This window comes from Macadamia integrifolia, chromosome 5 (genome assembly GCF_013358625.1).
Source record: "Macadamia integrifolia cultivar HAES 741 chromosome 5, SCU_Mint_v3, whole genome shotgun sequence".
NCBI lineage: Eukaryota > Viridiplantae > Streptophyta > Magnoliopsida > Proteales > Proteaceae > Macadamia > Macadamia integrifolia.
The window spans coordinates 11,691,311-11,763,399 of record NC_056561.1 but is presented as its reverse complement, the minus strand read 5'-3'; the positions used below and the strand labels follow the sequence as shown (position 1 = coordinate 11,763,399).

Below are 72,089 nucleotides of genomic sequence, written 5' to 3'. Positions count from 1 at the left end.
CCATTGGGTCTGCTTCTGGTGGCATATTTCTAGTGGACAACTGAGCCTTAGGAGCTCTCTGTCAGTTCCACTGAAAACATGACTGATATTTCTGGTGGAAATTCCCTGTTTCCGGTGGGTGTTTCCGATGACATTGCTGTCACTGATGGATTTTGTCTGTACCCTTTGGGGGTGATCCATGTGGGTCCCTCTCGATATTTCTGACATATACTGACGAACCATTGTCATTGTGTCTAGGACAGTGATGCGCATGAGCCTCGAGATTGAAACTGAGTGGATTGATCGATGGCCTTATCTGAACCCTAACACAAGCGCAGATCAACAAGGTGAGGGATGGTTATTTTATTTTGGATTATTTAATAATTATAGAATTTTTCACATGAGTAGATTTAGTATGCTTAATTATATTGCTCACATAATGATGGTGATTATCCCATGTTACATTCTTATGGATTTCATACGAACTGTTTATTTATATGTATGATGGGATCTGGTGTGGCTGATGTGGTACTGGTACCGTGATCACAGTGTGTTTGGTTGTGTGTGAGACAGAATCCGATGTGGATGAGGTGGTACCGTGTCATGATTGTCATATGTATGTTGCATTCATGAATTGATTATGTGCATTAGAGTTAATTGTAGTCGTGGGTTACACTTTGTGGCTAAGGTGTCACTGGTATCGTGTACCCCGGGGACTGCATTTGGAAATGGATGTGCTTCGTGGCCGATGATTGGTACTGGTGTCACGTAGTCGATACTCAACTGTGATATGTATGCTAGACTAGGTAAACGGTCTTCGACTTTATTTATGAAAAAGGTCTCTCTGGTATCGTGTACCCAGGACTGTATTTGGAGATGGATTACACTTTGTGGCCGATGTCTTGCCAGTATCGTGTAATTCATACTATTTGTGTCACTATGAAGGCATGTAGCGTGTATGTGGTTAGGTATAACTCCCTATGCTATGAACCCTTGCCAACAGGGGTTGAAGTGTTGGATAACCCATTGTGGTATGTTTGATATGCCTTTCTAGAATGCCACACCCACTGTACGATGTAATTGTAGCCCAAGGTGGGAATCTGTCCGGTGTGGCTGATGTGTTATCGGTGCCGTGACTATCAGGAGGGGGTTATCAGGAGTTTACTGGATGACCCATGGATGCATATAGGGACTGGTAAGCTTCTATTCATGGCTAGGGTTTGCATCCTTGCGTAGTTGATGGTGGTTCTGAGATGAAGGATACAGCCTAATGCGTCGTAGTAGCATTTACCAGACTTAGTTTGTATTGTTAGGTGGATAATAAATAAATGAACTGCATCACGAGCATCATGGAATATATGTTTAATTTCCACAATCTTGCATCATAAATTATTACTACTATTATCTTGCTTGGATGTGTTTGACCCCACCCCTCACTGAGTGAGTTGGAAAGCTCACCCCACCTATACACCCCTTTTTAGATGATGATGCAGGTACCGTGGTGCCAATGGCGGGTGACCCAGGATCCAATGGCGGGTGACCCAGTATCCTCTGGGTTAAAGTATGGTGCGAGCAACTGGTGGAAGCCAGAAGCGGAGGAGCACGATCAGGACTATGCTTGTGACCACTGTGCTTATGCCGCACCATGAGATTGTACATCATACTTTGATAATTTTGGGTATAACTGTGGATTGTATATTTTTTGAGATTATATTATATGTCATAGATGAATGTAACTGAATAACTCAGTTATTGCTATTATATTATCATTAGACGATTCCCCATTTTATTTATAATTCTGGTACTATACTCTGATTCCGCTGCTTATGCTGGTTTGTGCTGTGAGATTTTGAAAATTTTAAGGTACTGCTGTTAGAGATCTTGGTAGGTCTGTAATACAAGTGCATGTCTTACTCACACCGTTGGTATTCCTAATGGTAAGTTGGGTCTACTTGGAATGGGGTCTGACATAAAATTTAAATGCATTGAAATTGTATGAGCAATTAGTAAGAGACATGCCAATTGGTTTTCAGCCAAAACCGATGTGGAGGGTTGATAGCGTCATTCGGCTAATTTCCAAAGTGCTCATCTTCGAGTGTTCGGCTAATTTTAATGAAGTTTCCCCCTCAGTTAGAACCTACAAACCACATATAAGAAACTGGCCCGGAGGGTGACCCCGGGAAGAAGTCTCCGATGCATAGGTCAGTATTCTGACAAAAATAGAAGGGTGAGTAGGCAGAGCTCAGAGTTTTTTGAGTGTTATGATCCCTGACCACTATGAGCCACAAAACCATAGAAGTCGATCTATAAATTCAAATGTAAATGCGTTGAAATTGCATGAGCAATTGGTAAGAGACATACCTATTGGGATTTTTGGCCGAAACATACCTCTTCTGGAACCCTCCATTTGCATTCTGTCATTTTTCCAAACTGAGGCTTATATAGGTCTCCATGGAATATGACCATACCAGCTCAAATGGCTCTCACAGAGCTTGTCTCGAGTTGGTGCCCCCACTTAGTTTCTCATGCAATTATTCCTTAATTCATCCCTCCTGGTCTTGCCGAATATCGCATGTAACATTATCATCTCTGCTAAACCCATAGATGAGGATCCCACATAACATCCTCATCTCTGGGTGTGGCAGAGATGAGGATGTTATGAGGGATGTGCAGCAAGACTAGGAGGGATAAGTAACGAATGTATGAATCGGTATTAAAAAAAAATACATTATTATGCATTTAAATTGAGGAAAAATTTATGAGTATTCTCTCTGCGATGCCCTTTTATATTAGGTGACGTATTGGCTCACAGTAATTATAGGCTCCATTATGTTTCGTTTAAACCTTTTCTATAAATTGTAAGTTAACAATAAGAAAATTACAATTATGAGGAAAGTTCAACCATATATTGAGTTTTTGCATCATTTCGCTACTTTCGACTCTAAAGAGTAAAATTTCCAAGGAAACTTCAATATTTGTGAATTTTGGCCATACTAATCTCATATTGACAAAGTGCGTGTAGGTATATGATCCCTAAAGAGCCACAAAACAAAAGAAGCCGAGACATAAACTAAAATTTAAATGTGTTGAAATTATATTAGCAATCGGTAAGAGACATATCTATTGGGATTTTCAGGCAAGATAGATGTGGAAAGCTGAAAGCATCATTCTGTAAATTTTCAAAGTGTTCATCTTTAAGTGTTCAGCTAATGTTGATAAAGTTTCCCACTCAGTTAAATCTACAAACAACAAATAAGATAATGGCCCGGAGGGTGACCTCGGGAAGAAGGCTCCAATGCCTAAGTCAGTATTCTGAAAAAAATTGAAGGGTGAGTAGGCAGAGCTCAGAGTGTTCAGAGTGTTATAATCCTTGACGACTATAAGCCACAAAACAACAGAAGCTGATATATAAACTTAAAATTTAAATGCATTGAAATTGTATGAGCAATTGGAAAGAGACATACCTATTAGGCTTTTCAGTCAAGACAGATGTGGGGGGCTAAAAGTGTCGTTCGACTAATTTCCGAAGTGCAAGTCTTCAAGTGTTATGCTAATGTTGATGAAGTTTCCTGCCATTTTGAACCTGCAAACCACAGATAAGAAACTGGTCCGGAGGGTGACCTCGGGAAGAAAGCTCTGATGCCTAAGTCAGTATTCTAACAAAAATAGAAAGGTGAGTAGGCAGAGCTAAGAGTGTTCTGAGTGTTATGATCCCTGACGACTATGATCCAATAAATAGTAGTAGTCGATGTATGAACTCAAATTAAAATAAGTTGAAATTGCATGCGTAATTAGTAAGAGACAGACCTGTTGGGTTTTCAGCCGAAACAGATGTAGAGGGCTAACACCGTCGTTCAGCTAATTTCAAAAGTACTCATCTTTGAGTGTTTAGTAATTTTGATGAAGTTTCCTGCTTAGTTGCAAACCATGGATAAGAAACTGGCCCTAAGGGTGACCCCGGGAAGAAGGCTCCGATGCAAAAGTCAGTATTTTGAAAAAAAAAAGGGTGAGCAAGCACAGCTCAGAGTGTTCTGAGTGTTATGATCCCTAACGACTAAGAGCCACAAAACAAAATAAGTCGATGCGTAAACTTGAATTTAAATGTGTAGAAATTGTATTGGCAATCGTTAAAAGACATATCTATTAGGATTTTCAGGCAAGACAGATGCGAAGATCTGAAAGTGTCGTTCGGATAATTTAAAAGTGCTCGTCTTTAAGTGTTCGGTTAATATTGATGAAGTTTCCCGCTCAGTTAGAACTTGCAAATCACAGATAAGAAACTGGCCCGGAGGGTGACCCCGAGAAGAAGGCTCTGATGCCTAAGTCAGTATTCCGAAAATAAATTTAAGGGTGAGTAGGCAGAGCCCAGTGTGTTCTTAGTGTTATGATCCCTGATGACTATGAGCCACAAAACAATAGAAGCCGATATATAAACTCAAATTTAAATGCGTTGAAATTGTATGACCAATTGGTAAGAGACATATCTGTTGGGATTTTCAACCGAGATAGATATGGAGGGCAGAAAGCATCATTTGGCTAATTATCAAAGTGCAAGTCTTTGAGTGTTCGGCTAATGTTGATGAAGTTTACCGCTCAGTTAGAACCTACAAACCACAGATAAGAAACTGGTGCGGAGGGTGACCCTGGGAAGAAGGTTCCGATGCCTAAGTTAGTATTCCAAAAAAAATAGAAGGGTGAATAGGTGAAGCTCAATGTATTCTGAGTGTTATGATCCTTGATGACTATGAGCCAATAAACAATAGAAGCCGATACATAAACTTTAAATTTAAATGCATTGAATTTGTATGAGCAATTAGTTAGAGACATACCTATTGGGTTTTTAGTAAAACAGATGTGGAGGGCTGACAACATCATTCGGATAATTTCCAAAGTGCTCATCTTCGAGTGTTCGTCTAATTTTGATGAATTTTCTCACTCAGTTAGAACTGGCAAACCACAAATAAGAAAATGGCCCAGAGGGTGGCCCCAGGAAGAAGGCTCCAACGTATAAGTCAGTATTCTGACAAAAATAGAAGGGTGCATAGGCAATTCCATTATTCTACTGCATACTACGTTGGAACAATAAAAAGATGAAGAAGAATGAGAGGGTGGCTGTTGAACATGCATTACAACTGCTGCCCCTATTGCTACTGCTACTGCTGGTTGTTGGTGCAAGCACAAGATAAATGACGAAGCCTCTTGCTGCTGCATAAGGCTGCTATTGATACAAGCTACAAGGAAGGAAATTATTGTACAAGAAGGTAGTTGCTACCCATCTTTCGAATTAGCTGCAATCCTGCTACTAATCATAACTGAAGATAGTAATTCAAGCACATGGAGCTTAGCAAAGCTGCTGTCCAGAAGTTCAGATGTTGCTAGGACTGAAATTGTTATAAACTAAAGGTGATTCAAGCTTGGAAGATTGCTACTACCGAGCTGTACATAGAGTTGATGTTGCACACAACTAGGTTGGGATGCTAGAACCTTCTTTCTGCTGTACACATACGCAATAAGATAAAATTCCACCACCCTATATGCTGTACATCAGTTGCATTAAGTAGGAATGAAAACCGGTTAGGGTCTCAAACATGACACCACCAAAAATTTGGGAATCTGGGACTGCATGCATAAGAATTAGGTTAATTAAAGTAGAAAGAAGCATACTTGGTTAGGAATTCAACAAATTTGGGTCTAAAACTTGTTTTGTACTAAGTGGAAGAATTCCTAAATTTAGTAGGAGTTTAAGGTTTTAATTTAGCATTTACCCATCTCTCAGACTCCCCAATTGGGAGGATTTTAGCATGCATGGTAAAAATTTGTAATTGAAGTTGGGATTAGTAAATTTAGTTAATTAGTTTTGGGTATTATGCATGCCCTGAGTTCTTACCTAATTTTGTTTAAGAAATCTTGTAAGAATGCTCCCAATTCGACATTGATATTTTTTACACTCCCCACTTGAGCTAAATTGGAGCTGGAGTGTGGCTCATCCATACTTTTTACAATGGTCCAGCTCCAATTAAATCAGTATGAAATCAGTATGGGTGGTGGGAAATTTCTAATTACAGAATTATAAGGTTTTAGTATACAAATTAGGAAGAAAATTGAAAGTCGGTTAAGGTAAAATTTTAACTCATGAAATTGGTGATTTAGGGAGCTGTAAAATGACCATAGGGACAAGAAGACACCTGGAAGTGTCATTTGGATAATTTTCAAAGTTTTCTTCTACGAGTGTTTAGCTAATGTTGCTGAAATTTCTAGCTCAATAAAACCAACAAACGACAGATAAAAAACTAGCTTGGAGGGTGACCACAGGAAGAAGGCTCCGATGTGTAAGTCAGTATTCTGATCAAAATGGAAGGGAAAGTAGGCAGAACTCTGAGTGTTTTGAGTGCCATACCAAAAAATAAGTTTAAATCTTCTTCATATCGTGGTCTGTGTCTCTTCCCATTGGCTGGCGGGTTGCTATCCATTCTAATATGGACTCGTGAGCGTTTGATCGAGCAATCGCCATTCTAGCTGAGGAGGCAGATAAGTACATTCAATAACTTAAAAAAGCTACAAATTATATGAAAAATACTCTCAGTAACTTAAAATACATGCAAATTATATGAAAAGTAATCTCAATAACTTAAGAAGGTCTAGCAATAATACTTATAAGAACGATGCAAGATTTGTGTCCAACTTGATACCAGCCAACTTTCACATCGTCTGACAGCTAATTTTCCTTTCCATATGTATATATGTCCTTACCACTTGTTTATAGTAATTTTATGTTTGCCCCTACCTCTTCTGGAACCCTCTATTTACATTCAATCATTTTTCCAAACTGAGGTTTATATAGGTCTCCGTGGTATATGACCATACCACCTCAACTGGCTCTCACGGAGCTTGCCTCGAGTCAGTGTGAATCATTCTTTGATTTATCCCTTTCGGTCTTACTGTATATCACACGTAACATCATCTCTGCTACACCCAGAGATGAGGATCCCACATAACATCATCATCATCTCTAGGTGTAACAGAGATGAGGATGTTATGAGAATGTGCAGCAAGTGAAGGAGGGATAAGTAACGAATGTATGAATCGGTGTTAAAAAGAAAAAAATACATTCTTGTGCATTTAAATTATGGAAAAATTAATAAACATTTCTCTATGATGCCCTTTTGTATTAGGTGACGTACTGACTCTCAGTATTTATAGGCTCCATTATGTTTCATTCAAACCTTTTCGATAGATTATAAGTTATCAGTAAGAAAATTTCAATTATGAGAAAAGTTCAACCATATAATGTGTTTCGGCATCATTTCGCTACTTTTGACTCCAAAGAGTAAAATTTCCTAGAAAACTTCAATATTTATGAATTTTGGCAAAACTAACCTCATATTGACCAAGTGTGTGTTGGTATATGATCCCTAACGACTAAGAGTCACTAAACAAAAGAATCCGATATGAAAACTTAAATTTAAATGTGTAGAAATTGTATTGGTAATCGGTAAGAGACATATCTATAGGATTTTAAGGCAAGACAGATGTGGAGAGATGAAAGTGTCGTTCAGCTTCTCATCCTCGAGTGTTCAGCTAATGCTGATGAAGTTTCTTGTTCAGTTAGATCCTGCAAACCACAGATAAGAAACTGGCCCAGAGTGTGACCTCGGGAAGAAGACTCTGATGCCTAAGTCATTATTCTGATAAAAATTTAAGGGTGAGTAGGAAGAGCTCAGAGTGCTCTGAGTGTTATGATCCCTGATTACTATGAGCCACAACACAATAGAAGCCAATATATATAGTCAAATCTAAATGCGTTGAAATTGTATGAGCAATTGGTAAGAGACATACCTGTTGGGATTTTAATCCAAGACAGATGTGGAGGGTTTAAACCGTCATTTGACTAATTTTCAAAGTGCAAGTCTTCGAGTGTTTGGTTAATGTTGATGAAGTTTTCCACTTAGTTAGAACCTACAAATCATAGATAAGAAACTGGCCTGGAGGGTGACCCCAGGAAGAAGGCTCCGATGCCTAAGTCAGTATTCTGACAAAAATAGAAGGGTGAGTAGGCAAAACTCAATGTGTTCCGAGTGTTATGATCCCTGACGACTATGAGCCACAAAATAATAGAAGCCGATACATAAAATTTAAATTTAAATACATTCAAATTGTATGAGTAATTAGTAAGAGACAAACTTGCTGGGTTTTCAACCGAAAGAGATGTGAAGGGCTGACAACGTCATTCAGCTAATTTCCAAAGTGCTCGCCTTCGAGTGTTTGGCTAATGTTGATGAAGTTTCTCACTTAGTTAGATCCTACACACCACATATAAGAAACTGGCACGGAGGGGTGACCCTGAGAAGAAGGCTCCGATGCCTATGTTAGTATTCTAACAATAATAGAAGGGTGAGTAGGCAAAACACAGAGTGTTCTGTGTGTTAAGATCTCTAACGATTATGAGAAAAAAAAAACAATAAAAGCCGATACATAAACTTAAAATTTAAATGCGTTGAATTTGTATGAGAAATTAGTAAGAGAAATACCAATTGGGTTTTCAATTAAAATAGATGTGGAGGGCTAACAACGTCGTCGACTAATTTCTAATGTGCTCGTCTTCGAGTGTTTGGCTAATTTTGATGAATTTTTCCGCTCAGTTGGAACCTGCAAACCACAGATAAGAAACTGGCCTGGAGGGTGACCCTGGGAAGAAGGCTTCTATGCCTAAGTCAATATTCTGACAATAATAGAAGGGTGAGTAAGCAAAGCATAGAGTGTTCTGTGTGTTATGATCTCTGATGACTATAAGAAACAAAACAATAAAAGCCGATACATAAACTTAAAATTTAAATGCGTTGAATTTGTATGAGAAATTAGTAAGAGACATACCTATTGGTTTTTCAGTCAAAACAGATGTGGAGGGCTAACAACGTCATTCGACTAATTTCTAATGTGCTCGTCTTCGAGTGTTTGGCTAATTTTGATGAATTTTTCCGCTCATTTGGAACCTACAAACCACAGATAAGAAACTGGCCTGGAGGGTGACCCCGGAGAGAAGGCCCCTATGCCTAAGTCAGTATTCTGACAAAAATAGAAGGGTGAATAGGCAGAGCTCAAAGTGTTCTGAGTGTTATGATCCCTGACCACTATGAGCCACAAAACAGTAGTAGCCGATATACAAACTCAAAATTAAATACGTTGAAATTATATGAGCAATTAGTAAGAGACATACCTATTGGGTTTTCATCCAAAACAGATGTGGAGGGCTGATAGCGTCATTCGGCAATTTTCCAAAGTGCTTGTCTTCGAGTATTCAGCTAATTTTGAAGTAGTTTCCCGCTCAGTTAGAATCTGCAAACCACATATAAGAAACTGGCCCAGAGGGTGACCCCTGGAAGAAGGCTCCGATGCCCAAGTCTGTATTCTGATAAGAATAGAAGGGTGAGTAGGTGGAGCCAAGAGTGTTCTAAGTGTTATGATCCCTAATGACTATGAGCCATAAAATAGTAGTAGCTGATATATAAACTCAAATTAAAATACAATAACATTGTATGCACAACTAGTAAGAGACATACCTGTTGGGTTTTCAGTCAAAACAGATGTGGAGGGCTGACACTGTTGTTCAGCTAATTTCCAAAGTGCTCATCCTTGAGTGTTCGGCAATTTCGATAAAGTTTTTCGCTTAATTAGAACTTACAAACCACAGATAAGAAACTGACCCAGAGGGTGACCCCGGGAAGAAGGCTCCGCTGCCTAAGTTAGTATTCTGACAAAAATATAAGGGCAAGTAGGCAAAGCTCAGAGTGTTCTGGGTGTTATGATTCCTGATGACTATGAGCCACAAAATAATAGAAGCAGATATATAAAATTAAAATTTAAAAGCACTGAAATTGTATGAGTAATTAGTAAGAGACATACCAATTGGGTTTTCATCCGAAACTGATGTGGAGGGCTGAAAACGTCATTCGGCTATTTTCCAAAGTGCTCATCTCTGAGTATTCGGCTAATGTTGATGAAGTTTCCCGCTAAGTTAGAACCTGCAAACCATTAATAAGAAACAGGCCCAAAGGGTGGGCCCAGGAAGAATGCTCCGATGCCTAAGTCAGTATTCTGACAAAAATGGAAGGTTAGGTAGACAGAGTTCTGAGTGTTCTGAGTGTCTTACCTAAAAATCAGTTTAAGTCTTCTTTATATAGTGGTCGGTGGCTCTTCTCATTAGTTGGCTTGGGATCCTTGCCAAAGTGGACTGGTGAGCTTTTGATTGAGGGATCACCATTTGAGCCAGGGTGGCAGATCTCATATATAACAAGTACACTCAATAATTTGAAAGAGCTGCAATTATATAAAAAGTACTCACAATTACTTAAAAGTCATGCAAATTATATGACAAGTAATCTAAGTAACTTTGGAAGGTCAGAGACAGTTTAGAGCAAACATGTTCTTCAAATTACCTATCGGATGGGCCAATATGAGAAACAAGTAAAAGAGAGGTAAGTATAGACAGAATATTATAACATAGGAATTGGGCTCCTAGCACAATAGAACAAATATTCTCGCCCATAAATGAGTGAAGTACATATATACACTTGTAGTCTACCAATAATGTTGTAACACCCTAAACTGGAAGCAACTGACCCTAATGTTATAGCCTTGTTGGCATTAGAAGGCAGACTACTCTACTATGGATCCCTTTATACAGTTGTAGGAGAGAGGGAATTTGACTAATTCATGGGCTAAGGAAGGAGCATAAAAATTGCCAAAAATGAGTGGAACCAATCCTACAATGGGTGGATTTAAGAGCCCAAAGGTTAGGACAGCTAGTGGTGTAAAAATGCACAAACTGGTGGGATACCCTACTGCCAACTGGCCAGTCGGATCCGTTAGCAGAATGCAGAAAAAATTGGTATTTTTTGTTGGGGCCCACATGCCAACACCCACGGGCATCGTGCTTACCAAACATGTAGGGGTCATAATGCTGACCAAACCTAAATTAATAAGTCAATATTTTGTAGGGTTTATCAAAGGGAATTAAATTTTATATCATTTATGTTATAAAAGTAGTTTTTAGTATTTTAGAACTGATTTTGTAGTTGGACTGGTTCAGCCAAATGAGCCATAAGGACCCTTAGGGTTGAACCTTAAAAGCCAAAAAATGCCTCTGTTGTTCCATTATTCTGCTGTATACTACGGTGGAATAGTAAAAAGATGAAGAAGAAGGAGAGGGGGGCTATTGAACATGCATTACAGTAGCTGCCCCTATTGCTAGTGTTGTTGCAGGTTGTTGGTGTAAGCAAGGGCTAAATGATGAAGCCTCTTGCTGCTGCATAAGGCTGCTACTGATACAAGCTACAAGGAAGGAAATTATTGTACAAGATGGCGGTTGCTGCCCATCACTGGAATTAGCTACATTCCTGCTACTAATCATGACTGAGGATAGTAATTCACGCATATGGAGCTTAGCAAAGTAGCTGCCCAGAAGTTTAGTTGTTGCTAGGACTGAAATTTCTACATGCTAAAGCTGATTCAAGCTTGGAAGATTGCTACTACCTGACTGTACATAGAGTTAATGCCGCACACAATTAGGTTGAGCTGCTAGAACCTTCTTTCTGCTTTACACATACTCAATAAGATAAAATTCCGCCACCCTATATGCTGTACAACAGTCGCATTAAGTATAAATGAAAATCGGTTAGGGTTTCAAGCATGCAGCCACCAAAAATTGGGGAATCTTGGACTGCATGCAAAATAATTAGGTTAATTAAAGTAGAAAGAAGCATACTCGGTTCGGAATTCAGTTAATTTGGGATTAAAATTTAGTCCCTATATACTTATTTTGTACTAAGTGGAAGAATTCCTAAATTTAGTAGGAGTTTAAGGTTTTAATTTAGCATTTACCCATCTCTGAGACTCCCCAATTGGGAGGAATTTTCCCTCCTCATCAAAAGAATCCATCGCACCGCATTACCAACCTCTGCCACATTATCAGCCTTCGCTATATTATCAGCCTCCACCATATCATCAACCTTTCCCCTACCATCAAAGTGGAGGAACCTCTTCATCCTATCACCCCCAATCTTCATATCCTACCTCTCATATTACATCATCTTCATACCATCCCACTTTATATCCCTCATCACTCTCATACCAATCCCATTCTCAAGGTTCGGTGTATAACCTAAAAGAAGGATGGATGGACGGGTACGATTGGTAGGATATGCTTGCACTACCAGATTCCTTAAAGATGACTTCATCAATAGGGTCAGTAAATGCATTGGGGGAAGACCAAGGGGGTGATCCCACTTCTCTAATTCAGCCTACTGTAACTTCAGAAGAAAATCCAAAGGTAATTGAAGAGATTATAGTTGATCTTCTCAGAGCAGTAACCACATTGGCCATAGGGGAGCAGATCAAAGAATACACTTCTTTAATCCACATAGGGAGTGACACAGATGATGATGAGTTAGGACTGGTCCAAATTCAAGCCTGTAATGATAGGACCAACCTTATGGAAATCTTTTGGTCCGTACGCTCTAAATACTACAAGCGTTTTGATGCTGGAGAATTTGATGGTCCTGAGGAATCTGATAAAGAATCAAGTGGGAGTGAAATCAGCAAAGAAGAGGATGATGACGATGACGATGATGATGAGGACGAAAATGAAGATGAGAAGGATGGAGATGACTCTGAGGATGATGGGTATCCAGACTGGGATGACTACCAAGGACCGTGGTACAATGATTATGATGATGAGACAGAATATTACTCACCAGAACATCCAACATGTTTCTCAGTCTACGCCATTGGCAATTAATGACCTAATAGTTGATCCATTAGGTAGCATTTACCCTTCCCTACGCATGGAGGGAGATGATTCTAAATAAGATTGAGAAAATAAGGGGGAATTTGGTGAGCCAACGTAAGTTTATATGGACGAATAGTACTCCACATCTGAGTTGGAAGAAAAACTGTGTGAAGTGTATTCCAACACATTGAGGATGCAGGAAAGGGTAGAAGAAATTGACAAAATGTTAGGGGAAATAACCGTCTGTGACCTTTATTACCGAGAGCAATTGGATGATCTAGAGGAAATAGGACCAGATGACATAATCGCAAAGGTGGTAGAGGCTGCATTCCAACAGCTTTCTAATGCAGTCAAGAAGATACGAGCCAGGGCGGTGGATATTTATGGAGGTCCTCATCTTCCCACCCCAAGTGGGGAAGGAGAATCAGAAGAATATGATTCTATAGTGGGGATAATCACCCTAACCAACAGTGATGATGAAGATAGTTATCCCACTGAGATTATTGTGAAAAAACTAATCAACGTGATGGAAACTAGAAGTGGGAAAGACTACAAAGGCAAGGCTCTAGCAATAGAGCAGCCAAGGGCTAATGAGGTCGGAACTAGCAGTATAAAGAAAGAGCCAGAGAACCCAGTCTTGGCTCAACTCAAGAAATCCCAGGCAAATATCTCCATTTGGGGATTGTTGATGGCATCCCCTTGGCACCGTGAAGCAGTCTTGAGGTCTCTCGCTAATGTGCAAGTGCTGATCGAGATAAATCCGATGCACCTCACACATATAGTAGGAGCAACATATGCAATGAAGTCCCTGATGTTCTCAGATTCTGAGTTTTCTAAGGAAACCCAACACAATTGAGCTCTCCACATTATAGTTGAATACCTTGACAAAGTAGTTCCCCAGATTCTTGTTGACAATGAGTCCGCTTTGAATGTGCTGCCATTGAGATCAGAAAAGAGTATTGGTGTTAACTTAGAAGAAATGAGGTCAACCACCCAAACCATAAGGGCATACGATAATACCAAGAGGAAGATCCTTGGCATCATTACCCTTGTTGTAAAGATTGGCCCGGTGAAGTTTGATATTGATTTCCAAGTTATTGATATACCAGCAGCTTTTAACATGCTCTTGGGAAGGCCTTAGTTGCATCTTGCGAAGGCAATGTCCCCCAGTCTCCATCAAAAAATGAAGTTCATTCATGAGGGGAAGGTGGTCTTAGTGGTCAGAGATCCTAAAGTGGTTAACACTTTGGCCAATATTGAAAATGAGGAAGAACAAGACCAGGAGGTACAACTGAGTGGTTTTGAAATAGACACTACTTGCGCAGCCATTACCAAAGAAGCTCCAAAGGAGAAAATCCTAGCTAACTATGAAGCCATCTGGAGTCCGCCAGTGAATCAGATGATGAAGAACATGCAGTATTTCCCTAACATGGGACTGGGGAAATATCACCAAGGAGTTCCAAAGCAGCCTAGATTGGCAGTAAACAAAGGAAAGAATGGTCTCGGGTACACTCCCCCAACTGTCAAAGGGTAAAAAGTGCTAAGAATGACTAGGAAGACCTCCGTCACTTACTACCCCACTCTCAATGGGAACTTCGTGAAAGAAGGAGAGGATTTCCCCTTTTGTGAAAGTGTAGAGCTGTGGTTTGATGAAACCGCCGCCAAGATGCAACCAGGACTTGAAATTTTCTTCCAAGACGAGTTCGATTGGGTGGCTCATAAAATGGAACAACAAAAAATACTAGTCAAAGAAGGTGACCAAGATAGTTGCATCACTGGGATAGCAAAAATTGCACTAATTGAGACTGGGTCTTCCTCTGGTAATCCTACAGAAGTGTTCCAATCGAAGGAGGCACCTAGTCCTCGAGTTTTTATGAAGAGAGAATGGGAGAAGAAGATAAGGCTTACTTGGAGTCTTCCGCTTCCCATTGATTTAAAAGGTTTCATTTGCTCTCTCTTTCAAGAGCCAAGAGCCCGAGAGTTGCATGAGCCCAAGCCCCATCCTTTCAGAGGAAGAAGTGTGTATGCAAAACAGAGGAGAGCATAGAGGATGATGGTTTGTATGTACTGTGCCGGAACCAATTACAATGGGAAGGCTCGTGAAGGTGGTCAAAGATGTGACCAAGGTACCGGGATGGCATCCCTCAATAGGCTTGAAAAGATGGACTTCATAGAAAAGGGATTGAGTAGTCTCCACTGATCTTCACCCCTCAAAGAGTTTGGCTTCTGAGAGCACGAGGTTGATCAGCTGGTATTCATGAAGAAGCGGGCACCTGACCAGAGGAAGCATGATGCCACTAAAGAAATAGCAGCAACTTTCTCAGAAGGCGAAGAAGGCCTTTTGCCACATCTCCTCATCCATCAAGCCATTGAACCACTTCTAAACTGGACAAGCATTGGAGAAAACTTCAAGTTTGCTCATACTATTGAGTCAACTAGCCTAATTACCCCTGGTGAAAGCATCAAGCCAGTTATCGAGTCGGTTGTTTATGATTCTATGTCAATCTCCCCTTTTGAGAAGAGTCTAGAGTTCTTGTATGACGAGTCTATTACTCCTTCTTTGATGAATGAAATTTTTTATTTCGACCCTAACTTGCCTCCTTTTTCTGATGATGATCTTAATAAATATCAAGAATTAATAAAACAATGCAAACCAAAGAAATCCCAACCCATCCGTGAGGATACTCGGGTTATTAATCTAGGAACCGACCAATGCCTTCGAGAGGTAAAAATTGGCACTACCATTGATGACGAAGAAGCAGAACGGATGAGTAATCTTCTGAAGGAATTTACAGAGGTCTTTGCTTGGTCTTACGAGGATATGCTTGGTATCGAACCCAACATTGTGCAGTATCGATTGCCGACTTGCCCTAGGACAAAGCCGATAAAATAGATGCTCCAAAGAATATAGCCAGAATGGAGTGAGAAGATCAGAGAAGAAGTTGTGAAGTAATAGAATGCAGGGTTCCTACAAGTGGTAAAGTACCCCTAATGGTTGGCCAATATTGTACCAGTACCAAAGAAAGATGGAAATGTATGAATGTGCATAGACTTCTGAGATCTTAACAAAGTAACCCCTAAAGATGACTTCCCATTACCTAACATTGATGTATTGGTAGAAAATACGGCAAGGCATGCTTTATTATCATTCATGGATGGATTCTCGGGATACAACCAAATAAGCATGCACCTAGAGGATCGTGAGAAAATAGCCTTCACCACTCCATGGGGAACCTATTGTTATAAGGTGATGCCTTTTGGACTGAAAAATGCTAGGGCAACCTATCAAAGAGCAGGCACGACCCTATTGCATGACATGATGAACAAAGATGTGGAAGTCTATGTGGACGACATGATAGTAAAGTCTAAAGATCGACAGGGGCATATTCCCGCACTAAGGTGATTCTTTGAAAGAATCAAGAAATATGAGTTGAAGTTGAACCCTCAGAAGTGTGTATTCGGGGCAACGATGGGAAGGTTGTTAGGCTTCTTGGTGAGTGAAAGAGGCATTGAAGTCGGCCCTATCAAGATCAAGGCAATTCAGGAAATGCCCACGCCTCGAACTGAGAAGAAAATACAAGGATTTCTGGGTCACATTCAATATATTAGCAGATTCATAGCTCAGTTGACTACAATCTGTGAACCAATTTTCAAGTGGCTGAAGAAGGATTAGCCCACATAATGGAATGACCGATGCCAACAAGCTTTTGACAAGATCAAGGAGTACCTTATGAACCCACCAGTATTGACACCACCAGTGGAAGGAGAACCACTTCTATTGTATTTGTCTGTGGGAGAGTATTCCATGGGCTCTTTGCTAGCACAGAAGGAAACGAAAAAGGGGGCAGAGCATGACACATATTACCTCAGCAAGAAGTTTCTAGAATATGAGACCCGGTACACATCTTTGGAAAGAACATATGCTGCGTTGATTTGGGCAACTAAAAGGTTACGACACTACATGGTTCCCTATTTGGTGCATTTGATCTCAAAGATGGATCCCATCGAATATCTCTCTGAGAAACCAACCTTAACAGGAAGGATGGCCCATTGGTTGCTTTTGCTATCAGAGTTTGACATCACGTATGTTACTCAAAAATTTATCAAGGGGCAAGCCATAGCCGATCATTTGGCTGCTCACCCCAGAGAAGATGGAAGATCCTTAGATGATGCCTTTCCCGATGAAGGAATCGTCGTGGTAGAGGAAGAAGATACAGTTAATGAACGGTAGTTATTCATTGATGGAGTAGCCAATCAAAAGGGGTGTGGTGCGGGAGTATTGCTTTTACTTCTGACGGTCTTTGTTTACCTTCTTTATTCCACCTCGACTTCCTATGTACCAACAACATTGCAAAGTATGAAGCTTATGCTTTGGGACAGGAAACGACCCTGACCATTGTGGTTAAAAGGATCAAGGTTATGGAGTTTCATCCATTATCATCTGTCAGACACAGGAAAAGTGAAAAACTAAAGATGAGAAGCTAAAGCCATATCAAGAGCATCTGGAAGAGGTGATTGAATACTTTGAAAAAATTATGTTCGAATACTTCCAGAGGGATAATAATAGGTTTGCTGATGCCCTTACAACTTTGGCTTCTATGGTGGAGTACAACCCTATGGCTAGAGTTTGACCATTCTTGGTAGAACAAATAAGCAGGCCCATTTATTAGAATTCAGTGAACTCTCACTGTAGATGGTCAGTCTTGGTCCGCTTGCATAGTCGATTTCATTAGGGAAAGGAAGTATCCAGTTGTAGCAACTGACAAAAAGAAGAAGTTTTTGAGAAGATATGCCACCCAGTTTATTCTCCAAGAGGATTTGTTATACAAACGGTCCTATGATGGAATACAATTGTTGTGTGTAGATGAGGAACAAGCTATAACCATCATGGAAGAAATTCATCAAGGTCTTTGTGGACCCCATATGAATGCCAAGATGTTGTCTAAGAAGATCCTCAGGCTAGGATATTACTGGAACACAATGGAAGCAGATTGCGTGGACTTCATCAAGAAATGCCACAAGTGTCAGATATTTACTCACATCATATATATCCCACCAACAGAGTTGCATTCGCTCAGTTCACCTTAGCCATTCTCCACTTGGGGCATTGATATCATTGGAAAGGTCAATCCTAAAGCATCCAATGGCCACGAATTCATCTTGGTAGCCATTGATTATTTCACCAAGTGGATAGAAGCTCAGTCCTATGCAGTCCTCACATCTACTAAGGTGGCCAAGTTCATCCAAAAAAACATCATTTCCCGATATGGAGTACCTCAATAAATGATACCAGATCAGGGATCCCATTTATGGGGCAAGACCCATAAAATCTGCATAAAATTCGGAATCAAAAGGCATCGCTCTACCACTTATAGGCCATAGACCAATAGGGCAGTAGAAGCAACTAATAAGAATATCAAAGTCATTCTACAAAAAATGACGGAAACACATAAGGATTGGGCTAATAAGTTACCCCTTGCATTATGGGCATATCAAACTTCTGTATAATCCTCGACTAGGGCACCCCCTTTCTCTTTGGTATATAGGATTGAGGCGGTTCTACCCATGGAAATCCTAGTACCATCCCTGAGAGTACTCCTTGATAGTTAGCTACCTGAAGGAGAGTGGGTGAAGGCCAGACATGACGTGCTCAACTTTGTTGATGAAAGGCGTATGAAAGCCATGGATAATCTGAAGAAATATCAATTGAGAATGGCTAGGGCCTTTAACAAGAATGTAAAGCCCCGTCACATAGAGGAAGGCAAACTTGTTCTTCGGGAACAAAGAGCCCCAATTCATGACTCAAGAGAAAAATTCAGGCCCAACTGGAGCGGCCCATTCACTATCAAATAAATTCTACCAGGCAAAGCTGTGAAACTCAAGACCACAGCGGTGAAGAAATACCCGGACTGGTTAACATAGATCAACTCAAGAAATATTATGTCTGAAAGGGTGAATAGCCTGAACAACGTCAGACCTAATTCCTTTCGAGGGATACGTAGGCAACTTGACATGTGCAAGTGCGGTCTCAACCAACTAAGGCAATAAATTGGTTCCTAAATTAATAATCAAACTATCTTAAAAGAGCATCATAGCTTGTGTCTCCCAAGAATCGCCATTTGGCATGAAAGGCCTTTAGGTATCTGTCATCCACCCATTGGTCCATCACTTCTTACCTAGGATTCTATCCCCTAAGAATCGCCATTTGGCATGCAAGGCCATTAGGTATCTGTCATTCACCTATGGTCTGTCCATTCTTATCCAGAATTCTATCCCCTAAAAGAAAATCACCACTCGGCACCAGTCTATCAAGGACAGTTTATTCTCCACCCTTGATCAGTCAAAATATAAAGAAGAGCTTGATGCAACAGTGGTAAAGGCTTGTTTGAATCATTAGCCAATGAGTAATGCTTTGATAAATCATCATATCTCGTTGTTTGTATTGGTTTCAGGAAAATTTATGGCTCGTTGGATAAGACATTGAGGAAATGGACCTTATACATAAATGTGAGGGCACCAGGATTAATGGAATCCATGAATGTGTCATTTCTTGGCCAAGTTGGATATGTGAAGCTACAACACCAATTACTCTGACAAGTGCCTCAACACTAAGATGCCAACTTGCATATATTTCGGTTTGGATTAGCAGAGATTTGCCCAACTCTGGAAGAATTTTGGGTTTTTATGCTATCTCCACCCAAAGGTAGTTTGTTTCAACCCTCTTTGAAGAAAGATTGCTTAGAGGAAGTTCAGAATTTCTTCGGATGAAAAGAAGAAGAAGTAAAGCAATTTTTCAGGTATGGGAAGATCGACATTCTGAAGGTGGCTCAGATCTTCATCCAATATCTACCAATGGGAGGAATCCATCAGCAGCGATCCCTGAATGCTTATTTACTTTGCATGATAGCTCGTTACATTCTCCACACTCCCGGGCATGGTGCATCGTCTGTTTTGATTGAGGTAGTAAAACAGTTGAAGAAGGGAGGTGACATCGTCCCTACAGTTCTTGAGAAACGTTCAAGGGATTTGATGACATGAGCTATGGCCATAAATTTGGACTAGACCATCATCAGGGGAGTCCTGCTATTTTTTAGATTTGGCTCCTCAAGAAACTGAAGCTCACAATACCATTAAGGGGAAACCCACTCAGAGTTTTTTGTTACTGAGATAAGAGAGAAGTTCCAGAATTCGACCTTATCACCGATTAGAAGAAGTACTTGTAGGAAAGGACTATGCAGGATATCGTATGGAGGTGCCTAGGGAAGCCACAAGAAGATTTTCTGATGGAGACCCCTGGCCACAACTATATCAGACTGATGGGATTGACACACACGTCCTTTTATTTGCCTATGTACATCAGCCAACAATACGGGCTCGAAGAGACGGACATAGAAGAGTTAGTGAACTTTCACCCAGCTCAAGAGTTGTCTCCCCACCTCGTTATTCACTTATCCCATTTGTGGTAGGAAAGTGGTCCCCCTTTTCATGCAATTCATTTAGTAATGGAATGTGGAAGTATTTGGATTTTCGTGTTATCCCGATTATTCTAATTATGACTTGAGCTATGGAATTGATTGTGCCTAAGAATTGCAAGCAAACAAAAAACAAAAAAAGGCGGAAGAAAGATTTTCTTTTGTGCCAAAAGTAAGTTTTCATAGAGATGTTGAAATAAAATAATGAACAAACAAGGGGAGGGAAAAACAAAAAAGAAAGAAAATATCCATGCGTTGGTGTTTTCAATGAATGCAGGAACAAATCCCTATGGGTCAAAAGCCATCATCAAGAATCAGATTTTAAACCAAAAATAAGAATCAAGGAAAAATCAAGAAAAGACATGATTGACCAGGCCCCAAGCGGCCCAATTGCATTGATCCAACCCCAATGGTCCAATCTCATTGACCCGGTCCCAAATAGCCTAGCCCGGTTCGAAAGAACATGCCTGAAAGACCAGATACCCAGCCCAGTTCAAAAGAACTCGCTTGGAAGACCAAATTCCCTAACCTGGCACATGTGAAGCCCAGTTAAGGAAAATAAAAAAATCAAATGTTTTTTATTTATTGCAAGATTGGAAGAACAGAGAATTTCTCCCTTGTAACCATCGGTCACAGATAGTCCAGATTGGCTTGAAAGACCCAATCTGGAGACCATATTTCCCTAAACTGGCACAAGCGAAGCCCAGCTAAGGAAGAATCAGGATCGAAGTACTAACCTTTTTTACAGGATTGGAAGAGCATCGAATTCCTTTCCACAATTGGCAGCCCCAGGTAAGTCCTCAACTTAAAAGTAGGTAGGAAATATTATCTATTGTGTTTTTCAACTCTGGCATAATTGAGCAAAATGATGGCACTACATGCTACGGGTGACAAAATGTGGCCGTTCTTTTCTTTGCCTTTTGGCCATTGGCACAGGCCTCGGCCAAAGAGGGGCATTCTATAGACACCCAATTTTGTCACCCTCCCCTGGCTATGATGAAATATGGATCTTGGATGTGACTTTCGACTTTCGATCGACATAGATCTAATGGAAATATTCCCCTACCCAAAACTCTAGAAATCCCCGCGCTTAAGAGAGGAAGGTCTAATATATATTTTTCATATATGAAGGAATCTGGTCAAGATGACCATACTAATGAATAGTGCTTGAATGATATGCCAAATTCGGATCGACGGATCTCCGGTAATCATTCCTAGAAAATCACGTTTTTCAGCGTGCATATAGCACCTTCTCGCACATATGCCGCACGCATGGACAGTCCCGCTGGAAACATGGAAAAATCCCTCATCTGACCCAAACACCCTAAAATTCATCCCCTACCTACCCAGATAACCCCGAAACACTCTCGGGTCTGAAACCCTAGAAATCCCCACTTGGGAGGGAAGGGGTCCAATTTTGACTTTACATAAATGAAGGAATCCAGTCAAGATAACCATATGGATGGATAGTGCTCAGAAATATGATTTTGACGATATATGGTATGCCAAAATCGGACCGACGGATCTCCGATAACCATTCCCAAAAAATCACATTTTGTCCTGCGCATGTCGCGCACATCGGCCCAGTCCGGCCACCTAACCGGTCAGCCCAGCCAAGCCAACCAGCCAAGCCAAGCCAAGCCAAGCCCAGCCTAGCCGCACACCTGTGCATGGGCCTACCGCTCGCTGTGCATGGGTCTGCTGCACGCTGTGCTTGGGTCTGCTGCAAGCTGTGCGCGGGCCTGCTGCAGGTTGTGCGCGGGCCTGCCGCAAAGTGTGCAGGCCCCAGTTGCACACCTTGCACACTATGCCAGCACACCTTGCACACTGTGCCCGCACACCGTGCACATGGCCCGAACACCATGCACACTATGCCCACACACTGTGCACATGGCCCGCACATCGTGCACATTGCCTGCACACCCATGCATTGGCGCACCCATGACATCACCCACACCCCTGGTAAAATTTTCTCTCTACTCTCGCTTTTTCAAAAACTATTTTTTATGGTAAAATTTTCTCTCTCCTCTCGCTTTTTTGAAAACTATCTTTTTTGGCAAAATTTTCTCTCTCCTTTCGCTTTTTCGAAAATTAACTTTTTCGACAAAATTTTCTCTCTCCTCTCGCTTTTCTGAAAACTATCTTTTTTGATAAAATTTTCTCTCTTTCTGCTTTTTCAAAAACTGCCTTTTCTAGCAAAACTTTCTTTCTCCTCCCGCTTTTCTAAAAACTACCTTTTCCAAACTTTCTCTCCCCTCCTATTTTTCCAAAATCACCTTTTTTGAATCTAAAATTTCTCTATCCTCCCATTTTTTCCTTCAACCCCCCTTTTTACCCATTGGCCAAAAATCCTATCTCTTCACTTTAGGCAAGAACCCCCCTTTCGTCCACTGGATAAAGGGATTCCCCCTCTCCTACTTGGTTGAAAAAAAACTATAAATACCCCCTCTCCCTTAGAAAAGGGACACCAACAAACACCTGAATCCCCTTTCTGAGTGAAATTTTCCTCTGCTTCCCCCTCTTGATTTTCTTCTGATCTTTGGAGCGATCTTCGTCAAGATCCAAAAACTCATTCGGAGCTTCAAAGTGTTCTTCAGGATCTTGAAGATCTTCAATCCAAATTCCTAGTTAGATCCAATTTTTAGCCAAAAATAGTATGTTCTTGAGCCACCTCCCTTGAGTGTTCTTGAGCGTTCTTGAGTGTTCTTGAGCATTCTTGAGATAGAAACCCCCCCTTTTTTGAGATTCTTCTGGTCTACGAAGAGATCTTTGTTAAGATCTGAAACTCTATTTGGATCTTCAAAGTGTTCTTTGGGACTTTGGAGTTCTTCAATCCATTTTTAGGTCAGCCCGTTTCTTTTTCAAAAATAGCCTTTCCTAGCCGAACCTCTGCCCGAGTGTCCCTGGAATCTTTCCAAGAATAGCCATTCCCAGTGAAAACTCTGCCAAAGTGCCACCTCAGCCTAGCCCTCCCTTAGCCTATCCCCAGCGGAAGCCCTATCGGAGTGCCACCTCATCCCAAGCTAAAAAATAGCCATTCTTAGCGGAAGCTCTGCCGAAGTGCCACCTCATCCCAAGCCCAAAAATAGCCTTTCTTAGCCAAACCTCTATCCGAGTGTCCTGGAATCCTTCCAAAAATAGCCATTCCCAGTGGAAGCTCTGTCGAAGTGCCACTTTAGCCTAGCCCTCCCTTAACCTATCCCCAGCAAAAGCTCTGCCGAAGTGCCACCTCATCCCAAGCCTGAAAATAGCCTTCCCTAGCCGAAGCTCTGTCCAAATCCAAAGTCAAAATGGCCTTCCCTAGCGGAAGCTCTATCCGAATCCAAATCCGAAAGCGATCATTCCTAGCCAAAACCCTGTCCAGATACCATCACAATTAGCATCTCTCAAGAAAGGAAGTTAGAGTTCAAGACCATCTTCCCCTAAGCCAAGAGAATAACAAGGGTCAAATTCAGATATAATCTCTCTCCTCATTTAAGAATAATGTAGATATCTAATAAACCTTGTTTTAGTGTATATAATAGTTTGAATACAGTTAATGTATATACATGTGATAACTTAACCATACATGTGGAATAGTAATAATTGTGGAAAATGTTTATTCTCAAGCATCTAGCAAGAAGACTGGTTGAACTGGGCAGATTGGGTGCTTAACACCTTCCCAACTCTGTAACCTGACACTTACCCTAAATCTCTAGACCAGACTAAATTTTGGGCCCTTTTCTCAAGAATCGGGGCCCACCCCCGGGTCCTAGGTCTATAACCCTAGGTGGCAACTCCAAACCACATTTGCATGATCTCAATCCCCAAATTGGACCATCATCAAAAACCCCATCTCAACAGATGAATTTTACAGTCTTACGAAATAGGCGTCCATGTATCTCCAAGAGGCGATACAATGGTACGGGGCCCATTAGTGAAGCACACATGACTTGAGCCACCTTCCCCCTCACCACAAAGGTGAAGAGAGAGAGAGAGAGAGGAGAGAGGATGGGGATCCATCTACGGCTGCTACCCTCACAAAATAAAGGAGCGACCTTAGAGCTTGAGCAGCAGCCAGATAATATTAAACAGTTGACCTCATTCTTGGCGGCTCTATAAGTGCATCCATCTATCAGACATGAGGTGATTATGAAGTAACCCTTATACCCTGAGTTATAGGAAATCAGAGTAAAAATCCAAGAGCAAAGGATGGACGATCCTGATTTCACAATCGCCAGTGACGGAGCACTGTTGTTTAGGGGTAGGTTGTGTGTACCCAAGACATGGGGATGCAAGACAAGATAATGAAGGAAGCACATAGTTCGAAGTACATGCTTCACCCTGAAAGCATAAAAATGTACAAGGATCTTAAGCAAAGTTACTGGTGGCTAGGGATGAAGATTATAATGGCCTTATATGTGGCACAATATCTAATGTGTCAGAAGGTCAAGGTAGAGCGGCATCAACCATATGGCACTCTTCAGCCACTCCCGGTACTGAAGTGGAAATAGGACATAATTATTGTGGATTCTGTCACCGGGCTACCCCGTACACCTAAGGGAATGGATGTAATTTAGGTGATAGTTGACAGGCTCACTAAGATAGGTCATTTCATTTCGATCAAGACTACCTACTCCATGGATAAGTTATTTACATGAAAAATGTAATACGCTTGGATAGAGTGCTAGTGAGTATAGTATCAGACAGAGACCTAAGATTCACATCTCAATTTTAGAAAAGCCTCCAGCATGCCATGGGAACACAGGTGAACTTAAGTACTACTTTCCATCCACCGACTGACAAGCAATCTGAATGGACCATACAAATACTAGAAGATATGCTTAAGGCCTGTGCAATGAAATTGAGCAACAGTTGGGAAGAAAACATACCTCTTATGGAGTTTTCTTATAATAATAGCTATCATGCCACAATTGGAATAGCTCCATATGAGGCATTGTATGGAAAAAGGTGCAGACTCCCTTATATTGGGATGATGTGGGAGAACGGAGAATGCTTAGGCCAGAAATGATACAGATGACGTGTGATAAGGTTAATGTCATCCAAGAGAAAATCAAAGCGGCCCAATCACGTCAAAAGAGTTATGCGGATAACCCTAGAAAGATATTGAATTTCAAGTGGGAGAGAAGGTATTTCTTAAAATCTCTCATACCAAGGGTTCACACAGGTTCCACAGGAAGGGCAAGTTGAGTCCAAGGTATGTTGGCCCATTTGAGATCTTGCAATGGGTTGGCTCAGTAACGTATATGCTGGCCCTTCCGCTTTCATTCAGCAACGTTCACAACATATTCCACATTTTAATGTTGAAACGGTATGTCCATGATCTATCACATGTGCTGGTTGTGGAACTAGAGTACTTAGAGGTTGATATGACTTATAAAGAACAACCTATTGAAATTCTAGATCAGAAGATAAAGACCCTTCACAACCGGTCCATTGCTTTTGTAAGGTACGATGGACTAATCACTCACTTGAGGAGGCATCCTGGGAGAAAGAAGATGAGATCAAGGCTAAATACCCTCATCTATTTGGATTACTAGGTATCTTCAATTTCGAGGATGAAATTTTTAAAGAGGATGGTAGATGTAGAGCCCTACTCCCTAAACCCAGTTGGGTTGACGCAGGAGCCATATGGTGTATAACAACAAGGGTGACATCAAATGATGGGTGGTAGGATAAGATTGAGCCAGTATCCGATGTGATCCGCACGCCCAAGTCATGCCCTTGCACGTATCACAAGGCCATGTGCAAATAGGAAATGTATGATATCTTATCGGATGATGAGAACTTAATTCATAATATGTGGCGAGGGTGAGTTATGCGTATGGACCCGTTTCCCACCAAAATATAGCAAGGTTGACCTTGTTTCAGCCGACTAGTAGGTGGTCACTAGTAGGTGCGAGACTCACCAGTGTGACCCACCTATAGGGGAAACGTGGGCCTCAGGGGGCCCAACTTAGGTGAACACATGCATTTCGAATTCCTCATCATAAAGGAGTCGCGTGTGTTCGATATTATCAACTATTTCACCTGAAATCGCGATTTAATGTGTTTTGGTCTATATAAGGGCAAAACCAAACAAGCCTCAGTAGATATTTATAACACAAGTATAAATAGCATTTATGCCTCTCTCTCTCTCCCATTTATGATTTCAACACAAGTTTGGTGAGAAGAGTAAAGAAGAGGGAGAAAAGAGGAAGGATAAGAGAAGGAAGAGGGAAGAAGGTTTCCCCCTTGATTTTCGAAGCTGTGAATTACCTTTTTGTCGTCGAAATAGTGTTCAATGTCTTGAGATCTACATTTTGAGCCATAAACCCTTGGAATGTAATGAAACCCTTTTTATGTGTGGTCAAATCAAAGAGATAATAGAAACCTTGTTTGATTTCCTTGAAGGTTTGAGGAAGGGAAACAAAGATTTGTAAGTATTTAGTGGCATTTAGAGTATGGAAAGAAGAATCATAAGTTTTTGGGGTTTCTTGAGCCAAGGTATGATTTTGTTCCTAAAAACCTTAATTGATCTTAGATCCATGGAATAATTAAGTAGATGAAGCCTAAAATGTGTGGAAAATGAAGTTGGAATAACCCCCTTGGGTTCCCAAGAGGAGGAATGAAGAAGGGAAGAAGTGCAGCAAAACCCACAGAACACTGGTGGGTAGCACCGGTGGGTAGTTAAACCCACCAGTGTGACCCCCCAGTCTTACCTGGGCTTTTGGGCCAATTGGCAGGTAAGACCGGTAGGTACCCTGACCCATCAGTATAACCCACTGGGCTCCTCTAGGCCTACCGGCGGGTACCAAGGCCCACCGGTAGCACCCACCAGTTCTGGGTTAGCCTTGGGTCCTACTAGAGGTAGGACCGGCAGGTACCAGACCCACTGGTAGCACTCGCCGATGTGTGTCTGTGTGCTGTCTGCTGTCTGCCTGGACAGTTTGCACAGGTGGGTTCTCCTATCCACCTTTATGACCCACCTGTAGCCTAAATGAGCTCCGATGGAACTTAAACTCACCAATAACCTTCTTCGCGTTATTAAAACCGTCGTGACTATATCTTACATCTTTTTATAATTTTGAAATGGACGTATTTCTAAATCCCTATCTGTGTTAGGTTTTGAGACATTCGTCTTCACTTTGGATCTTACTCATACCGTGAGTGCATATTCTCCTACAAGAATAGGTAAGTGGGGAGAGGGACTTTGATTTTATCTTGGGAGTGTTTATAGCATCTTATTCATTCATATATTATCTTGACATGGGGAGAGGACTTTGATTTTATTTTGGGAGTGTTTATAGCATCTTATTCATTCATATGTTATCTTGACATTAAGTATGCCATTCTCATGCATATGCCTAACTGTTGTTGGATGCATTTAGAAATGAACATGTTGCATCTTTAGATTTCTAATTAATTGTTACTTGTTGTGAATCTTGAGCTTGGATTTATTCATTTGTTGATTATGATGAGGGTTTGCCAAACATGTATGGGACTCCTAGAATAGATGCCATAGTTGGCTTGGAAACAAATATATTGATACACTGTGGTATAGAATGCGGAAGTACTATATAGTCGTACTATCTCATATAAGAGCATATGGTTAGGATTTCACATTCCCTCGTGCTACGACCCTTCCCAACAGAGGTTTACGTGTTGGGTTATCACTGGGTGGAAGCACTGGTCGTCGACTGCTATGGTGGTTAGAAGTACACCCGGCTAATCATTAGGATAGTTGACAACTTTGGTGATATATTCAGATGGTCAATCGTACTGCTTTTATTCTCTGCATGGTTTAGCCATGATTTACATTTTTTCTATGGTTCGACCACGATTTACTCTTTCGAGTGCTCATAATTGACCTTCTCCGACAACCCTATGGGAGTATCATGGGATGGGAAATGCGTCTCATACCTGGGGCATATGTGCATTGTGGTTGTGAGTAGCATGTAACCTATGACCTAGTAATTATGGCTTAGATGAAATAGGAATCAAATGAATCACATGCATATAGTATCATTTGAATTGCAATTGCTTGTGTGAGTCTTTCTTTCCATTTACTAAGCTAGTAAGCTCACCCCTCATGCACATATATTTTTAGATGATTTTACAGAATATTCCATAGAGGAACCCGTGCTGGGGTCCACCAACAAACCTCCAGTGGGTGATTGGTGGGCTCCAAAAGGATTTTCCCATTGAGACGGATGCCCGTGAGAGAACTGTGTTATGGGGCAACAGTAGTAGATTCTCTATTTACAGTTCTCCCTTTTAATTCTTTTGGTATAATCCCCTTTTGTGCTCTCGATAATTAAATTATTATTTCTTGTGTACATATTATGCCTAAGGGCCCACATGTAAATATACTATATATAACAATTTGGGTATCTAGAGTATATGGGGATTTACAGGTAATTATACATGATAAGACTTTCACTGAAATTACAATATTATTTTTCATGTATATGTGGCTTGTTGTGTTGTGGTTATTGTGTCAAATGATTATGGTGGTTTTGGATTACCCAAAGGGAACCCGGTCACAGGTCCGGTTCTATGTGAATGATGGGGTGTGATAGCGTCTTACCATAAATCTATGCATGTACCTTCTTTATCAAGTCCTCGATCACGTGATGAAGCTCCCAACACTAATTAGTGATGTGGTCGTGATCACGGTGGTAGTCACAATTCTTCCTTCGATTGTAGGCTTCTGTTGATGTTTTCAACTTCTTTGGGTTCCCCAGGCGGCTCCTCTCATCCCCATTGATTTGCATCATCATTTGCAATCGATATCGAGTAAGAGGCATAAAGCTATCATATTCTCTCCTAGGACACCATGATCATCAGTCCATTGCCATTTTCCTTTGTCCTCCCTACTCCTCTCTGCTTCGTGATAATTTCTTCTTTTGTTGGTGGAGACTCTATGGTTGTCTATGATCCCCTCTGCGTTAATATACTTGCAGACCTTCTCCTACAACGTAGAGAGGGTTTTAGGAGTCGCCTTAGAAAGGGAGAATGTTTGAAATTTAAAAGTAACCGCAAGCGTACGGATCAGTGTAACTAACGGGTCGAACACAAGGAGAGCAACCACTTTATTTTTAGATTCTTTTAGTAATGCGAAAGTGTAATGATTGATTATGGCGACCTACTTCTAACTACCGTCCTAACACAAATGCATTTAAAAGCGTCCTAACCAACACATCTAGGAAAATTGGAATTGAAATTGCAATAAAAATTGAACGACCTAACCATTCACATCTAACCCTAACCATTTGTCATCTAGGAATTTAAATACTTAAACCACGCAATTAAAAAGCAAATAATTGAAAATAAAAGTTCTGAAAAAGTAAATAAATAAAATAAAAAGAGAAATAAAGATAGAGAGAGGCACACAAGTAGGTATCTCTACTTAGCTCGAGGGATGCACCATAAATAGTACAGGCTTCCGAGAATACTCTTCCAATAGATTTTTTACTTAGCTTTAGGGGAAGGGATGCAATATAAATAAGAAAAGAAAAAGGATGGTTCCATAGCTAGAGAGGGGCAAAGCCAACATATGCATCTAGCCAAGGACCTTGGGGGCTAGAGAAAGCAATAATGTAAAACTGAAAATTCAAAATGTAATTTAAGAATAAATGGGTAGTAAGAAGAGGGAATGAGAGGGGGTGAGAAGACTTATGAAGAAGCCTACTTACCTGAACTTCAATACTTGAACTTGAAAAGTTGATTAATTTGAGATACTACCAGCCCTAAAAACCAGATCTGAACTAAATCAAATCTGAAATTGCTAGGCCTAGAGAAACAAATCATGAAAGAAAAACTTGCATTTGAAAAAGATGCTCTAGAGCTTATTCTTGTCACCTAGAACTAAGCCTAGAACTAGAAATTAAAATTATTACACTTTTGAATAACTTGAATTGCATAAACAAATAAACATAAAAGGCTTTGCATTAATTGAATAAAACCAAATTACAAAAGTGTTTAAAGAAAAAACTAAAAAGAGAGTTCATTGTCATTTCATGAAGGAGAAGTTGAGGTTGTGACCGATTTTGTACATGATACGTGGAGCAATTATCTGGTTGTATATAGGTATGGTTGAGGACCTTGAGACCATTTGTCCTCTGTATGTTGCATATCTTTTCATCTCTTTGTCTTTTTGGGGGGTGTCTCAGAGAAGTGACTATGTGCTCTCCAATTTTCTCTTTTCCTCCTATTCTTTCTTCGATGAACCATAAACATAGGGCTACTTTAAGTAATGCAGCCAACAATATGGAATTTACACTATTGGCCCCCATGGGCCAACTTCCACTAAACAATTCATCCTCAAAATTTTTGTTAATTCCTCTCCTTCTCCTAGCCCCAGAAGATTCCTAAAGAAGCATTTACTACATTACTATCATGGGTTAAAGTATCTCCGATACCTATACGATACCCTCTGATAGGTATCTTAAATTTAGCTGACTGATACGGTGACTAATACCGATACTTTAATCCTTGATCTTTTGCATATCTTAGCGTATCTTTGACACGATACGATACCCTCCGATACGTATCTTAAATTTAGCCGACCTCAATCTTTAGTTTGTTGTTGTTTGTTGTTCCAACCTCTCATTGTAGCGTTCAAGATATGCAGCAGACCAGTTGGGAAACTTGCTTCTACCAAAAAAGGTTGAGAAATTTGCTTCAAAGGATGCAAGAAACTAATCTAAAGAGTTGATGAGTCATTCTCCTTGCTTTCATTGCATAGCATGTATGTCGGGCATATGCCTTCCATGTCTCACCAACTTATCCAGCACCAAGATGTTATCGAAGTAGCTTTCATTGCAAAGAGACTCCTGAGGAAGCTTAGTGCAGCCACTCTGGAAAGCACATAACCCAACAAGAACCATATTTAAAGATAAGGAAGACTATATTGTCTAACAATATACTCTGCCCTTGAGTTCTGCTTCTGATATCTACTGTCATCTGCATACCATATCCTTCTTTCCTCCCCACCAAACTTATCTTTAGCATTTTACAATTGCTTGAAAGTTTTAATCTCTAATAATCGCACCAAGTTTACTGTTGATGATTGCCAACCCAAAAAGCTTTAAGTTCATTATTTTTCGTAACATACGAACATCCTCATTATGCTTTTACAACTAAGAGGGGTCAAAGTCTTTGTTGTCAACCTTAAACCATTCATATCTTTTTTCACCAGTACTTCCCTAGTGATTTTTCAATTTTTAGTCTACTACTTGGTCTAATTTTTTTTTTTTTTGGGTGTCTATATAGTTGTCTTCTCCTTGGTCTCTCATCACTTCCTTTTTTATATGTAGAGAAAAATATTACATGATCATTCAGCATGGAAATCTTATGGAAAATATGGTATTATATGATATTATGATGACTTATGGGTTATCTAAAAGGGAGCCACAGGGATGAACATAAGCAATGAAAAATGTGTTCTCATTGCCTCTATATGAATATTTTGGGTGGGGGGGGGGCGGGGGGGTGGGGGGTCCTAGAATAAATGTGGAAGGTCTCAAATTCGAAACCTCCTGTGGGCTAGGGTCTACTGTGTTAGCCTCAAGCGTGCTGCGCTAGCAACTGTCCTCGCCATTAAAATGTTTTTCCTCTAAAATGTCAATATGAAATCAACTACCATCTTATACTCTTAATGGAATTGAAAAAACAGTTATATTTAAGAAAAAAAAAACCATTGAGACTTCTTACCTTTACCATTGTGGCAGAAGTTAAAAGTTAAAGACATGGAATTTTCTTGACTTTTAGAAGTAATAGGAAAACCATCCTCATTCCTAACCATGTATCACTTTATTAGGTTCATCCAGTATGTTGTACATAAACCTATACACCTATACTCTGCGTGGGGAGCTAATTTATTTGTTTAAATTAGCAGAAATTAGATTGACTTGGAAAACACTAAACGAAAACGTCTACGCCCTGGAAAAATATCTCCTTGTCGACCTGTTCCAAATCATATACCAAGGCCTCCATATGTTAATTCATGACAACCACCTGGAATTGTTAGTGGTTCTGAAGTGCATGATGAGAAGGGAATAGAGTGCATGAGAGCTTCTGGCCAGCTTGCAGCACAAGTCTTGGAGTATGCTGGAACTTTAGTCAAGGTGATTGTGAAATATTTCTGTTGCAAACTTTCTTGGAAAATTTTGTGGCATGTATTGATCCAGTATCATTTAAATCCAATCTGACAAAGCAAATTCAAAATCTATGCCAACCTGGTCAGTTAGGATCTGTCTGATCCAATTTTTAATTTTCATTATTTCTTGTTACCACTACATTATTGTTGTTATTGCTACTGCTCCTAGTTGTTTCAGCTTTTAGACAGGGTTTGAACTTTCATTAGGCTCTGTCCAATCCCTCCAACTCTGTGGTTTGAAAGTTTTGAGATTACAACAGGGCAGGTCATTTTCAACCCTTGTAGAAATTGAGGTATTTCATCAAAATGGGCAATGTTGAAGTGGTCAAAATTTGATAAAATTTTGTGAAATGTAGGCAAATCAGGAAGTACAAAGAATATCGGAATGAAACTTTATGGGATTCTTATTTAAGCATAAATATTATGGACGATAGATTAGATATTATTAAAAAAAAAAAGAAAAGGGAGTTTCACACCCTATTTTGCTACTGTAAGCATTCAATTAGTTCTCAAATCTTAAAAAAGAACCAAGATTGCAATCTTATTATGAGATCTTAGATGAGTTTGGGATAGGTTTGAAGAGCTCAAGAAATTTTACAACTCAAAATTTGGTTTTTTATGTGGATTGTGACATTTCGATTATTTTTACTTAAATTTTGACATTTTGATCATTTAGTTTCGTTCATTTTGATGAGATATTATATTCTTTTGTATTTCTCTTGTGATTTCATTTCGATGAGATTGTATTCTTTGTGTTCCGCTTGTGATTTCATTTTGAGATCCATTGGAACTGAAATATTTTGCCAAATTTCGACCATTTTGATTGAAATTTCGAACATTAGTTTTTCATGTTGTAGACAGAAACATGCTGAAATGAGTTGTTGTTCCAGTTTGCAAGCTCAAATGGAGTTTCATTTATTGAAGATTGCGCTCTGGATACTCTTTATTGCTTTGCACTTGGTTTCTGTAGAAAATGATTCAGTTGTACCCGCTCCTTACATATGCTTGAGTCTTCTCCCTTTTCTTTTATGCAAGTTGTCTAAAAATATTAGCTTGTTGAAGAAGTCTCTTTCTTTAGGGCTTTAAGTTGGAAGTTAGAGATATTAGGGTTAGAAATGAGGGAGAAGGAGAGTAAGGAAGAAGGAGGAGAGAAGTTGAGAGGAGAAAGAGATAGAAGAGGGAAAATAGTGGGAGAATGTTTTGCTCTTCCCACCTTTATTAGGTTTAAACTAATAACTTAGGGAAATTACATAATCCTCAAAGAAAAAAATGAAAATACATCTTAGGACAGCTTAACATAAAACCAGGAAGTGGGACAACTTAACCCTTGCAGCTCTTCCAAGCGTCCGATGCCCACTCACCCCAATTCCAAATGATTCCTTGGACCATCTAGAATGTCCTAGGTCTCAATTCCTCGGCCAAACAATCAGAAATCAGATCCCTTATTCGCTCCTCCAAGTCCAATTTCTGCTGTCTCCTAGAGACCAGGGTTTTGGAACCCAATGCTTCCCGTATTGCTTCTTCGGTTGCTTCCTCTTGGTCCTTTCTTGCCAACTATCTTCATAGTCCTAATGATAGGATTTGGGTTCTTTGGGACCCCTCCTTTCTCAACATCTCTTGCCTCTACTCCTCTGCTCAAGCCATCCACATCTCCATTTCTCACCATTCCGGCCCCTTCATTTGCTTCCTCCCTATCATCTATGCCCACAACCGGGCCTCTCTTTGTCTTTCTCTCTGGGATGACCTTCCTTCCTTCTCTAACACCGTTGGCTCCAATTCCTGGGGCATTGCTGGAGACTTCAATGTTATCAGATACAGCCATGAAAAGCATGGGGCCAACCCCATCGATTCTCAGGCTGTCACCTCTTTCAATGATTGCCTTAAGGATCTCAATCTCACTGACCTTAGATGGTCTGGGACTATGCTCACTTGGCATAACAGAAGAGCCAGATACCGCCGAGTGGCTTGCAAGCTTGACAGGGCCCTTGTTAACGAAGCATGTCTCCCTGGGATATCCGACCATAGCCCCATCTCAATCTATATTCTCCCTTTCCTCTCCTTTGGTCCTAAGCCGTTCAATTTCTTTGACATGTGGATCTCCCACCCTGACTTCCATTCTCTTGTCTATAATGCTTGGAATAGTCACACCCCTAATTCCTCTTCCCCTCTCATTGTGTTCACCAATAAGCTTAAGAGCATGAAATTTGCCCTAAAGCTCTGGAATAATTCCACATTTGAGAACATCTCCTCTCGAGTCTCTCTTGGTTGGGATAAGCTCCACTCTATCCAAGACTGGATTCACCGGGATCTCTTTAACCTAATCCTTATTGAGGGGGAGAAAGCGGTTGCTCTCGATCTTTCCATGCTCCTTGATCAGGAAGAGAGCTTCCTTCGTCAGAAAGCCCGTATCAAATGGCTTGACTTGGGAGATTCTAATTCGGCTTATTTCCATCACTCCCTCAAAGCCAGGAATAATGCCAATTCCATCCTGATGCTTATCTCCTCCTCTAGGATTGACCTAGTTTCCCCTGATCTCATCAAACTAGAAGCTGTCTCTCACTTCCAAAGACTCCTTAATCCCTCCCCCACCGCCCCAACCCTCATCCCCCATGATCTCCCCAATAAGTTTGTCCCGAATGGTCTCATTCCTTTCCTCCAATCTATCCCTAGTGAGGAGGAAATCATTTCTGCCATCCTCTCCCATAAATCCAACAAAGCCCCAGGCCCCGATGGCTTCAACATGGGTTTCTTTTTTGCCTGCTGAAGCATCATTCGAAATGACCTTATTACTGCGGTGCATAGCTTCTTCTACAATCCGAATCAAATTGAAGGGATTAATCACACCTTCTTGTGTCTCATCCCCAAGAAGGAGGGTGCGGTTTTCATGAATGACTTTAGACCCATTTCTCTTTGTAATCTCCTTTATAAATTCATTGCCAAAATTCTTGCCAACAGGATTCAGAAAGTCATTGACTCCCTCGTCAGTCCCAAGACTCCCAACCAATCTGCCTTCATCGCAGGGAGAAGCATCTCGGACAATATCATCCTCTGTCATGAGATTATCCGTGGTTTTGACAGGAAGAACCATGCCCCTACGACCCTCCTTAAGATTGACATCCATAAAGCTTTTAACACCATCAGCTGGGAGTTCATCTCTGATGTGTTACTCTAGATGTCTTTCCTACCATCTTTTGTCCATTAGATCTATGCTTGCATCTCCTTCCCTCGTTTCTCCGTTCTGGTGAACAGGAGTCCAGTCGGATACTTTCCCTCGGGTCGTGGCATTCGCCAAGGATGCCCCCTATCCCCCTGCTCTTCTCTCTTTCTTTGGAGGTCCTCTCCCGCTCCATCCAATCTGTTACTAACCTCCACCTCATCTCCCCCATCCCAAAATGCAAATCCCTTCTCCTCTCCCATCTGGCCTTTGCTGATGACATCATGATCTTCTCAAAGGCTGATTCCCTCTCCATCTCCACCATCATGTCCACTCTCCAATCATTCGAATCCTTTTTGGGGCTAAGCATTAACCTCCTCAAATCCAATATCTGTTAGGGATATGCCCACACTCCTATAGTTGGTTTTGATTATAACAAACATATGAAGGTATTTCACAATTTGCCTTCAAGCATTGTTTTGTAGAGACTTCATATCAAAGATCGAATTTGGTGAATGAAAGGAAGAAATGAAGATTGAAGTCATCAAATGAAGAGTATCAACAAGTTGGCATCAATGATTAAAGATATCATAAGATTTCAAGCTTCAAGATGTCAAGACATAAAGCTCAAACACATGGAATTGAAAACAAGAAGAAAAGAAGATGAAGTGCCAAAGAGTGGAAGGTTTAAGTGAAGAAGAAGACCACTAGGATAGATTGGTCCTTTTTAATGTAATTTGTAACTTCCACATATATATGTGCACTCACCACATGCATGTGCATTGCATCATACTAGAATGACCATAAAGCAAACCTTGACCAAGTATGGAAAGTCTCTAAGTGGTGAGGAACATATTAGGAAAAATGTGTTCTAGTGAAATTCTATGAAAACCACATTAACCTGACTCAAGGGAATTTTGGATAATCTTAGAGTTAGTATCAGGAGATGAAATCTTCATGGAAGTTGTAAGAAATCGAGTCACAATTCCAACGCAACTAATTTTAGGTCAATTCGAGGTCAGACCAGAAAGTTATACTCAAAATACTGATAACTGGTCAGTATGACAACATTCTATCAAAACAGAGTCTGTCATGTTGGCGGTCGACCGGATGAATCCCCGGTAGACCGGAACTGTCCGAGACCATAGTCGGTCGACCGGTTGAAAGTCCTGATCAACCGGTGATTGCCTAGAAATGCCCTAACGGCTATATTTTGCTATAACGGCTCTTTCCGATCGACCGGCTACCGATGGCGGTCGACTGGTGGACCCAGAATATGACCGTTTAAGTGAGATTTACTGCCTAAAATGCTCTCCTAAGCTCATCTATAAATACCTCTAATGCCACTCATTAATTAAAAATTGATCTCAACTTTGGAGAAGCATTATTTAAGCCTTAGAAGTGAGAATTGGTCTACACCATCTCTTGAGTTCAAGTTCTTCATTTTACATTCAAGAGGAACTCAAGACCATCTACAAGTCTTCATCAATATCTTGGCATTTACGTTACAAGCATCAAGAAGACTTCAAAAGGTGCATTCATTCTATCATCATTGCATATTTCATTTACACCACACCAGGGGTAATCCTCTTTTATTACACTTCTCCATTTTCTATTTTACATTAAGTCTAGACTGTACTTAGGCTTGTGTAAGGACCTTCTCATCCTTAAGAGATTGTAAGGATCCTCTTATCCTTGAAAGAGTGTAAGATGCCTCTTTACCTGCAAAAGAGATTGTAAAGGCGTCTCTTTGCCTGTAAAGGGGATTTGTAAGGATACTCTTATCCATAAAAAGATTGTAAAAGTTTTCTTCCCTACCTACCGTACTGAAAGGGAGAACTAGTGGAATACCTTACAAGAGGATTCTTGTAGGGAGTGGACTAGACTCATATTGAGTCGAACCACTATAATTCTCGGTGTTGTGTGATTATGCTTGTTCTATTTTATTCCGTATTTATTATTTACAATCACACTTGGGACAGTACATCGAAAAGAGTTAAAATTCCACTAGTATAACCTATTCACCACCCTCTAGGTTATTTCAATATCTTTATTTCTGGTGTCTCCCCCGATGTCTGTGACTCTCTTTATGAGCTTGCGGGTATCCCACTCGGCTCCTTGCTTGTTAAATTTTTGGGCCTTCCCCCTATTTCCTTCAGGGTCTCTGCCCATCACTGTACCCCATGCCTGACAATCTTAGGAAAAGGCTTCAACTATGGAAAAGCAAGCTCCTCTCTTTTGTTGGCCGTCTTACCTTGATTAGATCGGTCCTCCAGTCCATGTACCTATACTAGTCTGGTACCTTTGGCCTTCCTGTATCAGTTGTCAAGACCTTTGAAGGTCTCCCTTGCTCCTTTCTCTGGAAGGGCTCTGATTCCGCTAAATTCCTTAGACCCTTAAGCTGGGAGAAGGTTTGCCTTTTGAAAGATGAAGGTGGTCTAGGGATTAGAAGAATCAAAACCACCAATTCTGTTAGGATCCTCAAGCTCATCTGGAAGATTGTGTCCAAGCAAAAGAGTATTTGGGTTGACTGGATTTACTCTCTGCTCAAGTCTTACTCCCTTTGGACTGCTCCTTCATCTTTGATGCTTCTTGGATCTGGCACAAGATCCTTGATCACAGGCCCCTGGCCCTCTCTGCCATCTCCTTCAAGATTGGTAATGGCCAGTCCACCTCCCTCTGGAAGGACCCCTGGCATCCTGCAGGCATTCTCTCCCACATCATCCCCCCCAGAGTCATATACTCTTTGGGCCTTTCCTCTGATGCCTTAGTCTCCTCTATCCTCTCCCCCTTTGGCTGGTCTCCTCCCAATTCTCCTCTTCCCCTTCTTGACCTGTGGTCCTCTCTCCCTCCCCTTCCCCCTAGCCATCGTGGGAGGACAGAAAAATGCATCTGGCTTCCCTCCTCAAATGGAATCTTCTCTTCCTCCTCCGCCTGGTCTTTCATCCGAACCCCTTCTCCGATTGTCTCCTGGCACAAGGTAGTTTGGTTTCAAGGGCACATTCCCCATCATAGGTTTAAACTTTGGCGATGCCTATCAAACTGCCTCGCCACTCAAGCCTTCCTCATCTATCGTCATATCTCAGTCAACCCTTCCTGCTGCCTTTGCCCCCTGGGTATTGAGGACATTCCCCACCTCTTCTTCTCTTGCCCCTTTTCCTCTCTCATCTGAAATATTGTCCTGTCCAAATGTTGGCCGACCAGAAGGCCTATTCTCCTTTTTCACAGGGAGTGGAGCTGGATTGATATGACATTCTCCGGGCCCTCTATTTGTGATTCCATTAGTAAATTAGCATTCGCCGCCACCATTAATCACCTCTGGATGGAACGCAACATTTGTAGATGGACTTCGAAATCCCATTCTCTGGATAAAATTTGGAAAGCTATCTATTTTGATGTCATGTATAAAGCCATTATTCCTTCATACCTGGCCGTTCCCCCACACCCCAAGAAATTCTCTCATCATTGCCTCTTGGAACCTACAAGTTGACTTCATCCCTCCTCTTGATGGCTTCTCGGTTTTGGCCCTGGCTCTCTCCCCCCCCCCTTTTTTTGTAGCCTTGTTGTTGTTTTGATTTTGTTTAGTTGTAGTTTTCTTTTGCTTTGGCCATCGGCCTTTGTTTCCTTAGTTGGCTAAGGCCTCTTTCCCCCCCTTTTTCTCCCCTTGTATATTCTTCTTCCCTGGTAATAAATTATCTATTCATCCAAAAAATAAATAAATAAATAAAGCCAGTTCCTAAAGTACCTTTATTACAAAAACTTCAACAGTCCCCCTCAACTGGAGAATAAATATCATACATTCCCAGTTTGCCTAAGAGAGTATTGAACTAGTGAGAAATGAGTCCTCTGGTGAAGATGTCTGCCAATTGATCACCTGTCTTCACAAAATGTGTGTGAATGTTTCAAGAAAATCTTCTCTTTGATGAAATGCTGGTACACTTTAATGTGCTTTGTTCTATCATGTTGCACTGGGTTATAAGCAATGCTTATTGCTGCTTTGTTGTTGCAGTAGAGTCGCATAGATCCTTCAGTGTCATACCCTAACTCGAGAACCAACCGATGCAACCAAATGAATTCACAAACTCCATGAGCCATTGCCTTTTATTCCGCCTCTGTACTAGATCTAGCAACAACAGGCTGTTTCTCTCCTCCATATAACCAAGTTACCACCCATAAATGTGCAATAACCAGATGTAGATTTCTTGTCAGAAATAGATCTAGCCCAATCAACATTGGAATAACCTTATATCCTCATATGGTTGTTCCTGGCATACAAAAGTCTTTTTCCTAGAGAGGACTTTAAGTATCTGAGGATGCAGTACACAACATCCAAGTGCCTCCTCTTGGTGCATATGTAAATTGGTTGACTACTGCCACTGGATAAGTAATGTCTGGGTGAGTCAGAGACAAAAAAATCAGCTTCCTCACTAGCCTCTGGTATTTCCTTGCATCAACAAGGGAAGGACTACAACCTTCTCTTAGCTTATGTTTCTCTCAATAAGAGCACTAGCTTGTTTATAATCCATCATCTCTGTTTCTTTCAATAGGTCTGGCATTAATTTTCTTTGGCATATGTTGATTCCCTTCTTTCAAATTGTTTGGCCAAATAGGCTTTCAGCCTAGCTATTTCATCATTGTCATCTCCAGTCACCACGATAATCAACTTAAACAATCAATGTTGTGATGGTACCATTACCTCGTTGAGTAAATAATGTGTGGTCTGCTTGACTCTGGGAATATCCGTTCTTCAGAATGGCTTGCCTGAACCTCTCAAACAAAGCCCTTGGTGATTGTTTGAGACCATAAAGTGCCTTCTTTAGATGACACACCTTACCATCAGCTACTGGAACTTGAAGCCAGGAGGGGGCTTCATATATACTTCCTTTTCTAGGTCTCCATAGAGGAAGGTATCCTTCACATCCAACTAATATAAGGGTCAACCTTTGTTTTCCAGCACAAGTAAAAGAACTCTTATTGAGTTATGCTTGGCCACAGGAGCAAAGGTCTCTTGATAATCAATTCCATACACTTAACTGTACCCTTCAGCCACTAATCTTGCCTTGTACCTCTCAATAGCACCATCTGATCGGTACTTGATTGAATAGATCCACCTGCATCCATTTGGACTTCTCTTGGGAAGGTCAACCAGTTTCTAGGTACTGTTCTTCTCAAGTGCCTTCATATTCTCAAACATGGCTTGTTTCCACTTAGGGTCGGACATAGCCTCAATAACAGTTTTGGGGATGGAAGCAGAAGAAAGAGTAGTTGGAAAAACAACACTTGTAGGAGAGGGAGCATCATAGGAAATAATCTAGGCTACAAGATTAGTTCAAACTCTCTTACACTTACGAACAACAATAGGGTGGTTTAAGTTAGAATGAGAAGAGATGTTTCCTGACTAAGGAAGGGGAAACTCAAGATGTGGATCCAAAGAGGACTCTTAGCATGTCTTCTTTATCCTTGTGTACACAATATCCTTCTCTTTACATGGACCACTAGTAACAACAATATCCACTGTGTCAACATCATCCACCTCTTTATGTTTTCCAATATCCAAAGCTAAAGGAATAAGAGGCAAGGGATAAGAAACGGAATGGCATCAACAACTTTTTGACTTTCACTTCCATTCTCTTCCCCTGAACAGGTTGCTGAGGAGAAGTAAAGAAAGGAACAGACTCAAGAAAGGTGACATATTTGGAAAGAAATTGCCTGCGAGATAAATGGTGGTAACACTTTTAGCATTTTGATAGTGGAAGAATACATAAGGAGAGGCATTTTAGAGCCTTGGGATCGAATTTGGTGTGGGAGGATTTTTTAACATGCTCATAACAAACACAACCAAACACCTTGGGAGGAAGAGAAAAAGTAGAAGATTGAGAAGACAAGAGTGCAACGGGGTTTTGAGACCCAAGGATTTTGGTAGGCTTACTATTGATGACAAAAGCAGTAGTAAGAACAGCTTCAGAGCAAAAAGCTTTAGGAATATGCATACCAGATAGAAGGCTTCTACCGACTTCTAACAAATGACTATTTTTCGTCTCAGCTAGCTCATTCTGTTGGGGTGTATCAACATAAGCAAACTGATGGATGATACCATTGTCAGTAAAAAATTCTTGTAGACCACCATACATGTACTCCCTCCCCTTTATCAGACTGGACAATTTTGATTCTGGTTTCAAACTGGGTTTTTGAATGCATCATGAACATCACTCTTTTATTTCATAAGAATGGTCCTAGTACAACAAGAGAAACCATCAACAAATGAAACAATGTAACGAAGATCAAATAAGGAGGTAGTAGGACAAGGTCCCCGAACATCAGTATGCACAATGTTAAAGGGAACAACAAATCTATTACCATGATTGGGATAGGATGAATGACAATGTTTAACAAAAGTATATGGTTCACAATGAAATACGCGAGAAGGAAAAGATGTAAATAAATGAGATAAGTGTTTCCTCATGATAACGATAGAGGGATGTCCCAAACGCTAATGCTAAAGCATCACTGAGTCTATAGAACTACTATCACTACGGCCGCATATATAGGACCATGGTGTAGTAAAAAAAAAGACTACGGCTCAAGACGGTAGAGGCCGCTCTCTTCACTTCCACTACCAATAATCTTCTTCGTTACCAAATCTTGAAAAACCCAATGAGAGGGAAAAAAAGTGATACAACAATTCAAGGATTTAGTCAAAGTACTTACAGACAAAAGATTTAAGGTAAGATTAGGAACATAAAGAACGTAATTAAGTAAAATGGAAGAGGTAATGGGAATACTGTCTTTACTAGAAACAGAGGAGAGGGTTCCATTAGCCACTTGAACCTTATCCTTACTTGAACAAATGGAGTAAGAATCATAACAATGGGATGTACCAGTAATGTGGTCAGTAGCACAAGTGTCTGACCCACGATGGAGCAATGGAAGGTTCATATGTGGAGACATGTATAGCGGAAGGTGAGGTATCCTGTGAGGTAGATGATCTATCAAGTTGAGACATGAGTCGACAAAAGACTGCAATATCATCTCTAGAGAAGGAGTAATATCTTCTTGTGAGTAACCTTTAGGATCAGTCTCTGTTATAGTAGCATAGGTTGTGGCTCCTCCTCTACGGCCACCACGTGTGCCAATAGATCCTCCACGAGTACTAGGAGGATGGCCATGAAGAACTCACCTTCTCTCTCGAGTGTGCCTAGGCTTCCCCCAATGATCACACTGTTGGGATTTATCTCTTTCATCCATAGTTTTTAAGGCGCTGCTAAGGCATCACCTTATCAGCGCCTTGGCGCTGATGCAGTCTAGAGATGGTAAGGCAATGCTCCGCCTTACGTGAAGTGGCGCCTTATGAGTTTTTTTTTTAAACATATTTTAAAATTACTTGATGAAGATTCCAAATATAGATTTTTTATTGGTAGGTGTATGGTTTTGTTAACACTTGAGATGTATAGGATCAGCTTTACTCCACCCAAAATAACCAAAACAAATAAAACAAAAACACGATTCACAAACAGGGTTTGGATTTTGTCAAGGGTTTTAAGAAAGGGCTTTGAGAAGGAATCAAGGAATAAGGAAGAACCACTGATCCAGGAGACCATTTTGCTCCGGCAGCGGTGAGCTTCATTCTTCTTTGACAAGAGTAGAAATATAGTGGATGACTTTAGGGCTTAGGCACTCATTTTGGCATCATAGAGGTAAGTATAATAAATACTTGTATTTTTATGTCTTTTTTTTATATTTATAATTTTGTTTCATAGTTATGTATTTATATTATATGTTAATATGTTATGATGATTGATGATTGATGAAGATGGACTTAGTTTATTCACTTTATTGATTTGTTTTCTTGATGAATATCTTACATTGGTATGAATATGAACCTTTAGTATTTATTTAACATATGAGTAACAGGATTTAACTAGGATTTGAGCCAAATAGATTGGTTTTATAAAAAATTACATAGGAACGCTTTAGTCAATAAGGCGACACTTTATGCCCGCCTTATTGCTAAGGCGCTCCGAAAGACCCTTAAATGCCTCTATCGCCTTACCGCGTTAAAAACTTTGCTTTCATCTCCACGGGATGACCCTTGGCCTCGGCTGCCTCCATGCCATTCTCAGTGGATAGTGGAAGAAAGGATAGAGTGCTCAAGTGAAGGTGCAGAATTCATAGCACCTCCCATGGTCTCCTCACTTAGTAGGTAAGCTTCACACCTTATTAAGGGATGGAAGAGGTGACCAGCCCAAAATTTGTATCTGGATGGGCTCATGGTCTGAATTCAGCCCACCTAGTAAAATCAGAACGTGTTCCTTTTCAAGGGATTTATAGAGCTTGGTTTCGTTTTCAGGATTGGACAACTGAAGGTCTTGGTAATGATCATACTCCTCCCAGAGTCCTATAACTGTAGTATAGTAGTAAAAAATAGTCATATTCCCCTGCTTTATGGAGAGGGCCTGAGAGTCACCTACTCTGTCATAGGTCTTAGAAATACTATTCTAAATATCCTTAGTAGTTTCCTTTCGGATAAATATCCTTCCTATTTTAGGTTTCATGGAAAAAAGCAGCCAAAAGTAGAGTTTACAATTTCTCATTTCTGGTAACCTGGATCAACGACAACAGGAGCCTTGATAGCCTTAGTAATGTACCCTAGTTTCACTCTACTCTTCAAGGATAACTTCATGGATTATGACTGATCCAAATAGTTGGTACTATCCAACTTCACAAGAGAAATCCGAGTATTAGGATTATCAAGACAATCGAACTAGGGTTGGTACTACTTGACCCACCCGATGTAGCTTCCGTAGGTTCCGTGAGATCAGACATGATGTAAGAATACCCTTAAAGAAACACAAATGGAGATCCAAACCAAAGGGGAAACACAAGCCTCAAATATCTTATTCTCAGAACCCAAAAAAAAAAAAAAAAAAGTCCAGCAACCTAGTAAACCATGAAATTATGATGGAAAATCAATAAAACCCACTTCTAACTATGGAACTTCATACCAATATCATAAAAAAGTATCATAGAGTCAAGTACATCCATAATAAGCAACCAAATCACATAGTGCTAGCCATTACAGACCAAACAACTCACAGAGAAAGAAAATGGCAATACTTGGCAGAAAAGAGGAGAATGAGTTGTGTTCCGACAACACGAACAATCTCGAAACAACACTTGGGGATAGAACAAGGGGCCTTGGTTGACTCTTACAGGTCTAGCCCATCCCCAACAGCCTCTTAGATAGAGAGAGAGAGAGACCAGCTGGTAGTAATGGTTTGAGCTCCATTTTTTTTGGTTTGAACTTCAATCAGTCCTTGTAGGGCTTCAATCTCCCTCCAAGAGTCTTCAACTCACTTCTAGATCTCTATTAGGCCTTCTTATTGAATCTTTTTACATAGTATAGCACCTCTATTGATCCCTTTTGCTTTAAAGGGTTCCAAGGGAGACTCAAATAATAGGAAGGAGAAGCTTAGTCGACTCTCAAACTCCCTTTGGCTCTGATACCAAGTTAGAAGTTAGAGATATTAGGGTTAGATATGAGGGAGGAGAGAAAAGAGTAGGGAAGAAGACGGAGAGAAATTGAGAGGAGAAAGAGATAGAAGAGGGAAAATCATGGGAGAGCATTTTTCTCTTCCCACCTATATTAGGTTCAAACTAATAACTTAGAGAAATTAGATAATCTTCCCTAGGGAGGTAAAAGAGAAAAAAAAATAGGAAAATACATCTTAGGACAACTTAACATAAAAACTGTTCACTACAGGTATCTCGGATGCCTTCAAATCCCATATTTTGATCCTTATGGGCGTCTCCCTCTGCTCTCTTCCTGTGAAACACCTTGGGCTTCCTCTCATTTCTGCCAAGCTCTCAGCTCATCATTGCGCCCCTATGCTTGACCTCGCTACCTCCCTCTGATTCGATCCCTGGCATCCCTTAGGTGTTCTCTCCTCTACCATCACCCCTCGAGTCATTTACTCATCTGGCTTGGGAAGAAATGCTCGGTCTCTACCATTATCTCTTTAGTTGGCTGGTCCCTTCCCTCCTCCCCCTTTGTAGACATTTGGTCCTCCCTCCCCCCTTCCTTCAAGCCACAGGGGAAGAGAAGATAAAATCTTCTGGTCCCCCTCTCCCTCGAGATCATTCTCCTCTTCCTCGGCTTGGGATTTTGTCCATTGCAAAGTCCCATTTGTCCTTTGGTGCAAAACCATTTGGTTCAAAGGTCATAACCCTCGTCACAGCTTCATGGCCTGGCATGCCATCCTAAACTGCCTCCCGATGCAGTCCTTCCTCATCCACCGTCACATCCATGTTCCCCCCACTTGCTGCATTTGTTGGAATGGCTTTGAGGATGTCGACCACCTATTTTTCTCTTGCCCCTTCTCTGTCATCTGGAAGAGAGTTCTCAAGTTCTACTAGCCTTCTAATAGACGAATCCTTCCTCTCAGTCGAGAAAGGATCTGGGTGTATATGACGTTTAGCGGATCCACCATTTGTGACACTATCGGAAAGTTTGCATTCTGTGCCACCATTTCTCACCTCTGGATGGAGTGTAATCTCTATAGATGGACGTCCAATTCTCGGTCCTTCGATATGATTTGGAAGACTATCTACTTTGATGTCAGCTCCAAACTTGCCTCCCCTTGTCACCATACTATTAGAGATTCCCCAAGGAATATGCTCGTTGTTGTCTCCTTGGGCCTCCCCTGATCGATGGATTGACTTCTGTAGCTGCTCTCCCCTCCCCTCTCGTAGGGTTTGTTTCCCCCTTCTAGTTGGCTTTTGTCCCCCCCTCTTCCCCCATATATATTCTTTTCCCTCGTAATTTAATATATTATTCATCCAAAAAAAAAATACAGTTCCTGAAGTACCCCCATCACATAAACTCACTTCATTCGTATCACAGATAGAAATCAAATCGTATCCTAGCTTATTAGTTTGTGTATTTGCTATTAAGTCCATGAGATAAGGGAGAATGTTTCGTGGGCAGGGAAGTAGCATCTGCCAGCACCTCCTCTCTTGTTACACCCCACCTTCAGTTACCTGAAGGCGTGTGACTTGAGCACACTTCCACGTCCAAATAATCCTACTGGGATCATCGATGCAATACTTTAATATCACAATCGTATGAAATGAGCTAAATACATTAAGATATAAGAAATTGTACCTGAAAATACACAGGTGCTCTATTGATAATTAGTATAATTACACAAAAGATTAAGCACAACTGTCAAGACGTATCTTACATAGCTGAACACCATATCACATCATGCATATACACAAAGGAATAAATAAGGGGCAAATGACAACTATCATCTTCAAGGTGCGCCGTAGGCACAATCATCACAAGCACAATCTTGCTTATGCTCCACAAGCTCCTTTACCCACAACTCATCACCAAACTGAGCTAGTTGGACCTACCATATGTGGGATTAGCTAATTTTCCCCTGCTGGCAAGGGGTTGTAGCACCCAGGTCTATTATCCAAGCCATATGCAATCTAATATGTATGCACATTACATCATAACAGTAATAGTATCATAATTGGGAATCTTTTGCTGGAATCACCCTCGGCTACCCAGCATTTCACACAACCACAACCACACACTGTCCACATTCCACACACTGTCCACACACACTCACTATTCACACTTCACACTTCACAACTACAATGGAATTTAACAGAAATAAATATGCACAACCATATGAGCACCATAGTTGTCAAGGTGTCGCCAAGGCGATGACTAGGCGTCCAGGCGGTTTGCCTGAGGCCTAGGCGATAGTCACCTTATTGCACTGCATGCCGTCTTGTGTTTTGGCACTTATTTATGCCAAATATCATTTAAATAAATTCTTTTTATATTTGTTATTTCATTTACTTAAGATATTATTCATAAATAAGAAAATACCCCCTATTTGAATCCAATAAAAATAGTTTAAAAATCAAATTCCAAAAGGATAAAAAGTCAACCACCCAGTCTAAGAAGAAAAACTGGATTTTGGTTATAGGGGCGATTTTCAACTTTTAAATGCTGGAGTTTTTCTCAATTATGAAAATTTTATAAATTCTATCATGTTAAAACATTACTAAAAACCAAAAGTCCGGTAAAATAATTTTTTGTTTTGATATCCATAAAATTATTTTCATTCAGGCGATTTTAACAGCATTCGAGCACTTAAAAATAAGTTTGACCGGAACATAACTTTGTCATTACAACTTAGATTTAAGCAATCTTAGACTTGTTGGAAAGATAGTTTTATATTATAACTGATACAAAAAATTTCATATGAAAATAATATCATTTAACCAGTCAAACTTATTATAGAACCAAAGCATTTCTCTAAATTTTGATTTTTTATAACTTAATATGACTTAATGTTAATTTTTTATGATTTAATATGGTTAAATGTTGATTTTTAATGACTTGATGTTGCTTAATCTTGATTTTTTATGATACAAGGTATATATAGCTTACTAAATAATGTTAAAAAATAGGGATCGCCTTGTTCACCTCAAGGCGTGCGCCTTCTTGCCTAAGCGCTTAGACAACCCTCCACCGCCTTGGTTCGCCTTGGCGCCGTGACAACTATGATGAGCACACATGAAGCCAAATTAAAGTAAACACTCCTCAAAATAAACACTACACCTATTCACCTCTTGTCTTGACGAGGTGTATCCTATCGATGATCTCACACCGTGAAACCTCTTTGCTTGATAGTTCTATTAATTGAAATTAAAGTGCGTTATAGGTAAGACTTCAGAGGTTGAGTATAAGAATGGTCTTCCTATAGGTCAAATGGCCATCAAAATTTTAGGTCAAAACTCATGTTTAGACAACTCACCAGTTGGAGGTGACCAATCGGTGGGCTGACCAGTGGATGAGTCATGGGCTTCTGTCTCTGTAGAAAGTCCACTGGTTGATGCTCACTGGTTGGTGGTCACCCACCAGTGGGTATCGATCGGTGAGGGCAATTTCATGGGGTTTCTGCCCATTTCCTTACATTTAAGCCTAAGGGTCATTTTTAGTGTCTACCTTCATTTGCAATACCCATTTTATAGTGGTGATCATATCATCACCTCATTTTTGCCCAATTTAGGTAGGTTCGTACACTAGGGTGATGATCGGGGCATGATTTGCATGTGTGCGGCTCATGCACACCCTGGGTAGCTTAGGGATTACATGTTTAGCCACATATGTTGCATGAATTATAGTGGGATTGTCCCATTATTCCAATTAGGGTTTAGGTTACATAATTTTGGGGGATTGAGTTGAGGTTTTAATTGGTTCTCCACCTCAAAATAAATGTCTAAAAATACCTTAATTTAAGCCCCCTTCATAAAATCCCCAAATTGATTTATGAGTTAAGGAATACTTTATGGAGATCTTAGTTAGATTAGTCCAATTACATTAGTGGAAGGGATAGCAAGAGAGCAATAGAGACAGAAGTGAGAGGGTTGCACTCACCTTTGAGTGTGGATGAGAATGTGTAGAATACCCCTCCCCTTTAGCTCAACTCTTCCTCTCCTTCCTTTTCTTCCTTCTTCTTCTTTCTCTCTTTCTTCTTCTTTCACAAATTGTAGTTGTGAAATATATGAGCTAATTGCTCTTTATATAGTAACTCACCTCACTAAGGCATGTTTGGGGAATTAATGTAATTCTATCATTAACTAGGTCAATTCTCTAGTTGGCACTAGTGGATCCACCTTTGGTGACTTGGTGCATTAATCCATTCATTCATAAGGTGTACAGACCAGAGAAGGTGATCTAATGTGCACAGGTGCGAAGGATCAGGCCCCATGGGCAAATAACCCAATCTATCAATTTATTCCTACCAGTGCATGCTCATCGGCTGGTGGTCATCAGCCAATGAGGGCCTATTGTGCTTACTTCTACTGGGACTTTCCCAATATGCTGCATTGATGGTCCTTAAGGCCTACACAAGTGTATATGTCAAGTCTAGGTGTATTTCACTACTAAGGTACCGGGTGGATGCCCTCGATGACGAAAAACTTACCCAAACTTCTTCGGTAGTCTGTAACCTTCCCAGTTGTCCCGGCACGAGCAACACTTGCAGGTAGGATCATTTCTTCCCTCGTGGCAGAAAATTGCTGCTACCAGTAGTCCTTGACGTTGTCCACCTGTTGTGGTTCATCTGCAATCAATGATACATGGTAGGTGTAGAGTTTTTAGGTGTATTTTAATCTTATTAGTGTTAGGTAAGGCTCCACCATTGTCAATAAAGGGGGCTGCCTTCATTGTCAAAGGTAGGTGGCAGCCTCCTCCATTGTCAATGTTAGGTGAGAGCCATTGTCAACAAAGGGAGGCTGCCATGATTGTCAAAGATAGGTAGATAGGTGGCAGCCTCCTCTATTAATAATATTAAGTGAGAGCTTGATGGGAATTAATGATGGTAGATAAGCGTTTGGTGTGAGGAAGACTTTATTCTTCTCCACATGCTTTATATAAGGTGTAAGGACCTTAGAGCTCAAGATAAGAAGAATGAACAAGAAACTCTATTTTTCTCAGCTCTCTTCCTCTCAACTTTCTTCCTCTTTTCTCTTTTACTTTTTCTCTCCTCTCCTTCCTCTTCTCTAATCTGGTTGAAGGATTCTAGACTTGTAACATGGTATCAGAGCGACTGTAATTAGATCTGGATTTCCTCATCTCTGCTCTGCTGATCTCTAATTTGTTTTAAAACCCTTTGGTGAGCAGCCACCTATTGCTGCACCTACTATGGGTTAAACACTCCATCTCTCATCAATATAGTGCTGGTATTCTACTTACATAATTATCTACAGTTACTGATTTTAAGATCTATAGAGCAAGGATTGATTGTTTTTCTTTGGAAAATCAATTTTTCTGGAAACCCCTGATAAAATCAATTTTTTCTGGATGCTTCCTAGTTTCTGGTTCCTTCAATCGTATAGGTATCCTGTGCATGGATGTAGATGTTGTATGTTAAATCTACATGATTTGTGACTTCTCCAACCAGGTGACTTTGATTGTTTGTTTCTTCCTCAATACCTTACAAGCTCGATTTTTTGTTTTGAATAAATGGTTACTACCTCGTTGGTTTATAAAGCATATTCTATTATTGGTTCCTTATTACAGTCCTACATCAGTTCTCTATTGCTGCCCTTTTGATCTATTGGTGGTTGTTTCTATTGATCTTGTCTCACAAGGTCAATTCCTTAGGTTTTTCAACACCTTGAACGTTAATTGATTTTTGCTATTTGCTCTTGTATTTGAAATTTATTTGGTTATTGTTCACTATGGCTGAGAACAAGTCTATTACTCCTACTATGGCCCATGTGAGTATCCAAATCACCTCTATCAAGCTCAAAGGGAGCTCTAATTATTTTCTGTTGGATGAATAAATAGATTCATTCTTCTATTTAGTGATCAATAGTAAAGACAATTTAGTGATCTCATTGGATTCCTTCCAACCTCCTTATTTAGAGATCTCATTGGAAATCATGTAAAGACAATTTCTATTTGATATAGCTATTTTGTGCAGTATTTTACGATAAGAAGTAACATTTTTGTACAAATCGTGTATTAATCGACTATAACTATAGAATACCATTTTTTCACGAATTATTGCATTTATCCGAGTGATCCACAAACGACGAAATCTTCTCTTTGCCTGCCCCCTGCCCGATGAGCGAACCAAAGCTCTCATTTTTTGTTGAGTAGTTGTTCGAGTAAGTCTTGAATGAGCCCCTCGAAAGGTTGATGCAAATAAACGAATTTTGTTCTATGTCTCCGAGCTATAATCTCGTCTAGGGTCATTGAATCAAATTAAACTTTGATGAATAACTAATTGATTTGAAATTATTTCTTTCTTTCATCATTCTTTCCCTTCTTCCTGGTCTATAATACAAAACGATCTTCCGATGTATAAAATAAAATTCCAATGGCTTTTGCAACTATGACCTCCTAACCACGATTTTTTCAAACATTCTCCTCGAAATACGAAAATTCTACTCAAATACTCGGTATAAACAAAAATACTAAAAAAAATAAATTATTAAATGGATAAAAAAAAATAGTGGGTTCCATCGTTTCTATGGTTACTTCTTAAACGGTGAGGTCCCCTCTATACGCCGGAGCCCCTCCCTCATTTAATGAATGTTATTGGTAACTTGTACAGTTCACACCCTTTGGCTCTACCCATGAATTATCCAGTATACTATTTGACATTTCATTTATCACTATTTGGAACTGTGCACTTGAATTTGTATTTTGGAGTGAACAGTTACTGCCGACAGCTGGGGAACTGTTGTCCTCGAAAGTTGGAGTTGCTGTCAACAAATGATTTGGAATCTTCATCTTCTATGATCTTACCACGGCATTCCACGTGTCAGAGACATTGTTCTCCGTATTGGTTTGATCAAGGGGTTTATATCCTATTTGTTTTGAGCCGGATAATGGCCGGACTATCCTTTGACCTGGGACAGTAACAGTACCTCCTTTCCTTAACAGGTTGTCTGAGGTTAGTTGACTAGGTGTGGATTTTATGACTGCACCAGTCGGCTAGTTTATAACCGTCCTAGTAGACGTTAAGGACCAAAATAAGGTTTGGTCGAAGAGGACTTTGATTTCGTAGCCCGACGAGACCTTCGTGAGGTTACTTCTTTGAATTTGCTGGGGAGGATGCCTTGGAGCTGGCAGGCTCATAATCAGGATCATCCTCATATAGATCTTGCCCATAGCAGAGCTCGTGGGCAGGAATGGATCCTTTGATGGATTTGAGGCTGTATGCACCATCACTGGAGCTTGCATCACCTTCTGAGTCGGAGCCGAGCTCAGCTAACCGGTCCAGAAGGGCTTCCTTCTCACTTTTGACGCTTGACTTTGATGTGCTTTGGATTGTCGGAATAGGTTTAAGACCTGTGAGGCTTTTGATAAGAGACGTCCTTTCACATTTAGAGACGTCATTCTTCTCCTCTTGGTAACGAATCTATTTATTCATCCAAAAAAATAATTAGAGCTCTAATTATTTACTATAGGCTCAGGCTATATAAGTTTATATCATTTCCAAAATAAGCTCAAGTTTATTAATTCTGATCCTTCTGCCTCTGATGATAAAGACTATAGTGCATAGATGAGGGATAATGCTATCATCCTCATCTGGTTATGGAATAGTATGGAGCCAGACATTGCTGCCAACGTTATGTTTTGCACCACTGCTAAGGGTGTGTGGGATGACCTAAAGGAGACATATTCTCAGGAGAAGAATATGACTCCGATTTATGGTCTCTATGAGAAGTAGTTTTAGTTTCGGAAATTTGACAAGACTCTACAAGAGTATTACAATACCTTTAAAGGCATGATTGAAGAGCTGAATGTTTTCCACCCTCTCACTACTGACATTGAGAGACTTAAGGCCCAAAAGAATGAGTTCTTTGTATCCAAGTTGCTGGGGCTGAATCCTGATTTGAAGGCCGTTAAAGGTCACCTACTTGCTGGAGCGACAATTCTTACACTTAATGATACTTATTCCCGTCTTGAGCATGTTGGTACTCCCTCTGCCAAATCTAATTCCTCATCTAGAGACAATTCCACTTTTATTACTAGATGTGGACATGGTCGAGGCCGTGGTTTAGGGGGAGGTTGTAGGTCTGGTGCACGATAGACTGATCGTTCTTCTTACAGTGTTCTTATTGCGGGAAACCTAATCATACTATTGAGACTTGTTGGGCCAAGCATTGCAAGCTAGAGTGGGCAGACCAGTTACTCAGTTAGTCAATTATGCAATTTCAGACGGTGTTACTGATATGGTGCCTTCTAGTGATACTAAACTAGGACCTTCTTTAGGTGATTTATCTTCCAATCTTTGTGATGATGTCAATCAGCTATTGCGTCGCTTATAGTCTTGAGACATCTACTAGTACATCTACTTGGGCTTCTACATCCACTGCCACTTTAGCCCATGTAGGTACACTTGCTTTCTTTACCACAACTTCTCCTCCCTGGATTATTAACTTAGGGGCTTCTACTCATATGACCGGTAAGTCTTCATTATTTAATTCCTTTTCTACTAACTCTAATCTACATCTGTCAGTCTTGCTAATGGGATCTCTGCCTCTATTTCTGGTCATGGTACAATATCACCTACATCCTTAATCAATATTTCCTCTGTATTACATGTTCCTCAATTTCCTATAAGTCTTCTTTTAGTTAGTCAATTAACTAAATCATTGAACTGTTCAGTGGCATTTTTTCCCTCTTATTGTGTCTTTCAGGATCTTTACACGAGGAAGATGATTAGTAGAGGGCGTGAAAAAGATGGGTTGTACTACCTCTATTATGCTGCCCGTAAATATTTTTCTGTTGTTACTACTATTAGTAGTGTCACTCATTTCCAATGGCATTGCCGGTTAGGTCATCTGTCATTTTCTAGGCTCAGACTTTTATTTCCTAATTTTATGTCTATATCTAGTTTGGAATGTGAAGCCTGTGAATTGGAAAGCATCATTGTGCTTCTTTTCCTTCTTGTTTTGTGGCTCGTAGTCGTGCTTTGTTTTCTTTAGTCCACTTGGATATTTGGGGTCCTTGTAGGGTTAGCAATAGGAATGGGTTCAGGTATTTTGTGACGTTTGTGGGCGATCATTCTCGTTTTATTTGGCTATACCTCTTAAAGGATAGTTCTGAATTTTTTATCAGTATTGCTGAATTTTTATAATAAAATAAAAACTCAATTTGCTACCCATATTAAGGTTTTTCGTTCTGAAAATGCTTTGGAATATGTTCAAAATGAAATTTCAGATTTTTGTGCTACTTACGGTGTGATTCACCAAACTAGTTGTTCCTATAGTCCACAACAAAATGGGGTGGCGGAACAAAAAAATAGACATTTATTAGATGTAGCACGTGCTATTATGTTACACATGCATGTTTAGAAGCAATTTTGGTGTGATGGGGTCTTAACTGCCTGTTATTTGATTAATCGCATGTTTTCTTCTGTCCTTGCTGATCGATCTTTGGTTTCTGTTGTTTTTCCTGATTTATCCTCATTTTTGTTACCTCCTCGGGTTTTTGGTTGTGTGTGCTTTGTTTATAATTACATTCACAGCCTGATAAGTTGTCCCGTAGGTCCACTAAATGCATTTTTCTAGGTTATCCTCATACTCAGAATGGGTACAAGTTTTATGACACAGTCACTCATAAGTACTTTGTTAGTTCTGATGTGTCATTCTTTGAGGCACTCCCTATTTTTCTCCCAAACCTATTTATCCGAGGATGAGTGGACAACTCTTGTTACTGCTCCAATTCCCTCTTTGTTCCCCTTCTTTGATGATCCCAATGTCAGCAGTTTACCACCTTTGTAGTTCTATCAGCGGATAAGTTGGGCCAGCCTAGTGAGGTGATACCAACTCCGGATGCTTCACCTCCTGTACTAGATTCTTCCTTTGGTGGAGCTCCTAAAGATATACGTTCTTATACTCAAAAGTTCATGGTTGTTATCTTATAGATAACTTTGTTTCTTTGTCTCATCTCCCATCTCCTATTCATAGTCTTGCCCTATCTTTGTCTATTCATATTATTCCCAAAAATCATATTGAAGCCCTCCGTCTTCCTGGATGGAAAGATGCCATGGATGTCGAAATGGATGCTCTCTTGACTAGTGACACCTGGAGTTTGGTAGATTTGCCTCCTGGAAAGGACCTGGTGAAATGTTGCTTGGTTTCCACTATTAAGTACCATCCTGATGGCTCTGTTAAATGGTTGAAAGCCCGTTTGGTTGCCAAAGGGTACACACAGACTTACGGGGTTGATTATTTTAAGTCATTCTTTTATTGCTAGATTGAATTCTATTCGTGTTTTGATATCCCTTGTAGTCAATTTTGACTGGCCATTGTTTCAGTTAGACATTAAGAATGCTTTTCTCTATGGGGACCTGCAAAAGGAAATGTACATGGAGAAACCTCCAGGGTATGTTGCTCAGGGGGAGAATGGTGGTTGTGTATGCAGATTACATAAGGCTATTTAAGGTCTTAAATAATCTCCCAGGGCATGGTTTGAGAAGTTTAGTATTACTGTTACCAATTGTGGGTTTTCATAGTGCTATTTGAACCACTCTGTTGTTGTTTGTCTCCAGGAAGATAAGTTAGTTGTCTTAGTTGTTTATGTGGATGATATCATCATCTCTAGCAATGATGCAGTTGGTATTGCTGAGGTGAAAGAGTATTTACAACAACATTTTCAGACCAAGGATTTAGGTCAACTTCACTATTTCCTTCGTATTGAGGTTCTCAGAAGCAAGAAATGAATCAACTTATCTCAAAGGAAGTACGTTTTAGATCTATCTGACACTGGTATACTTGCATCAAAACTTGTGGATGTACAGTTGAGAATTAGAGATTTAGAGAATGATTTGACTTGTCAGTAATGACAGAGGTTTTCTTATTTATAAGAAGATTACAATAAATCAAATAAAGGAAGTAGCATAACGCTGACTAAGCATCCCTATCTATAAGTTACGCTGACTAAGCATCCTTATCTAAGAGATTTACTACGATAAATAGTAAATAATAAAACTTAACCAAGGTAAATATAAAAACTAACTACGGTTATCTCAACACTCCCCCTCAAGTTGGTGCAAATATATCATACATGCCCAACTTGGAGACGAGAGGATGAAATGCCTTACAGTGAACAGCCTTGGTAAAAACATCAGTTAACTGATTTTCTGTACTAAAGGGGATGCAGACAGTCTCTTGGTCAAGCTTCTCTTTGATGAAGTGTCTATCAATCTCAATATGGTTGGTCTTATCATATGCTGAACAAGGTTGTGGGCGGTGTTGATGGCTGCCTTGTTATCACAATACAGACGTATAAATAACAATGCCCTGATAAAGTTCATCTTTGCAACTGGGGCAAAGGTTTCCTGGTAATCAATCCCATAGGTTTGGGTAAAGCCCTTAGCCACTAAGCATGCCTTGTACCGCTCAAGTGTCCCATCAGCCTTCTGCTTGACTATAAACACCCACTTGCACCTAACTAATTTCTTTCCCTGAGGAGGAAGAATGAGTTCCTAGGTACCACTTTTATCCAATGCCAACATTTCTTCAACCATTGCAGTTTTCCACTTCGGATCATTTGTGGCTTCCTTCCAACCCTATGGAGTAGACACAGAAGACAACAAAGAAACAAAGGCCCTATAGGAAGGAGATAAAGATGCATAGGAAAAAAAATTGAAGATGGGATGCTTGGTACAAGAACGAACTCCTTTTCTAATAGCGATAGGAAGATCGTCCATTGGAGGAGCAAAAGATATAATATCAAGTATGGGAGGCTTTGAAGAAGTAACATGTACAATATCAAGTATGGGAGAAATATTACCTGATACAGGTGGATTTGATGGAGGTGCTTCAGAAGGGTATGTCTGGTAACCAATGGTATCTTGTGCCTTGACGTCTTGTTCCTTAGACCTCCGAGTGTAAGTGATGAGTGATCACATCTCTTATAGGCTGATTTGGTGGCTCCCCCTGAGCGAGAGGCATACCCTAAATAGGAGACGTATTAGTAGCAAAAGGAGGCTCTTCCTCAAGATTCTCCCCCTGAAGAGGTGATGTGAAATACACCTCAGACTTATAAAAAGTGACATCCATGGTGACATACAAGTAGCGAGTAGGAGGGTCATAACACTTATACCCCTTTTGAGAATCCGAGTAACTAAGGAAAACACACTTTAGAGCCCGAGGATCAAGCTTGGACCTTGAAGGAGAGGAATTATGGGCAAAACAAACAAAAACTAAATACCTGAGGAGGAAGACTATAAATAGTTGTAGGATTAGGAAGAAAAGAAATAGGGGGCTTAAAGTTAAGTACCCTAGGGGGCACCCAGTTAATAAGGTGGGCAGTAGTAAGAATGGCATCGCCCCAGAAATATTTAGGAACACCAGTGGCAAACATTAAAGCCCGAGCAATGTCAAAGAGATGACGATTCTTGTGCTCCGGGATCCCATTTTGTTCAGGTGTCCTAACACAAGATGTTTAGGAGAGAATACCCTGAGAAACAAGGTATTTCTGAAACTCCCCATCTATGTACTCAGTGCCATTATCACTACGAAGGACTCGTACAATGGGATCAAACTGGGTACAGAGCATGGCATGAAAATATTTAAAATAAGAGAAGGCATCAGACTTATTATGCAACAAATATACCCATGTCAGACGAGTACAATTATTAATAAAAGTAATAATCCAACAAAATCCATTCCTATCAATTGTCCAAGAAGGACCCCACAAATCTGGATGAATAATAGAAAAAGGAATCACTTTTATTTTCAGTAGGAAAGTAAGAGGTGCGTGTATGTTTAGAAAACGTATATACATCACAGTTAAGTTGTTCCAAATCACAATGTTTAACCAAAGTAGGAAACATGTGACACAAAATATGAAAAGAAGGATGTCCTAGACTACAGTGCTACCGGTGGAGTTGAGAGAGAGAGAGAGAGAGAGTTGTCAGAACGGAGAGTATGAGCTGCCACAGGGTGAGGCACAGCCGGTGGAGAATCCTTATAGAGCCATCACGGACCTGACTATACCCAATCGTTGCATCCGTCACCAGATCCTAAAAAGGCAATGGGTAGAAAAAAAATGAATAGAACAATTCAACTCCTTAGTTAACGGTAAATGGAAACAATGTTAGCACATAATTTTGGGACATGCAACACAGATGGAAGAGAAATTGTAGAGGTATAGGAAACAAAACCCCTACTAGAAATGGGGAACAGGGAACCATCAACCACACGTACCTTATCCCAGCCGGAACAAGGAATATAAGTATGGAGAGCTACTTGTTATGTGATCGGTATCATCTGCATCAAGTAACCATAAGGGAGAATGAGAGGAAGAAACAAGGAAACTACTTGTTTGAGCAAGGTTGGACACAAGAGGAGCAGGAGAAGTTCCTAACATGTCATTAGTTGCTTGAGGGCAGCTATTTGATCTGGAGAGAATGGTGCAGTAGTGAAGACACTGTTAACAGACTCATATAGATGGGCCTGGGAGCCTTGTTTTCCAGTTTTGCTATTACGCCCACCCTTGGGACGACCATGGAGCTTCCAGCATGTTTCTCTGGTATAGCAAGGGTGACCATAATAATCACATTGAACAGTTTCTCGAGGAGGGGTAGAACCCTTAGACAGGGTTTCAGCAATCGGAGTAGCCAATAGTGTAGACCGAACAGGAACTATAGACGGTAGCATAACAAAGCGATGATGATCCTTAGATAGATACAAGTTATATGCATGGAGAAGAGTCAGAAAAGTCTTGCGACTCAGAATCTGTACCCTGATCTGATCATATTCATGATTAAGACCTGTCAGAAAGTTATACACCCGTTCCATGTCACACTCCTTTTGAAGTGTACCAGCATCAGTAGGATAGGCCATAGGGATTGGGTGATAGAAACCTAGCTGTTGCCATAGGCTGCATAAGGTGGAATAATAAGCTGAGAGAGACAACCCTTTCTGAGTGGTCGAGTGAACAGTACGAAGAATCTCATATACTTGAGTATAGTTCCCCCCCTGAGAATAAGTTTGCTTTGCTACATCCCAGAGATCTTTAGCAGAGTTGAATAAAATAAAGCTTAGGCTAATAGCAGGCTCCATAGAGTTGATCAGAAAGGGCATAACAATGGCATCATTAGCTAACCAGGTGTTAGCGGCGACTGGATCAGTCGGTTGAGGAGTGTCTCCAGTGAGAAAGCCAGAGAAGTTCCCATGGATAGTAAGGAGGCAGGCATGAGACCACGTGAGGTAGTTCTGACCATTAAGTTTAATAGGTTCAGGATGAAGAGTGGACTGATTGCTTGAACGGTGACCACTAGAAGCCTTAGAGGAGGCAACAACAACCTTAGCATCATCACTTACTGTAGTCATGGCTTAGAGAGAACACGTGGACTGCATAGGCAGGTGCAAAGAGACACTAAAAGAAAACCATACGTTTGTGTAGACAGCAACAGGTGCAAGTAGCGACATGCAATGGCAGCGGCAAGAAGAGAGACAACGACGGTGAGGCACGGGCAGACGTAGTTAGAGACATTGTGACAGAGGTGGAAGCGGGCGCGGAGAAGGTGCAGTGGGTTAGGGGTTAGGTTTGCATGGAACGGGGTTTAGTCTACCATGCTAGACCAGGAGTCAAGGGCCCCCAAGGGCGGAGAAGAAAACCAAAAAAGAAAAATATTTTAGGATCTGATACCAAGTTTAGAATCAGAGATTTAGAGAATGCTTTGACTTGTCAGTAATGACAGAGGTCTTTTTTATTTATAAGAAGATTACAATAAATCAAATAAGGGAAGTAGGATAACAAGAGTCCCTGTCTACAAGTTACGTTGACTAAGCGTCCCTATCTAGAAGATTTACTAAGGTAAATAGTAAATAAAAAACTTAACCAAGGTAAAATAAAACTAACTACGGTCATTTCAACACGTAACTATGGTCATTTCAACACGTAACTATGGATCCTCATCAGAAGTTTGGAGTTGATGATGGTGAGCTTCTCAAAGATGTGCACCAATATATGAGTTTGATTGGGAAGTTGATATATCTCACAGTTATGAGACTAGACATACCATTTGTAGTTGGAGTTCTCAGTCAGTTTATGCAGTCTCCTAAGAAAGCTTATTGGGACACAGCCGTTCGTATTCTTCGATACGTGAAGGGTGCTCCTAGTAAATGGGCTAATTTATCAACCCAATAAGTATAAGATTTAGTTGCCTTCTCTGATTCTGATTGGGTAGGTTATGTCAGTAATCGTCGGTCTACTACAGGGTATTGTACCTTTGTTGGAGGCAACTTACATGGCGTAGCAAGAAACAAACTACTATTGCTAGATCCAATGTTGAAGCAGAGTATAGGGCCATAGCTGATATTATTTCTGAGTTGATGTGGCTTTGCTCTTTGCTTCTGGAGATGAGTTTTCCTGTGCCTACTCCTATAAAGATGTAGTGCGACATCCAAGCAGCTGTTATATTGCCAGTAATTTGGTTTTTCACGAAAGAACCAAGCATATTGAAGTGGATTGTCACTTCATTCGTGTTGCAGTCTTAAGGACCTAATGGAGACTCCATTTGTTCCTTCCACATATCAGTTGGCCGATATGTTTACCAAGTCATTGTTTGCTTCTATTTTTCGTACTTGTTTTAACAAGCTGATCATGGGTGATATATATGCTCTAGCTTGAGGGGGAATGTAGATTTTCTAGGGGTATTTTAATCTTATTAGTGTTAGGTAAGGCTCCCAACATTGTCAACAAAGGGGGCTGCCTTCATTGACAAAGCTAGGAGGCAGCCTCCTCCATTGTCAATGTTAGGTGAGAGCCATTGTCAACAAAGGGAGGCTGCCACGATTGTCAAAGATAGGTAGTAGGTGGCAGCCTCCTCCATTAATGATATTAAGTGGGAGCTTGGCGGGCATTAATGATGGTAGATAAGAGTTTGGTGGGAGGAAGACTTTATTCTTCTCCACATGCTCTATATAAGGTGTAAGGACCTTAGAGCTCAAGATAAAAAGAATAAACAAGAAACTCTATTCTTCTCAGCTCTCTTCCTCTCAACTTTCTTCCTCTCTTCTCTCTTACTTCCTCTTTTCTCTCCTTCCTCTTCTCTAATCTAGTTGTAAGATTCTAGACTTGTAATAGTAGGTGAGGGCTCGGGTATCACATCTCTCTCTCTCTCTTTCCCTATGAAATGACCTCTCTGCCCCCGATTTGAGATAATCTAGTGGGGGTGAATAGGTTATACTATTCAGAGAGTATAACCTCTCTGTCCCCCTAAGCTTCTCATTTTTAGAGACTCTTCAGTCCCCCCTCCTACCCCCCCATTCCCTCCAATCTCATCAACAAATTTGTCCCCTCTGAGCTATTCCCGCTCCTCTATTCTATCCCCAATAATGAGGAAATCCTTGCGGCCATTCTCTCCCATAAGGCCAATAAAGCCCCTGGTCCCAATGGCTTCTGCATGGGCTTCTTCTCCTCTTACTGGAACATCATTCGAAATGACCTCATCCATGTGGTGCGAAGTTTCTATTTGAATCCTAATCAAATTGGCGGGACCAATCACACTTTCCTCTGCTTAATCCCTAAGGGCCCATTTGTTTAGAGGGGTTTTGCTGGGGTGGGATTTAAGGGGGTGGGATAGTTGTACAGACTATTCCACCCCAACAAAATTTGCGTTGTTTTTTTAATAGGGGTGGGATTTTGGGGAAATATACTAATAATTGTGGTCGGCCCACATGGCCTTCACATTCTCCCACCCTAATGCTCACCAAAGTCCCACCAAAATGGTAGGACTTTGATAGGGACTTTGGCAAACTCCATTCGCATCACTACCGACGTTGTCGTCCCACCACCGCTCCCCTGCAACAGGTCACAGCCGACCTCTGCCGTGATCGGATCCAATGCCACCCAAGCTTGGCAGCAGCTGCAGAGGACTCAAACATGGAATGAACAGATCTGAGAACGAACCTCAAAAGATTCAGAGGGAGAACCTCTAAAGATCTGAGAATGAACCTCTAAAGATTCAAAGGGAGAACCTCTGAAGATCTGAAGATGAACCTCTAAAGATTCAGAGCAGACTCGGCCTCTGCCTCCACCAGATCCGACACCCCCAACTCTCTTTCCGATTCAGAGGAGAAGGAAGAGAGAGATCTGAGAACACCCCAGTGTTCTGTGCCAGTATCAAAGAAAATCATGGATCGTCCATTATTTATTTTGGTCGATCTAAACTCTCAAGTCCGAACTCTGAGAGTAAAGCTAAAGTGGAGGATAACTTAATTTGGGGAATATTTCTTTTCATCATCCGATATTTTGATGAACTATCAATCGATTATAGAACTTTACTAAAAAAAGATTAACAAAAACAGAAAAATCACTTATGCAGAGAGAAATCCAATTTCAGTTCATAATCAGACTACGTTATATGTAAGCTACCACCGTGTAAACAACAGAGCATCCCTATAAAACTCATCTTCACTCCTCAATTGCTTGTGTTTGATGTTTGAACACAACAACATGACCTCTTCAGGCATCACATACCTCGCCATTTCAAAAGGAAGAGAGAGATCTGAGAACACTCTTGCGGCTGCTTATGTTGCCGCTGCTTCTCTCTCTCTCTCTCTCTCTCTCTCTCTCTCTCTCTCTCTCGTTCACGATGCTGCAAACTGCTTCTGTTAAATGGAGATTCCAGCTGATCTCTGCATCTAGGGAAGTTAAAGAACGCTTCTCTTTCCTTCTCTCCCTCTCTCTCTCCTCGAACCAAATGTGGCTGGGGTGGGAACTTTTTTCACTTTACCTCAACTTTCTTTTCCTGTCTTCCAGCCCACTAACATGTGGATCCCATACTGACAACACTCCCACCCCCAACTCCCCTCTAAACAGACGGGCCCTAAAAAGGATAGTGCGGAGTGTATGAGTGACTTCAGACCCATCTCCCTGTGCAACCTACTCTACAAGTTCATTGCCAAAATCCTAGCCAACAGGATCCAAAAAGTCATTGACTTCCTTGTTAGCCCAAATCAATCTGCTTTCACTGTTGGCAGGAGTATCTTTGACAACATCCTCTTCTATCATGAAATTGTCCGTGGTTTTGACCGCAAGTCTCACTCCCCTGCTGCCCTTCTCAAGATTGACATTTATAAAGCTTTTGACACGATCATTTGGGATTTCAATGTGTTGACTCTCATGTCCTTCCCTCCCTCCTTTCTCCATTGAATCCGCACTTGCATTTTAACCCCACATTTCTTCGTCCTTATGAATGGTAGTCTGGCTGGGTACCCTCTGGTTGTGGTCTCAGTCAGGGATGCCCCCTATCCCCCTCCTATTCTCCTTATCCCTTGAGGTTCTTTCTCATTTCTCCCATTCCCAAGTGTAAATCCCTCCTCTCCCATTTGGCATTTGCCAATGACAACATGATCTTCTCCAAGGCGGATGCCCTTTCCATCTCCACTACCATGGATTCCCTCCATTCCTTTGAATCTTTCTCGGGTCTCAGCATCAACCTCCTTAAATCCAATAGGTTCCTCTCTGGAGCCCTGCCTGATGTCCAAGATACCCTCCACGGTATCTCTGGCATCTCGATCGGACACCTTCCTGCTAAATACCTGCGCATTCCCCTCATTTCCTCTAGGTTGTCTTCTCACCATTGTACCCCCTTGCTCGATCAACTGAGGAAGAGACTTCAGCTTTGGAAAGGCAAGCTCCTCTCCTTCGCTGGCCACCTCACTCTTATTAGATCAGTGCTCCAGTCCATGGACCTCTATTGGTCTGGTACCTTTATCCTTCCTGTCTCTGTGATTAAGTCTTTTGAAAGTCTTCTATGCTCCTTCCTCTGAAAAGGTGCTGACTCCCCCAAATTCCTCCGCCCTCTTAGCTGGAAGTAGGTTTTCCTTCCTAAATCTGAGGGAGGGCTTGGAATTAGGAGAATTAAGGAAGCCAACTCCGTTGGGGTCCTCAAGCTCATCTGGAAAATTGTGCCCAAGCACAAAAGTATATGGGTTGATTAGACTTATGCCAGGCTCCTCAAGCACAACTCTCTTTGGACTACCTTGCACATTCCTGATGCCTCCTGGATCTAGCGTAAGATCCTTGATCACAGACCCATAGCCCTCTTTGCCACTCCTTCACCATCGGCAATAGTCTTTCCACTTCTCTTTGGAAATACCCTTGGTACCCTTATGGCATCCTTTCCCACTTGATATCTCCCAGAACCATATATTCCTCTAGTCTTCCTACCAACGCTCTTGTCTCCTCTATTCTTTCCCCCTCGGGTTGGTCCCCTCCCCCTTCTCAACTTTTTCTTCTTGATCTCTGGACCACCCTCCCTCTTGTCCCTCTTGGCCACAGAGGTAGTGAGGATAAGTGCACTTGGCTTCCCTCCTCCTCGGGGATCTTCTCCTTTGCCTCCGCTTGGTCCCACATCCGTACCTCCTCCCCCGCGTTGCCTTGGCATAAGTTGGTCTGGTTCAAAGGCCATATTTCTCGCCAAAGTTTCACCCTCTGACGTTGCCTTTCCAACTACCGCCCCACCCAATCCTTCCTCATTCATCAGCAGATCCCAACCAATCCCTCCTGCTGTCTTTGCCCCCAGGGTGTTGAGGATATCCCTCTTCTTTTCTTCTCATGTCCTCTCTCTTCCTTTGCCTGGAAGCTCTTCCTCTCCAAGTGCTGGCCGGGCAGGAGATCCATCCATCCCTTCTCTAGGGAGTGGAATTGGATGGACATGATCTTCTCAGGCTCTTTTATCTGTGATACCTGTTAAAAAATTGGCTTTCTCTGCAACCATCAATCACCTTTGGATGGAGCGTAGCATTCGTAGATGGACCCCCAAATCTCGCTCCCAGGAGGAGATTTGGAAAGCTATCTACTTTGATGTTACCTCCAAAATCCACTCCCTTCATAGCCACCCTATTGCTTACTCCCGTAGAAATGTCCACATCATCACTTCTTAGAACCTGAGGGTGGAAAGCATCCCTCCCCCGGAAGCCTCCTAGCCCCCCCCCCTTTTCCTAGCTGTAGCCTTCCCTCCTCCCCTCTCCTCGGGTTGGTTTTGCTCTCTTCAGTTTTGGTTGCCGGTTGTTTTTAGCTTTAGTTCCTTTAGTTTGCTTTTGTTTGCTGGAGTTGGCTTTTTCTTTTTCTTGTTGGCCTAAGCCTTCTCCTCCCCCTCCTCTCTCCTTTGTATATTCTTCTTCTCCTTGGCAAAGAATTATTTATTCATCCTAAAAAAAAAAAAAAAAAAAGGTTATACTAGTGGATTTATATTAATTTTTGCCTTTTGAAAACTTACATGTGATTTTATTGAAAATTGCGGAATGTATAATTAAAAAGCAATTACAATCGACACCAAGATTTCTAGTGGTTTGACTCAACTTGAGTTTAGTCAACTCCTTACAAGTTCCACCTGAGAGGTATTCCACTAGTTCTTCCCTTTCAGTGTGGTAGGTGGGAAGTATACACCTTTACAAAATATTTTTAGAGGATAAGGGGATCTTTTACAAAATCTTCTTTATAGGTAGAGAGTGACCTTTCAAATCTCTTTACATGTAGAGAGAGATCTACATAATCTTGTAAGGATAAGAGGTTCATACACACTTGTCTAAGTACGGCTAAACAATGTGTAAACAAAATGTCCAATTCTTGAGTTAACCCAACTCTTGGACAAAAAAAAAGAAAATCTAAAGTGGAATAGAATGGTTTAGAGTTACCTTTTATGTGATGCATGATATGAATATGCAATAAGCAATAGTATGAAAGTATGCACCTTTGAAGTCTTCACAATAAATGACAAATGGTATGGAAGACTTGTAGAAAATTTGAGTTTCTCTCTGGAGAGAATGCACGAAGACAGAACTCAAGAAATGATCACCCTTTCTCACTTTTTAGCTTTTGATAATGATGCTCAAATGGACAAATTAATTGTGTTTTAATGAGCCAAAAATTGGGTATTTATATAGGTGATTAAGAGTCTTAATTTAGCTATGAGCGTAATTAAGATTGAGCAATAATTGTGTCTTAATGGACACTTTTTATTCTATTGACAGCCAGGTGTAAAAACAGATGAAATCGATCAAGCGATTCACCAAATGATTATTGATAATGGAGCATACCCTTCGCCTCTCGGCTATGGTGGCTTTCCAAAGAGTGTCTGTACATCAGTTAATGAATGTATTTGCCATGGGATACCAGACTCACGTGCCCTTGAGATACATCCTGCATTTCAATGAAGTTTTTTCTTTGTTCTACGGTCACTTGATCTATACATTACATTAAGTTCACTGAGCCCTATTCCAACTTGCAGGATGGTGATATAATCAATATTGATGTCACTGTTTTTTTGAATGTAAGTTCTTCTGGTACTTGTGGGTTTTAAGACATGGACTAATGAATGAAATGAGCTATTCAACTGTTTTGCGGATTCCCTAGTAATTGATTGCAATTTTTGTTCAATGTATTCTGTTGCTAGATAATTTTTTCTTTGTAGTCTTCGATTGATTATGTATTAATCAATATTCAATTGGATGGTCTGAGATTATTGACAAAGAAGATTTGTCTAATTCATTTTCCTTTTTCTTCATTAGTTTTGGGAATATCCCCATTCATAGGTCCGAGATCCGTATTCATATAATGTATGTGTGGATATGGTCCATATGAATAATCTAATATATATATATATATAATTTCATGGAACTATTGAATTAGTAATGTTTCTGTTATTTGTTATTTGTAGGCAATAATTTTATCGTTGTATTAAGAATCAGTTATTGCTCACTGGATTCAACATTTCTATTTCCCATGCTCCAATTATGTGTTTTGAAATGACCATTGTGAAAGTTGCAAGAACCAGCAGTATCATGGCTTTTTCCAGAACCTTTTGTTTGTTAAATTGAACTTTCCTCTTTATAATCTATATATATATATATATATATGAAAGCCTAAATACAAGGGAAGGGGAAAAAAGATATTTACATGATTGCTAAAATAAGAGAAAGGATGAGTAGAGATTTGGACCACGTTATATGCATTAAAAATGAGAATGGTGGAGTACTTGTACGGGATGGGGACATTACGAAACGATTTGGGGAGTATTTCTGTAAATTGCTAAGTGGAGAAACCATGACTGATCAGATGGAACTGCATGGGGGAGTGAATGAACATCAAACCAACCCACTTCAAGGACAACGTCTAGTCATCTATGGGTTGGTGAATTTGAAGTTAAAGAGGCCCTTCGAAGGATGAAGATAGGTAAAATACCTGGACCAGATGAGATCCCAATTGAAGTGTGGAAGTGCCTAGGATCTCACGGGATTTCTTGGCTAACTAAGCTATTTAACAAGGTTCTGATTACTAAGAATATACCGGATGACTGGAGGAGAAGTATTGTAGTCCCAATCTATAAGAACAAAGGTGATATCTAGGACTGCAATTATGAGTAAACCATGGCTGCCGATTCCCCCTTCTTCCTCTAAATTTTTCCAATTTCTTCTCTTCTCTCTCTTTTCATTTTCTTCTTCCTTTTATTATTCTGGTTTCTTTCTCTTCTCCTCTCTATTGTTACTGTAGTTACTGTTACTTTCTTGGTTTGGGAATACCCTGTTCTGGGCGAAAGTTGCAGCCCACGGAAACTGGGTTCTGCTCCTTTGTGGCTGACCTATTTGAGCCAAGGTCTTGAGAGAAGGTATCCCTCTCATAGGCGACCCCAGCCATTGAATCTTAGACCAAAAGCCCTACTCTAAGTTGAGAAAACAAGCCTGCAACTGGACAGCTAGAAGTTCTACCGCCTAGTTTATTTCTGGTTCTTACCGCAGCCTCCCTGCCAGCAGATACAAGGGGTTATCTTGTGGGATTGAAAGAGCCTCCTATTGAGAAGCTATGCCTAAAGTTTCATGGCCATCGGACAAGATTTGAAGGAGTTCTCTCCTCTTTCGTTCCCTGGTTCTTTCCACCCCTGTGATGGGTGTCGTGAGGTTGGAGACAACCTCTTAAAATGAGTTTTTAGTCTTTTTTTTTTTTACTTATTTCCATTATTGCCCTGTCTTCTTCTAATATCTTCCATAGTCCCTATCTTTATTTCTAATTACAGAATACCCTTCCCTTCTATTTTCTATTCCAATTTGGCCCTATTATTTATCTTTTCTCTCTTTTAGCTGCTTGAGCCAATTTCTTAAATTTACAAAAATGCCCCTACTTCTTTGAAAACTGGTTTAGTTGTTAATTGTGGGCCCCAAAGCTATCCGACTCCCTCGGATCCGCATCAAGTGGTATCAGAGCAAATTTCATGCACTTCTCTAACCATGACAGGTAACGTTACCAATGCTGAGTTGAAAAAATTGTATCGTGAGGTACTTGAAAACCAATAGAAAACTAATGCTAGGATTGAGAAGAATGAGGCCAAATATGACAAGTTCATGGACGACAGACACGCAAGGTGCCCTCGTTAAGATTCTTGCCTTTATGTAAAAGTTTGAAACACTAGTTGATGAAGGACCATCTACACCACCTCCTCAGTTTAATGCCCTGCGGATTGAAGATACACCTCACCAAGTGCAACGTGATCCAGTTATTCCCCAAGATGTTACCCGGTAATTTTTTGACAGAGATTATGGCATCAAAGTTAAGGTTCTAGAGTTCAGTAATGAAAAGGGACCTGAGGAATTTTTTGACTGGCTTACCAAATTTGAGAGGATTTTTGCATATAAGTCTCTTCCAGACGTGAAGAAGTGTGAACTCATCATCACCAAGTTTATTGGGTATGCATGTTCATAGTGGGATGATGTACTGCATACAAGTTTTGTCAGAAGACTTGGACCCGTTACCAATTGGGAGGTCATGAAACAGATCCTGACTGAAAAATTTGTTCCTTTTAATTATGAAAAGGTAATGTTCCATAAATTGCTTAACTTGCAACAAAGTAACAAGGATGTGGATTCCTACACCCTTGAGTTCCACAAGTTTTCAAGAAATAGACCAACAATGGGTGATGCGATATATCAGTGGGTTAAGTACTTAGATTCGACTTGAGTTGGCTAACACTGATTTTAGGTCTGTTGATGTGGCAGCGGCTTATACCAAGACAGCTGAAGAGAAGTCCATTTATTGGAAGGGTATGCTCAAGACTTCTTCAGTTTATAAACCACCACGTATGGAGGAAAAGAAGCCTGAAGCTCGCAGAGTTGAAGAGAAAAGGTCAGAGTTCGACAAGGATAGCATTGGGGTGAAGAATATCATATGCCATAGTTATGGCGAGAAGGGTCACTATTCCAATAAGTGTCCCAACAGGACTCGTTCTGTGAACGTGACAGAGAAGCAGCCGACAGAGAAGAGTGAAGATGAATCTCATTTATATCCTTATCCCCTCGAGGATGATGATATTGTCGATGATGAAGATGAGGATGTAGAAGCTCATTCAGCTAGCCTTTCATCCTTTTCAGATAGACTAGTTGATAAAGCTCCTCTCTTCAGACAGAAGGGTACTCTCCTGCACAACTCCGACCCTACTGATGTTCATGCAGTTATTGATACTGGGGCAAAAGCAAACTTCATACCTGCTAAATTTGTTCGAACACACAACCTTCCACAGAAGCAGCTTTTCAAGAAGATTCACGTGCGAGGTTTTGGACCCATAACTTGAGAAGAGGCCACTACAGTTGTTCGAGTATGCTTACAGTTTGTACCGTTACAGTACCATGTCACCTGCTTGGTCACCCCATTGGCGCACTGCGACATTCTTCTAGGGCGACCTTGGCAGCGACATGCAGGCATTCTCTACGATGGTGCACGAAAGACCATCAAGGTGAAGCAAGGAGGTCGTATGTACTTAATGAGGCCACATACATTATTTGACATGCCACGTCGTCGACTAACTCCTGCTCCAGTGACATATCAGCCTACTCTCCCTCCTCTTGGAGTTATGATCCCTTCTATTTCGAGATATGTGCCACCTCATCGATGAGCAATTTACAAGGGAATCTTGGGAGCACGACCTAACTCGACGGAGTCGAGTTCTTTTAAGACTGGGAGAGCTGATGCAGTTGCACAATGGACTTAGGAAAAAATATCTTTGATTTGATTTTCTTTTGTTTTAGAAACAATTTCCTTTAGATTTAGCTAGCTTCTAATTTTAGAATAGCTTCCTTTTCAGTAGTTGCCATTAATTGTTTGATTTTTCCGTTATATTAGATATGCAAACGATGTGAAGTTTTAGTTTTGAGATTTTGAAGTTTGAAAAATAGAAATTTGATTAAGAGTTTTGGTATGAGAACCATGGCTACCGATTCCCCCTTCTTCTTCCTCTAAAATTTTCCAATTTCTTCTTCTTTCTCTTTTCATTCTCTTCTTCCTTTTATTATTCTGGCTTCTTTCTCCTCTTCTCTATTGTTACTGTAGTTACTGTTACTTTTCTGGTTTGGGAATACCCTATTCTGGGCCAAAGTTGCAGCCCACAGAAACTGGGTTCTGCTCCTTTGTGGCTGACCGATTTGAGCTAAGGTCTTAAGCGAAGGGATCCCTCTCATAGGAGACCCCAGCCATTGAATCTTAGACTAGAAGCCCTACTCTGAGTTGAGAAAACAAGCTTGCAACTAGACTGCTAGAAGTTCTACCGCCTGGTTTATTTCTAGTTCTTACCGTAGCCTCCCAGCCAGCAAATCCAAGGGGTTATCTTGCGGGATTGAAAGAGCCTCCTATTGAGAAGCTACGCCTGAAGTTTCATGGCCATCAGACAAGATTTGAAGGAGTTCTTTGCGTTGAAGGCTTGCTGGCTACTGCTTCTGAACTCCATCGTGAGGAAGAAGAAAGGTCTTTTATTTTCATAATATAACTTCTGCTTATTACAGATAAGTCCCTTCAATTTTTAAGTTCTTTATTAAAGACATCCTCTCTTTCCTAGTTTGCAAAGTAACCCTTCATTCTTGGTTTTATTTCAATTTAACCCCACTACTATTTTAATTTCCAGAATTGCTCCTTTCTCTTTGAAGTTAATTCCTTTTAAGTCCTTAGTCACTTATTTCACTCTATAAAGCTCTAAATCTTATCAGAAATTATATTATTGCCCCTGGTTTGCCTAGAGTGAACTATTTGGTTCTTTAGTGGGCCCTAAGCGATCCGATTTCAGTCCTTGGGATCCGGATCCACATCACATTGTGAACCATATATTTTTGTAAAACATTGTCATTCATCTTATCCCTATCATGGTAATAAATCTGTTCCCTTTCACATTGTGTATACTAATGTTTGGGTACCTTGTCCTACTACCTCCTTATTTAGCCATCATGACTTTTGTTTCATTTCCTAATGATTTCTCTCGCTGTGCCTGGACCATTCTTATGAAACAAAGAGTGATGTTTATGATGCATTAAAAAACTTTTATAAAATGTTTTGCACCCAATTTGAAACCAGGATCAAAATTGTCCGGTCTGATAAAAAAGGGGGGGTGGGGGAGTACATGTATGGTGGTGTACAAGACTTTTTTTTACTGAAAATGGTTTTATCCATAAGCTTGCTTGTGTTGATACACCCAAACAGAAGTGGGTAGCTGAGAGGAAAAATCATTATTTGTTAGAAGTCGTTAGAAGCCTTTTATTTGGTATGTATGTTCCTCAAGCATTTAGGTTTGAAGTCGTTCTTACTGCTTCTTTTATCATCAATCGCATGCCTACCAAAATCCTTGGGTCTCAAAACCCTGTTGTACTCTTGTCTCTCCTCAGTCTTCTACTTTTTCCCTTCCTCCCAGGGTGTTTGGTTGTGTTTGTTATTTGCATATTAACAAATCCTCCCGCACCGAACTTGATCCCAAGTCTCTCAAATGCCTCTTCTTTGGGTTTTTTTTTTTTTTGGATGAACAAAATAATTCATAACCAAGAGAGGAAAAATATAAAGGGGGGAAAGGGGGAAAGGGGGAGGGGGCAGGCGTAAGCCAACAAGGAAAAGCCTACCCAAGGGAAAACACAAAAGAAAAGCAAAAGCAGCTCAAAGCGGCAGCAAAACAAACAAAGCAGCATAGCTGCAACACTAACAACCAGAAAAGGGGGGGGGAGGGGAACAACAACCATCAGCTAGCT

General features: G+C 40.7%; 1 protein-coding gene across 1 annotated transcript; it reads left to right on the top strand.

Moving 5' to 3' along the window:
* The first annotated feature begins 31,945 nt into the window (after window positions 1-31,945).
* On the top strand, window positions 31,946-66,418 carry LOC122078958 (methionine aminopeptidase 1D, chloroplastic/mitochondrial-like). Its single transcript, XM_042645166.1, has 3 exons — window positions 31,946-32,345; window positions 66,075-66,236; window positions 66,332-66,418. The coding sequence occupies exons 1-3, from the start codon at window positions 32,286-32,288 to the stop codon at window positions 66,401-66,403; spliced, it is 294 nt and encodes a 97-aa protein (XP_042501100.1). The 5' UTR covers window positions 31,946-32,285; the 3' UTR covers window positions 66,404-66,418.
* Window positions 66,419-72,089: the final 5,671 nt, after the last annotated feature.

Bases quoted from the DNA above. Each gene is read 5' to 3' on its own strand.
- LOC122078958 (XM_042645166.1), top strand. From the start codon at position 32,286: ATGAGAGCTTCTGGCCAGCTTGCAGCACAAGTCTTGGAGTATGCTGGA. The intron at 32,346-66,074 runs GTGATTGTGAAA...TTCTATTGACAG, and splicing joins ATGCTGGAACTTTAGTCAAG to CCAGGTGTAAAAACAGATGA. The intron at 66,237-66,331 runs ATACATCCTGCA...TCCAACTTGCAG, and splicing joins CAGACTCACGTGCCCTTGAG to GATGGTGATATAATCAATAT.